We start from the raw sequence: 72,089 nt of genomic DNA, 5'->3' as shown, positions 1-72,089 counted from the left end.
CTTCCCCAGTCCAAATAACCCGAAACCGCATCCAGTCACTGTGTCCAGAAAAAGTCAAGGATCTCTGCCTGATATGCCCTCTTTTCTATCTGCCCATGAGGTCTGATGTACTTCTTTAATATATAATGACTTATTAACTAAAAGGTATGTTAGCGCTCTCTCCAACACCTTATATGGGATGGTGGAACTGGAATAGAAAAATTGCAATAAAAATATGTACTTGGAGAAGAGATGAAGAGGAAAACCAAAATAGTCACTGGTCCCTATCCATTTTCACATTCCTCCTGGGTAGGATTTCAGTTCTTTCTTGGAACTAGTGAATGTTCCTTGATTATACTCTAGATCTGATCTCAGAGGATTTTTCTTGTGCATCATCTTCCATGGACATGTCAGAAGTTAGTGTTAGAAATATGTCTTCCTGAGCACATCCCAGGATTCACAGCTGGTTTCCTATTTAAACAAGTTTGGGGGATTAAGAGTTATGTTGAATTGAAAACAGTCCAAGATGTTTTATCTGGATTTGAATAAATGTGTATATGTGTATGTGTGCTATGGTCTGATTGTTTGTTTCCCTCAAAATTTATATATCAAAATCGAATGCCCAATGTGATGCTATTAGAATTTAGAGCCTTGGAAGCTGCTTAAGTCATGAGGATGGAGCACTAACGATGAGATTGGTGCTCTTATAAAGGAGACTCCACAGACTCCCTCACCTCCTCTGCTGTGTGAAGATACTAGAAGGCTACAACCTGAAAGAGGACCCTCGCCCTGATCTCAGACTTCCAGCTGTGAGATAGAAATTTCTGTTGTTTATGAGCTACCCAGTCTGTGGTTTTTTGTCAAAGCAGCCAGAACAGACGAAGACTGTGTGAGAGTGTGTGTGTGAGAGAGTGTGTGTGTGTCTTTGTACATGCGCATACACTTGTGCACACTTTATAGTTCCCTCAACTATTTAGTTTAGCTTGCAATCTATTGCAATACATTTCCGTGTGCCAGTAACCATATTTAGTTTGTTCCTTGACATAATTGTCCCTGCTTTAATCTCTTTGATTCTTTGCTTAGACATCTTCTCTCCCAACTTAGTGGATTGATTTGAGGTCATCCGGAACAGAATTGTGGAAAATGTTTGCAGTTTCTTTATTCCGTTGAAAAGTCTTCTATGGCATTGTAGTTCAAAGCTTTCTTTGTCTTATATGTTTAATACTTGTAGTCACTTAAGTTCCAATAACATCTGGCTTTTCCAAGCCTGCCAGGCTCATCTTCTCTCAACTCTTACTATTGTCTTTGTTCTCCAGTCCCTTTTTACCTAAGTATACCCCCTTCATAAAGTATCGTGTTGGAAGTAGAATATAAAAGTCACCCTTGACTATTTCCAACCATGCTCCCTAGAGCTACAGGGTCAGCAGGCTCAGCCAACTGAATGTTCCGCATGGCCTACTGTGCTGTCCTTCTTTCACATTTGTATTTATAAATCTGTATTAGTCAAAGTAGTACCATGAAAGACAACTCCAAAATCTCAGTGACTTAACACCACAGAAGTTTATTTCTCGACCGTGTAGTCTAGTCGGTGAAAGGGGATGTGAGCAGGGCTCCACTCAGAGACCTGGGCTCCCTCCTACTGTGACACTGCCCCATCTGTATTTTTGGAGTTTTCTGAATCAGCAAAATATGAGTGGGAGAAGAGAGAAGGGAAGATCATGAAGGAAATGATCATGGGCCAATCTGAAAATGCATTACCTACTTCTACATTCCAATGGTCAAAAGCCATCCAAGCACATATAACTGAAAATAAGCTGAGGAATTTGGTTGAAATGTGTGCACAAAAGAAAATGGAAACTGGATTGTTGAACAACTAGCTATTTTCTGCCACCACTGTGGGTGTATGACATGCTTTTCTTTACTGCTTAAGCTATTTAAAGTCTGACAAGTTGAGGCAATGTGATAAGCTGTGACCATATGGTATTCGGTCTAATAAATTTTTTTCTAAGTCTATAGAATCAAAATATAGCCATTATCAGAGTAAAGAAAAACTGTTAAGTGATAAATTTTACTTCTAAATTCTAACCAGCTAATGGAGAAGAAAAAATAAAATTCTTACCTTGTTTTAAATTTTACTCTGAAATAATGCATTACAGTTATTTTAGTAATTAAATGCATACCAATCAACAATAGCAAAGAAATATGAAAGCGTCCACTTCTGATCTGTTGGCATGATTCACACACTTCTTTAAGAAACATCTGGTGGTGTTGGCTAATTTCATCAAGGAAGAAAACCTTAGCATCAGTGCCACTAACATTTCTTGATGTCATAGAGAAAGTGTACCATCCAATAAATCCATTTATTCTGCAATGTCACAGTGTGCTTATCCAGTTCCAATTCACCCTGAAAGCTCTTTAACATCATTTCTATCGAAAGTCAGACAATTTCAAGGATTTTAGACATTTTCTTTTGTGATGGCCATGCACATTGGTAAAATTAAATCTTAACATGTCTTAAGGATCAATGCATGTGTTCTATAATGTGGACTTCAGAGAACTGATTTTATATACTCTCATTCATGTATTTAAAAATAATCCTGTTTTTGAAATAAAAATTTCCATCATTTTTGCTGGTATTGATGTCCACTTTTAGACACAGTTCAGATGATATTCAGCATGAAGGAAAAAAATAGACAAGATATCATATTTTCACAACAAAAATGTCAAATCTCCAATATAAGTTTGACATAAAAATTTAGATTTTTTATATTCAGTCACAAACATTGTTTTCTGCTTTTACTTATTAAGAAGCAAGTGGTAGTGGACTATTTTTCTCTCTGTATACAACTGTAAATGTAGAAAAGCACATAAGAAACAGTTTTTAGATATTGGACAACAGGCAACATACAACTATGATCTGTGAAAGAAAGGAAACACGTAAGAGGAACCCTACAAATGCCAACTTTCTTCTGAGAAGAAATGTCTTGTTCTGACGGGAAGAGAATGAGAGCCCCTGGAAGACCTGACGCGGTGGGGAGACAGAGAGCAGAGCTCCGGGAGGCTAAGGCAACCGGAATTCCAAGGACACAGTATCAGAGACAAGGACCCACGCTGAGAAACAGCTTCAGACATTAGCATGTTATCCCTTTTGAGTCTTCCACATGATACTAATATGTACATAAACAAGGTCAAACTCCATGAGGCTAAGAAAATAACATTTGCCAGGGAGCGACAAACTAAACAGTTGTCTAAGCTTACATAAATCTAGGAGCTGTTCAGATTTTCACCTGCCAGAGGAGAGACAACTGAATACTTAAGGCAATCAGTAAAAACCTGAGAAGATCATGCTTCAGGAGAAACCACAAATTAGCCCAAAAGTAAAGGCTATTTTGACCTATCCAGACAAGCTAATCTGAAAATAACCACCTGCAACATACATTTCGACACTGAAAGGAACAGATAATGTGACCCCTAGCCAACCAGTACAAATAGATACAGACACAACAGATGTGATCTCTATGATAGCCAAGAAACTTTGTGAAACTGTCCCGCCTAAGTCTAGGGATTATTTTTATTGATTCATTTGCTAGAAGTGCTTCATACATCTATTTTTTGTTTCATTTTTAATCAGTTTTTGGCTCTTATAAAATTTAGTATTTGATGATATAATAAACCAAATTAAATCAGTTTTAATATGTAAGGTATATACTATAATCAAATATAAAATAAAATAAGATTTTATCCAGATACCTGGGTCAGAAAAAATTGTGTGTGAAAATAATGTTTTTACAAAATCTTTTTTCTTATCAATAGAGTGATAGCAGGTTTTAGAGTAAGTATGAGTTTCATCTTGCATAATCACAAATTTAGGTCTGATTGGAAAATAAATATTAACATTAATTTTCTCTGAGAAAAAGTCTAAAGTTGTTTAAGTCATGTGAAAAAAAAAAAACAAAACTTATTTTAACAAAACAATATATTATCCCTATTATTTTTTTAAATTGACTTGTAAGTTCTGAATATTTTGAAATTAATTTCCACTATTAAAAATGAGTACTGTGGGTAGCTGAGCATATTTAATTCAAACATCTATTGAGTCTTGCAGCTAATTTATCATCTGAGTAAATGGGTATAAATCAGCTAACAATCCATGCAAATCTATTATCACAATAAAGTACTAGATATCAGTGATCTTTTTCAAAGGATTAATTTCTTTCTTCTTTTTTTTAAAATACTCACCCAAGGATATTTTCCCATTTATCTTCAGACAGAATGGGAGGGAGAGAGAGAGAGAAACATCAATGTGAGAGAGATACTAATTGGTTGCCTTTCTCATGTCCCTGACCAGGGCCAGAGACCAAACCGCAACCAAGGTACATGCCCTTGACCAAAATCGAACCCACGACTCTTTGCTCTGCCGGCTGAGCCAAACCGGACAGGGCTAAGGATTAATTTCTTAATTTTAGCCTCTCGAACACTGTTAAGAAAGGTCTTTTAGAAATTGAGCTGTAATTTGCATATTGCACTCTTATATCAGTGTATTTATAAATGTCATTTTGACTTTTGAATCATGTCCATGCATTAATGTTACTAAAATACAAATTTAAGAACTATTGCTCCCAAATAATTATTGCTCCTGATAAATGTATAAACAGTATCAATAAATATGCATGAATCCTAGCACTTTAAGTACTTTCCTCAAGTCATGATTAATTAAAAATTTGATACTAAAAAGAACAGAATTATTTGTAAATTTAAAACAACTATTCCATGTAAAGTTTTCATTTATCAGAAAACCACAGAGTACTGGAACATGGATGTAATTTGCACATAGTAGATGCAGTTTATATACATATACACTCCCTTAGATACTAGGAAGGAAGCTGAATCAACTCTTGCTCTAAAATTGAATTTCACATTAATTCAAGTATCACTTATCACTTTCCAGATGAAGTCGGGTAATTTTAAGCAGCATGAAATAGTAACTGTTTGAATCGGTATATAATTTTCTTAAAGGGACTATTTTCAAGAGCTTTATTAGCACAATTTTCTTAATAACATTTGAAAGTATTATAGGTCAAAATCCATTTCAAAGAGTAACACTCTAGCAAAAATTTTTAGGTGAAAAGGTTTTGAAGCCTTAATAATGTTGCAAAGTTTAATTTTCAGTATTTATCACTGATAACAAGACCACATTTTCAGGTGTGCAAACCCTTTCCTGATGTAGAGAAATGTGAAAAAAAAAATCTTGGTAAAGACTAGAGTGTTTTTGTGAGTTGTTTTCTATTTTGTTGTTGTTGGTGGTGGTCTCATTATTAATTGACAAGACTATGATGATAGATAGTAATTTTTTGATGACCTTATTTAGGAAAGTATAAACTTTAATCCTATAACAACTCCTTCATCCATTTGTAAATACCTCATCAATTCATAATTATCACAGAGATCTGGTCTCCAATGAAGGTCAAAAGTAGTAATTGGAATAATATGAATAAATTCAGAAAGATAAACTATACCAAAGCTTTAAAAGGCCAAATCTAAGTAGAGAGAGTGAAATTGTAGAGGACAAGAGATAGGTGAGGCATAGAAAGTTTAATTTATTGAAGATTCTGAAATATGAAGAAAATGGTTGATCATAGAAAAAAATTCATTTTGGAACTAGATGACATCATAGAGTTCACTTTACCAACCTCTTACATTTTCACAGATGACAAAAATGAGGAACAACTCAGCTACAGAAACTTGCACAATATAATGGAGCTACGTAGAATCAGAACTGAAGTACAACGAAGTTGAAAGCCTGGGGGGAGTTCTAGACCTGCCCCTTAGGAATCTCAGTGTCCAATTTAATTTATTTATTTGAAAATGTACTTACTTGAAAACAGATGTTTTACTCTTTTATTTTTTTAATTCATCTTTATTGTTGAAAGTATTACAAGTGTTCTCCCTTTTTTTCCCTCCTTGCCCTCTCTCACCCAGTTTCTGCCCCACCTTAGGCCTTCACCAGACTATTGTCTGTGTCCCTCTACAATATATGCATACATATACATTCTTTGATTAATCTCTTTCTGAACCCCCCCTCCCATCTTTCCTCTGAGATTCATCAGTCTGTTGCATGCTTCCATGTCTCTGGGTCTATTTTTTTTTTTTTTGTCAATTTATTTTGTTCATTAGATGCAACATAGAAGTGAAATCATGTGATATTTGTCTTTCTCTGCCTGGCTTATTTTGCTTAGCATAATAATTTCCAGGTCCTTCCATGCTGTCTCAAAGGATAAGAGGTCCTTCTTTTTCATAGTTGCATAGCATTCCATTGTGTAAATGTACCACAGCTTTTATATACACTCATCTACTGATGGACACCTGAGCTATTTCTAGATCATAGTTATTTTAAGTAATGCTGCTATGAATGTCGTGGTGCATATATTTTTTCTGATTAGAGTTTCAGGATATATTCCTAGAAAACACATTTTTTAGTTTAACCTGTAACTTTTTAGACAATGCAGAGCATCATAGAAGAATGTTAGATTAATAAGGATTTTTGGTTCCTATTTAGCCATAAGTAATTAAGAAACCTTAACAAAGCATGGTAAGAGTCCATCTATTTTCATATAAAAAATAAATTTGATGGATTTAAAAGTCAATGAGTTATATAAAAGACTAAAATTCAATGCACATACATAATAAAATTGTACAAATTAAAGCATCTGCTATATAAATGTCCATTGTGCACTTTCTTCACAAGAATGTAACTTTCCAGAAGGCAGCATATTTTTCTAACCAATGTCTTCCCAAGTGTTAGTACCAGTAAATGATATTTCTAAAAAGTAGATAAACATAATCTACAATATGAAAATCAACATTTGTGTCATAATCCTCACATATAAGTAAATATTATATGAGTATTATATTTAAAGAAAATAGACTGGCCCTGGCCGGTTTGGTTTAGCGGTTAGAACTTCAGCCTGAGGACCAGAGAGTAGCAGGTTTGCTTCCGATCAAGGGCAGGTACCTCGGTTGCTGGTTGGTCCTCAGCCTGGTCGGGGTAGTGCAGGAGGCAACCAATTGATATTATATAGATGTTTTTCTCTCTCTCTTTCCCTCCCACTCTACCTGAAGATAAATTGAAAAATATCCTCTGGTGAGAATTTAAAATTAAATACATAAACAACTTTCAGTTAATAATAATAATAATATAAAGGAAATAGACTGGTTTGCAAAAATAAGCAAATAAATAATAACAAAGTAATCCTTCATCTGATAAATGGTAAAATGGCATGGGCAATGGGGGAATAAACCAAATTTCTATTTTTTTGTAATTTCTCAAGGTAGATTCAAGGAGATAATCTCAATGTCTTCATTTTCTTGATTATGCTTTAATTGATTTTAGAGAGAAAACCATGGAACAGCTGCCTCCTGCACGCCCCCTACTGGGGATAGAACTTGCTGAACCAAGGACCTTTGGGTGCATGGGGATACTCAACCAACAGAGTCATATCAACTAGGGCATCAGTGTCATTATTTTGAATGCACCAAACTGAAATGCATTTTCCCAACATTTAGAGTTCATGACTTTACTATTTCTTGAAGAATTAATATGCAACTGTTATATGAGTCCTTTCAAAACAAAGACTACAGGTGCTTAAACTGAAAAGGAGGAAAATCTAAAACATATAAATTATTTCCTTTTTCCTCTAGAGTTTGGTTCAGTCACATGATACACATTTCCTGAGCAAGAATATTTCTGCAAACAGGTGACAACCAGCTGTCAGTATAGTTGATGTGTTTTTCTTATCAGTGCTAAAGAGAAAACCTAAGCTATGGTGCCCTTTACAACCAGAAGAAAAACGTCATTTTCAACAGACAATTTTATTCCTAATATTTTTTAAATTTATCTTTATATTTGAAAGTATTACAGATGTCCTTCTTTTTGTCCCCATTGACCCCTTCCTCTCTGCTTCCACCCCCTCCTCCCCTGCCTTCACCACACTATGGTCTGTGTCCATTCGTTATGCATAGATGCATATAAGTTCTATATTTTAATAATTTCCATGAAAACAAACAATAAAAGAAAAGTGAAAAGAATGAGGCAACACATTATCATGTTGATAACAACTGCACATTCCTTATCTGATTTTTGTAATTGGAAAAGATACATGTCTATTCCACATCCCTTCCAAAATAATATGAGGACTCAGAAAGCACCTCACACTTTAAGAAATGGAGGCCACATGGCCTAGTGAGAGGCAGTAATGGGATCAGAGCTCAGTGTTTGGAGCTCAGATTCTGGTATTAGATGGTCCTGAGTTCAAAACACAGTTCTTCCATTGACTACTGTGTGACTTTAGGTAATCAGTTTATCTGCAAATACCCTCATCTACAAAATGAGAAAATCGCTGCAGGGAAGATTAAATGAGATAACATAGAGAGCCTTGCACAGTGTATGCACATAATAAGTGCTTGATATTATTTTATTAAATATATTGATATAGGTATCTATCCAGTAATGAAAAGCATCGTGAGGCTGGGAAGGCAGCTGCTAAAATGTATGCTTTGTCTTAAGAAGTATCATTTTTCCTCTCTACTCAGATATACCTTACACAACAAAAACTAAAAATCAAAATGAAAGAATAAAAATGACTGACAAATTTTGTTGTTTTTACATGCATAACCTACCCAGTATCACTAGAATTCATGTGTAATGAGGAGATGCTGGGATGGGGAAATAAAATCTCCTTCAATCAATACCCTGTTGTTTAAATGTAAACTTGATATTTCCAAATACTTTTTAGAAAGTAGTTTCAGAGGCACTGAACTTGTAGAGAAAAGGTAGAATGTGTTACAGCTGAGTAGTTCACTGCTTGGCCGATACATTGAAAACGGCAGTGCTTCTGGAAGGATCGATGCTAAAGAGGAGCGGGTGGACGTGGGTGATGCCAAAGCTCACAGCTCTGTGACACAGAAAGGAACCAGGAACCTGGACCTCAGAAGCCAGCTCTCTGAGGTGGGAGTAGATGCAAACAGAGAAGAGGATGCTTAAGCACAGAAAATGTCTTAACATTTGCCTGTGCAACAACTGAATCTCAATCTCCTTAGCTTGGCCCACATTCAAGGCTCCTAGTAATCTAGGTCTTTCATATCCTTCCAATGTTCGCTATGTCTATTTTACCTATATTTCAGCCCAATGAGTTCATTTTATCCTCTAAACATGCGTCTTTGCTCATGCGCTCTTTGCCACCAGCAACTATCTTCTCCTAACGCTGCATTTCAAATCCTACTCAAAATCAGAGACTTAGATCAATGGTCGCCTTTTCTATGTTCTTTCTCACTTCCTACTTCCATTTTTTCTCTTGTCCCTCCAGTGGCCCAGAAGTCAGGAGAAATTAATGACTTCCTTCAATTACATAGCATTTCACCTACTTTTCTTAAGGTACTTAACATTTTCTGTTCTCTCTTGGAAGTCCATTCTTTTTTTTATTATTATTATTCTCACTAGAGGACACTTTTGCATTTATCTTCAGATAGAGCAGGAGAGAGAAAAGGAGGAAAAGAGAGAGAGAAACATCGACATGAGAGAGACACATCAACGGGCTGCCACCCACACGACCAACCAGGGCCAGGGACAAACTGCAACTCAGGCACATGCCCTTAGCGGGAACCAAACCCGGGTCTCTCTGGACAGTAGGTCAACGCTCTAACCGCTGAGCCAAACCGGCCAGGGCTGGACATCCATTCTTGATACAGATATATTGATACATGCATACAGATAGGTAAGAGAAAGAAATTACTTTACTTGAGGAAATCGAAGATGATCCATGGAGGAGTTGTGTTTTTGTCTAGTCCTCAATGAGAATAATGTGGATGACTGGGAGTGAGAGAGAAGGCCAGACCAGGTTAACAGAACAGAGTAAGCAAAGCAAACAGAAGAGGCCCTACGGTTACCAAAAAACAGTTACAATAACACAAAGTGTTGACCGGAGAACCATGAGATTAAAACAATAAATAAAAATATAGGACTATATTTTGTTCTTCAATAAAAGAGCCATATATTTTGTTCAACTTTGGATACTCTGTGTTCCGAAGGATTTTATTTGATGTCTCTTATCTACTTTCTCAGTAACCATTTTTCTGTAGTTCACCCTTTTTTTGGTGCATCCATGATCCATTTAAGGATAAGTTATTTCCTAAAACACAAATCTGATTATACAATTCTTAGGTATAAAAGAGTTTATTATTTGTATTAAGTATAATCCAAACTTCTAAGCAGGGCATACATTAAAATAATTAGTTAATACAGAATTTTCCAGCTCACTTAGAGTTTTCCAAGCCATTTGTTTTAGATGCTTTGCTTTAAATAGCCTCCTTCCTAATGTGTCTATCATATAATATATAATTGTTCAAAATGTAATTTATTTATTTATTTATTATTTTTTTATCCTCACCCGAGGATATTTTTCCATTTTTTGTACAGATAGAGTGGGAGGGAGAGAGAGGAAGAGAGAGAGAGAGAGAAACATCGATGTGAAGGGACACATCGAGTGGCTGCCACCCGCACGACCAACCAGGGCCGGGGACAAACTGCAACCGAAGTACATGCCCTTAGAGGGAACTGAACCCAGGTCTCTCTGGACTGCAGGCCAATGCTCTAACCGCTGCGCCAAACCGGCCAGGGCAAAAATGTAATTTATTTTTTAATTAATTTATTTATTTTTGTTGCAGATGTTTCTCCTTCTCTCCACAGACTCCCCCCTTTCCTTTCCTCCCCTCCCTGTCCCCAGCTTTGTTGGTCATGTCCATTGGTCATGAATACATGCATATAAGTTCTGTGGTTTATCTCCCCCACACACACCTTCTTCTGGGGATTGTCAGTCTGTACCCCACTTCCACGTCTCTGGGACTACCCATTCCTCAGACTGTCAATGTTCATTATATTCCAAAAATAAGTGAGATCATATGATACCTGTCTTTATCTATTTATCTTGTTTTGCTTAGGATAATACTTTCCAGGTCCCTCCATGTCGTATCAAAGGATAAGAGATCTTTCTTTCTTACAACTGCATAGTACTCCATTGTGTATATGTTCTACAGCTTTTTTATGCATTTGTCTACTGATGGAAATTTGGGCACTTTCCAGATCTTAGCTATTGTAAATAGTGCTGCTATGAACATGGGGGTACATATATTCTTTCTGATTGGTGTTTCAGCTTCTAAGGGTATATTCCTAGAAGTGGAATCACTGGATCAAATGGCAGTTCAATTTTTAATTTTTTGAATTAACACCATATTGTTTTCCATAGTGGCTGCACCAGTCTGCATTCCCACCAGCATGAGTCCCCTTTTCTCCACACCCTCGCCAACACTTGTTTGATGATTTGTTGATGGCAGCCATTCTGACAGGTGTGAGGTGATACCTTATTGTTGTTTTAATTTTCATCTCTCTGATGATTAGTGATGTTGAGCATTTCTTCATATGTCTCTTAGCCATTTGTATGTCCTGTTTGGAGAGGTGTCTATTTAGTTCCTCTGCCCATTTTTGAATTGGGTTCTTTGTCTTCCTTTTGTTGAGTTGTATGAGCACTCTCTATATATTGAAAATTAACCCCTTATCTGATATACCATTGGTTATTATGCTCTCCCATAGAGTGGGTTGCCTTTCCATTTTGATGGTTGTTTCTTTTGCTGTGCAGAAGCTTTTTAGTTTGATGTAGTCCCATGTGTTCCTTTTCTCCTTTGTTTCTGTTGCCTTACTTGATGTATCAGTGAAAATTCTGCTGCGCATAATGTCAGAAATTTTGCTGCCTACATTTTCTTCTAGGGTTTTTATAGATTCTTGAGTTACATTTAAGGCTTTCATCCATTTTGAGTTTATTCTTGTGTATGGTGTAAGTTGATGGTCTAGTTTCTTTTTTTTATATGTAGCTGTCCAATTTTCCCAACATCATTTATTAAAGAGGCTGTCTTTACTCCACTGTATGCTCTTGCCACCTTTGTCAAATATTAATTGAGCATATTGCCTTGGGTCCATTTCTGGATTCTCTGTTCTGATCCACTGGTCTATATACCTGTTCCTGTGCCAGTACCAGGCTATTTTGATTACGGTGGCTTTGTAGTATAACTGAAATCTAGTAATGTGATCCCTCCAACTTTTTTCTTCTTTTTCAAGATTGCTGTGGCTATTCGGAGTCTTTTGTGGTTCCATATAAACTTTTGAGGTATTTTTTTTCTATTTCTGTGAAGTATATCATTGGTTTTTTTATGGGGATTGCATTGAATCTATAGATTGCTTTGCATAGTATGGACATTTTAATGATGTTAATTCTTCCAATCCATGAACAAGGTATATGCTTCCACTTTTTTATATCTTCTTCTATTTGTTTTTTTTTTTTTCAATGACCTGTGGTTTTCTGCCAATAGGTCCTTTACTTCTTTGATTAAGTTTATTCCTAGGTATCTTAATTTTTTTGCTGTGATGGTAAATGGGATTGTTTTTTGTTTTTCTTTCTGTGAGTTTATCATTGGTGTATAAGAATGCCATTGATTTCTTGACATTAATTTTGTATCCTGCTACTTTGCCAAATTCATTTATTAAGTCTAGTAAATTTTTAACAGAGTCTTTGGTGTTTTCTACATATAGTATCATGTCATCTGCCAATAATGACAGTTTCACTTCCTCCTTTCCAATTTGGATCACTTTTATTTTTTCTTCTTGTCTGATTGCTGTGGCTAAGACTTCCAGTACTATGTTAAATAAGAGTGGTGAAAGTGGGCATCCTTGTCTTGTTCCTGTTCTTAAGGAAAATGTTTTTAATTTTTGCCCATTGAGTATGATGTTGGCTGTAGGTCATTCATATATGGCCTTTATTATGTCAACATATGATCACTCTATTCACAGATTGCTGAGCATTTTTATCAGAAATGGGTGCTGGATGTTGTCGAATGCTTTTTCAGCATCTATTGATATGATCATATGATTTTTATCTTTCACTTTGTTTATGTGGTGTATCATATTTATTGACTTGCAAATATTGTACCATTCTTGCATCCCTGGGATGAGTTCCACTTGGTCATGGTGAATAATTTTTTTTTGATGTATTGCTGGATTTGATTTGCCCGTATTTTGTTCAGGATTTTGGCATCTGTGTTCATTAGGGATATTGGTCTGCAGTTTTCTTTCTTTGTAGTGTCTTTTTCTGGTTTGGGAATTAGAATTATGCTGGCCTCATAAAATGAGTTTGGAGGTCATCCTTCTTCTTGAATTTTTTAAAATGATTTGAGGAGAATGGGTATTAATTCTTCTTTGAATGTTCAGTAAAATTCCCCTGTGAAGCCATCTGGGCCTGGACTTTTGTTTGCTGGGAGATTCTTGATTACATCTTCAAATTATTATTTTATTATTATTATTATTATTATTATTATTATTATTTATCCTCATCCGAGGACATTTTTCCATTTTTTGTACAGACAGAGTGGGAGGGGGAGATAGGAAGAGAGAAAGAGGGAAACATCGATGTGAAAGGGACACATCGAGTTGCTGTCACCTGCACGACCAACCAGGGCCGGGGACAAACTGCAACCGAGGTACACGCCCTTAGCGGGAACCGAACCCGGGTCTCTCCGGACCGCAGGCTCTAACCGCTGAGCCAAACCGGCCAGGGCATATCTTCAAATTATTTTGTTGTTACTGGTTTGTTCAAGTTTTCTATCCCTTCATGGTTCAGTTATGGGGGACTATGTGTTTCTACAAATTTGTACATTTTGCTTAGATTGTCGAATTTGTTGCCATATAATTGTTCATAACATTTGTTCATAATCCTTTGTATTTCTGTGGTATCAGTTATTATTTCTCCTCTTTCGTTTCTGATTTTGTGTATTTGGGTTCTCTCTTTTTGTTTCTTAGTGAGTCTAGCTAAGGGTCTTTCAATCTTGTTTATCTTTTCAAAAAACATCTCTTTGTTTCATTGATCCTTTGAATTGTTTTTTTGGTCTCCATGTCATTTATTTCTGCTCTGATCTTTACTATTTCCTTTCTTCTACTTGCTCTGGGGTTTTCTTTTTGTTTGCTTTCTAGTTCTTTAAGTTTTGAGGTTAATAGTCTATTAGAATTTTTTCTTGCTTCTTGAGGTAGGCCTATAGTACTATGAACTTCCCTCTCAGAACTGCTTTCGCTGCATCGCATAGATTTTGTGTTGTTGTGTGTTCATTTTCATTGGTTTCCAGGAACTTTTCAATTTCTTCCTTAATCTCCATAGTAACCCATTTATTGTTCAATAATATGCTATTTAGCCTCCATGTTTTCAAATCTTTTTGCATGTTCTTGTTGCGATTGATTTCTACTTGCATGCCATTGTGATCTGAGAAGATGCTAGATATGATTTCAATCTTCTTGAACTTCTGGACTTAGTTTGTGTCCTAACATGTGGTCTATCTTTGAGAATGACCCATGTGCACTTGAGAAGAGTGTGAATTCTGATGTTCTGGGGTGTAATTCTCTGTGGATATTTATGAAATCCATTTGATCTAATGCTTACTTTAGAGTCTGTGTTTCCTTGTTAATTTTACGTCTAAAAGATCTATCCAGTGATGTCTGCGGAGTATTGAAGTCCTCTGCTACAGTGTATTGCTGTTGATTTCTCCTTTTAAGTCCTTCAGAAGATTTTTAATATATGTTGGTGCTTCTATATTGCTTGCACATATGTTTACAAACGTTGTATTTTCCTGTTGGATAGATCCTTTCAATATTATGTAGTGACCGTCTTTGTCTCTAGTTATGGTCTTCATTTTGAACTCTACTTTATCAGATATGATATTGTTACCCCAGCTTTTTTTTTGCTTTCCATTTGCTTGAATAATTTTTTCATCCCTTCACTTTCAACCTGTGTGAGTCTTTTGTTGTGAGGTGGGTTTCTTGTAAACAACATATATGTGAGTCATGCTTTCTTATCCAATCAGCTACTTTGTAGCTTTATATCAGAGCATTCACACTATTCACATTTAAGGTGATAATTGATATGTACTTATTTATTGCCATTTTTGTTTAGTGTGGTTCTATTTTTCTTTCTATTTCTTCTACTAATTACAGAAGTCCTTTTAGCATATCTTGCAGTGCTGGTTTGGTGTTATTATATTCCCTTGGCCTTTATTTTTTTGTTTGGGAAGCTCTTTATTTGACCTTCTATTCTGAATGATAGCTTTGCTGGGTAGAGTAGTCTTGGATTCAGATTCCTGTTTTTCATGACCTTGATTACTTCATGCCATTCCCTTCTGGCCTGCAGTGTTTCTGTTGATAAGTCAGCTGAGAGCTTTGTGGGGGTTCCTTTGTAGGTAACCTGTTGCTTATTTCTTGCTGCCTTTAGGATTCTCTCTTTGTCTTTAATTTTTGGCAGTTTGATTACTATGTGTTTTGTTGTGGGCCTGTTCTGGTTCTTCTTAATTGGGGCTCTCTGAGCTTCGTGGACTTGAATGCCTTCTTCCTTCACTAAGTTAGGAAAGTTTTCTGTCACCATTTCTTCAAATATATTCTCTAACCCTTGCCCATTTTCTTCTTCTTCGGGGACTCCTATGATGCGAATATTATTACATTTCCAGTTGTCTTACAGTTCTCTTAAGCTCTCTTCCTGTTTTTTAATTGTTTTTGTTTTTTTTCCCTTTTGGTTTTTGATTGGTTGATTCTTTCTACCCTGTCTTCTAATTCACTGATCTGGTCCTCAGCTTTCTCTACTCTGCTGGTTATTCCTTCCAATGTGTTCTTAATATCTGCTATGTCATTCTTCATTTCCACTTTATTGGTTTTCAATGTTTCTATATCTTTACTCATGGTACTGATGTCCTTACTCATGCTGTTGAGCTTCCTCATGATCATGGCTCTGAAGTTTACCTCTGATAATTTGCTTAGCTGCATTTCATTGATCTCATCTTCGATAGAGTTCTCTTGTTCTTTCATTTGGGATTTGTTTCTTTGTTTCACCATTTTGGCTATTTCAGTGGGTTTTGGAGCCTGCCAAATTTTCCCTGTGGGTGTTGGTGTTCTGCTGTTTGTGGCTCCCTCTACTGGGTTTGGATGAGCCTGGGTGGGCCCATATTAAACACCACTGTCAATTCTTACTTTCCTGGGTAGATTTTCAAGCCCAGGAAAGGTTCAGTTATCCTCTAGCTTTTTCCTGGAGGCTAATAGTCTCAGTCACTCAGTGCCTTAGAATGTAGCCCTGGTGTTCTGCACAAGAGGGTTTACAGATGGTGGGATAGATGGTGGTTATTAATGAGCCTCAATTTGCATTTCTTTGCCTCACCTGGGAAAGGCTGAGTCTCCGAGGGTGCGGGATGCTGATTTTCCCCACAGCTTGGGGAAGGCGCACCCTACCTATAGTCCTTTGTGGCCACAACTCAGCAAAAACTCCGAGTGTCCTCCAAATCCTGAATGTCCCTACAGAGTTCTAGCCTAGTCTGCCCTCCCTCTGCTGTAGCCCCCAGGTAAATGGCTGTGGCTATTTTAGTGCTGTGTCCTGGCTCTCTGTGCTGTGGAGTGGGCTTGGTCTTTATTCCCCAAGGGTGCTGCTCACAGCTAAGACTGCTGCTGCCTGTGGGCTCCCAGCCCGCCACCCTCTCATGCCTCCGAAGATCCTACCAGTGTCCCTGGTTATATGATCCTGTCCTGAAGCTTTTCTGTTGTTGTTTTTCTGAGGATTTCTCTTTATTTTAGTTGTAATTCCTGTTTGGTTCTGGGAGATCATCTGTGTAACTCTATTCACTCAGCCTCCATTTTCACTTCCTCTGGGCCTATCTTGTGCCCAGCTGGGTCACACACGCCTTTCTGGTGCCCCCACACCCTGCAGGTCCCGCGGGTAACTGGATCACTCAGTCCCTTTGGTGACCTGGCTGTTTGTCTCTGTTGTGGGCTGCTGGGTTGCACAGGATCTCTGGTGCTTCAGCACCCTGCAGGTCCCGCTGGTAACTGGATGGCACAGTCTCTTCTCGGTCAAGCAGTCCTCTCTGGTACTTCAGCACCCCACAGTCCCCGTGGGTTTCTAGATCACACTGTCCCTGCTGGGTTGCACAGGCCTCTCTGGTGTTGAAGCACCCCGCAGGTCCTGTGGGAACTGGATCACACAGTCTCTGCTGGATCACGCAGGCCTCTCTCATGCCCCTGAACCATGCAGTTCCTGGGGGCAGGCAGCTGGATCTCACTAGTCCCTCTCAGGCTCCAGCTTCTCACAGCTCTTGTGGGCTGCTGGACCACACAGGCCTTTGTGGAGCCCCAGGTCCCACAGCTGGCAGCTGGGGAGTGCTGCTGCCCCATGGGGCTCAACTCCTGCTCAACTCCTGCTCAACTCCGCTCAGGCATGTGTATTTTTGGGGGATGAGTCTAAGCTGCTGGTCTGTGCTTCTGTTGCCTGGGGATGGTTGTCTGCTCCCCAGCCTCTGTTGCTGGGGGTATATCTCAACTCTTATATGGCTGCTACTATGGGGGATGGTGCTGGGCCCTGGGCTGTCCACAGCTTCCGCAACCGGCACCTCCACTACTGTGCACTGGTCTGTGTTGATACAGAGTGTTCACTGGTCCAATGGCACCAGGTGCACTGGTGGGCTTGGGTTGCTGGGCCCTAGCTGCTCCCACTGCCTCCTCCCAGGGAAGACCCGGGATCTTCCAAAATGGTGGGACCACCCCATGGCGCAGGGAGAAGCATCGTGAAGGGCCACTTACCCTGGTAGCTGGCTGCTCCTGTCCACAGCAAAAGAACTTTCTGCTCAGTGGGTCTGCATTGCTCGGGTTTGGTTGTCCACCTTCAAGTCCACACATACTCTCTCACACACTCATCCCCTTTCAGGTCCTGCCCACCATCATCTTCTAATATATTTTTAAAAAATAAAGAAAGCAATCCCACTCACAATAACAACAAAACCAATAAAATATTTAGTAGTAAATTTAACCAAGAAGGTGAGATCTGTACACTGAAAACTACAAGACTATGATGAAAGAAATCAAAGAAGACACAAATAAATGAAAAGAATCTTGTGTTCATGATCAGAAGAATTAATGTTATTGCAATGCTGATGCCACCCAAATCTGTCTTTAGATTTGATGAAATCCTCAAAATTCCAATAGCATTTTTTACATAAATTTAAAAAAATTAAATATGCATGAAACCTCAAAAGACTCAAAATAGCCAAAGCCTTTCTGAGGAAGAACAAAGCTGGAGGCATCACACTTTTGATTCTAAACTATACTGCGAAGCTATAGCAATCAAGAATATGGTATTGGCATTGAAGTAGACACATAAACCAAGGGAACAGAATCCAGAGCACAGAAATAAGTCCTTGCTTGAATATAAATCAACTAATATTTGACAAGGAAGCCAAGAATACTCAATGTGGGAATAAATGGCATTGGAAAAACTAGATAACTACATGCAAAAGATAAAAATTGGACCCTTCTCAGACACCATTTACAAAAAATAACTAAAAATGGGTTAAAGACTTAAACAAAAAACCTAACATGATAAAACTCCTAGAAGAAACAAGGCAAAGCTCCTTGACATTGGTCTTGGCAATTATTTTTTGGATATGACACCAAAAACAGAAAAAACAAAAGCAAAAAATTAAGTGGGACTACCTCAAACTAAAAAGCAAAAGGGACAACAAATAAAAAGGCAACACAGAAAAGGAGAGCATATACTTGCAAATCAGATATAAGAAATTAATATCCAAACTATATGAAGAATTCATACAACTCAATACCCCTCCTCCAAAAAAAAACTACAACAAATCTGATTTTAAAATGTGCAGAGGAGATGCGGAACACCTGAGTTTTTCATTCAACTGAGAAACCAAGGCTCTTCAAGTAACCATGACTAATAGCCTCCAGGCTAAAAACTAGAGGATAACTGAACTATTCTTGGGCTTGTAAATCTGCCCAGGAAAGTAAGACTTGCCAGTGGTGTTTAATGTGGGTCCTTCCATGCTCATCCAAACCAAGTAGAGGGAGCCACAAACAACAGAACACCAACACCCACAGAGAAAATTTGGCAGGCTCCAAAACCCACTGAGATAACCAAAATGGTGAAGAAGAAAAAAATCCCAAATGAAAGAACAACAGACCTCTACAGAAGATGAGATAAATGAAATGCAGTTAAGCAAGTTATCAGAGGTAGAATTCAGAACCATGATTTTGAGGAAGCTCAACAGCATGAGTAAGGACATAGAAACATTGAAAATTAACCAACTGGAGATGAAAAACCACCAAGAAAAAATGAAGAATGACATAGCAGAAATAAAAAACACATTCCAGGGACTAAACAGCAGAGTAGATAGAGGAAGCTGAGAATCAAATCAATGAATTAGAAGATGGTAAGAAAAAATCAACCAATCAGAAAACAAAAAGGAAAAACAATTAAAAAACAGGAAGACAGCTTAAGAGAACTGTGGGACAACTGAAAACGGAATACTATTTGCATCATAGAATTCCCTGAAGAAGAAGAAAATGAGCAAGGGTTAAAGCATATATTTGAAGAAATAGTGACAGAAAACTCCCTAATTTGGTGAAGGAAGAAGGCATTCGAGTTCAAAAAGCACAGAGAGCCCCAAGTAAGAACCCAAACAGGCCCACACCAAGACACGTAGTAATTAAATGCCAAAAATTAAAAACAAAGAGGGAATCCTAAAGGCAGCAAGAGATAAGCAACAGGTTACCTACAAAGGAACCCCCACAAGGCTTTGAGCTGACTTCTCAACAGAAACACTGCAGGTCAAAAGGGAATGGTGTGAAGTAATCAAGGTCATGAAAAACACGGATCTGAATCCAAGAGTACGCTATCATTTAAAATAGAAGGTCAAGTAAAGAGCTTCCCAGACAAAAATGAAGGCTAAGGGAATACATTAGCACCAAACCAGCACTGCAAGAAATGTTAAAAGGACTGCTGTAATTAGTAAAAGAAATAGAAAGAAAAATGTGACCACACTAAACAAAAATGGCAATAAATAAATATATATCAATAATCACCTTAAATGTAAAAGCTTTGATAAAAAGGCAAAGAGTAGGCTTCCCAGCAGAAGGGTCTCCATTAATCTTGGAACTGCCATCTATATACCAAGCAGCTCTTTATGGCTTAGTTTAGAGCTGTCCACAGGGCACTGTCCATGTGGCGACTGTTTCTGGCTGCTCCTCGAGTAGCTCAAAAATCAATTCTTGAGAGAAAGAGTCTCCCTACCTGTGATTGTCTCCTCCTTGCATTCTCCAGGCCGCCTGATCCTATATAAACTATTTTCATTTACTATAACGTCCTGGGCTCTACCATGCCCATTAGAGTGATTCTGTGGCATCGCCCAAGCCATCATAGGAATTTCAGGCTTCAAAATCACTTTATGTTCTTCAGTCATCTGGGTAGCTTCCAGAAATACCCAATAGCAAGGCAATAGATACCCCTGAAATGGAAAGTCTCTAGTCTAAAGTGGTAGTAGTTGCTAGGAAGTGCTCACAGGCTTCTGACATAAATGCCAGCTGGTGCTCCACAAAGGGCTATGTCCCATGGAATTTGTTCCTACCAGACTCCAGCTTCTGTTATACACATATCTGGGCTCAGGTAATCTTACAGGTTCCCATTTAGCATTTCCAGTTCATATTCCTTGAAGGGCAGGTTCACATGCCTTCTGTTTTAGAACACCAGTAGGGAAAACGTAACCCAGTTAGACAGAGTGTCCAACCCCAAAATACAAGCAGATACAAGTGACACAACTTCTTTACATAATGCTTACCCATAGATTCCAACTTCCAGAGTCCTCTCAATCATTACATTTGTACATTCTCTCAATCTGATTTTAGCACAAGTCAGGGCTTCACCAGTGGGCTTTGGTAACATAGCTCATGTGAGTCCCATATGAATAAGCTCTGGAAACTTCTCTTTTCCACCCACTGACAATTTTACCTACTCTTGTGCAAAAAGTTTTGGGTCCCCGGTGATGGGTGAAGCCAAGGGACCTTGGCCCTTTTGTCAAACTTAATCTTGATTAATCTTCCTAATTGTAATTTTTACCTTCTGGCTATTTAAATTTCTCCTAACAAGGGTAGAGGAAACTTGTTTGGGACTCTTTAATGTTGGGGGACCAAGAGAGGGTGACTTCGACCCACCCAATATTTGGTAGTGCTGTATTAAAACTTGTTTTAATACCATAAATGTTCATTTTATTCACTCTATTTCTTAATAACCATCTAAAGATTTCTACCTTACTGGGATGAGTCTCCTGAGGCTTCCCTTTCTGTTTCTTCTTTGTTTCACCTTATCGGTATTTGTTTTATACACCTTATTTCTTAATAACCTTTTAAAAATTTCTACCTTTTGAGAAAGTCCCTTTACTTTTCCCTTGTCCTCTTTCTATTCTCTTATTAATTGGCTTAATGTTTTATTAGCATCTCATAAGATCTATGAGGAGAAGCTGAGACACCAAATTTGTTAGACTTCAAGAAGTGTTTTGCAGTTTTGCAGCTATATGGGGCGCCCTTGTGAAAGGAGCCCTCTTAACCACAGCAATGATCATGGCCTGGTCAATGAGCTTTTTCAGTTGGTGATGATTCATTAAGCCAATCCCACATGGCTTATACAGGTGACCTATCAGCTTCTTCACTGAGGGTTTTCTATTAGGCATTTATAGGGGGAGCTGGGCAGTGCCCTTTCTCAGGATAAACACACTTTGCAGGACTTTTACCCAGTCCATCAGGCTGATTGTCTGCCTCATGTATAACCATCTGTGATTGTTCCGAAGTGAGCTGAGGGTTGTATATGAACCAAATATGATCTTCTGCTCTGTAGCATTAAAATCCAGAGACCAAACACCCAGATTATCACAGGTATATTGCAGTCTGATGTTCAAGTGACACAGAATCTTCATGATGGTTCCCAAAACTGGTTTTTGAATTGAGTATAACAAAGGTATTAATTGATAACATTACCACATTTTATCACTGAGTCAGCACAGAATATTTGCAAACACATCATTGCTATTTTCCCAGACATTTAAGAGGATTTCCTAAGCGTTAATTTGAAGGATATTAGACAATATGTTATCTCCTCTCACTAAAATGGGGTTGAATTGGCCAAACATATCCCCATTGGGATTTTGGAATAGCTACCACCAGAAAATGGTGCATTATTAGTTTTTAGACCTCATTTTAATTAACAAACTCTTCAGTATCTACTAAAAATAAATGATGGGTATAAAACAATAAATAAAACTCATTTAATTCTATGGGAGTTTAAATTTGAGAGGACATAATCTTGATATAGCACAATAAATAAAATTGCAGACAATTTTGTTGTTTAATCAACTAAAATATAAAATAGATTTCCATTAAAACTATTAAAAGCTTTTTTTATTATGTTTATATTTTATTTAAAACAACAGACTATTGAAAGAGATAAATAAAAGATGTATCTTTAGATTTATCCAGAAAAAATAAAAATTAAGTAAGCAGTTTAGGTGTGCTTTTTCAAGACTCGTAGAATTATATTTGATTGTTCTGTGACTATGTCTAGAACTATAACAATGATCATCATCTGGATAATAGAAAAAAGAAAGAAAAAAGAAAATTATAAAATCTTAGCTCACTTAGAATTTCACAATAAGCCCCCAAATATGGTAAGCCTTTTTTACTTTCTTTTCTTTTTTTATTGATTTTTTTTTTTTTTGGAGTGGAAGGGAGGGCGGGAGAGAAAGAGAGAAAAAAACATCAACGTGAGAGAGACACAATGATCGGTTGCCTCCCGCACATCCCTGACCAGGGCTGAGGATGGAACCTGCAACCCAGGTGTGTGCCCTTGACAGGGAATCGAACCTGGGACCCTTTGGTCTGCATGGGCCACACTCTAATCACTGAGCCAAATCAGGCAGGGCTTTATGCTTCCTTTTCCTCTTAGTCTCATAGAATTATTATGAGTCTCAAATGAAATGTATAAAGGGAAAAAAATGCATCATATTAGTTTTGTTCTTATGGTCATTCATTCCCAGATTACTGCAACTTCAGGATTCCTTTAAAATTGTAGCAGATACTTTAGCCATGCCCATTCCTTCACTGCTTCCTAACTTTGCCAAGAGCTCAGGGAAGGGAAGGACTAACCAAACATTTGTATTTTTATCTCCGTGTGAATTGCCTTCCTCCCCTTTTAATCCCAAACCGCCCCCCAACCACCACCTCTCTCCTTAGCTCAGAGGCATGTACTCTTGAACTACTCAACAGGTCCTTGGGTCTCATAATGAAATCCCCATCTATCATTTTCTCCTTTTAATCTGTTTCATGTTAACTTGGTTGTTATTGCAGCCCAAAGAATTAGGAAGGTAAAAAGAAACTTAATTTTAGTCTCCCACAATACAAAAGGATTATTTTTCTTATCATGGATAAACTTTACCCAGTGTCTATGTCTCTTTGAAATTGACTCTGTATGAGCCTTTTACATACATTAACTTTTTTGACTTGTCATGCACCCAGTTGAGAAATCTTAACTTGATATAGAACATAACTAAACTGTTATGGATATAGTACAAAAATTATTTTATTGGTATCAGCATTACTGTTCATTTATAGGATCTACTGAGTCATCACAGAATTATGAAAGGGGTGGAGGAGAATAACAGAAAATAGAAAACTAATCATAGTGATGCACTAGATATAGTTATAAGAAATGTTTATCATCCTTTGCAATGTTCATCATGATTGCTTTGTTCTGATTAAAGAAAATCTCATTCTGACCTGGCTGAGAGGTGTGCACCTTGGGAGTTTGCCTTGGGAATGCCGTCCATTCTCCTAACCTGAGGACAAGGGGGACTACCTAACATCATGGAAAGATTAACACTCTGCTTATCCGAGCATTGGAGCCCTGGAGGCGACTCATGGTGACCAGCTTTTGCAACCCCCTAGCCCATATTTTTTCCCTCACCTGTAACCATTGTATCCATTTTTTCCCCATTTGCCTACCTGCCCCTCTTTACACAGTCTTTGTCTTTTTACCCTTTATAAGTGGCTGGCTACCAAAAGGAGGGGGTGGTCAGAGCAGATTTTTCAGGGATGACCCACTGCTGCCCACACTGTTGGCATTATTGGAATAAAAGCTCTTATACGATTCAACTTTGTCACTGCTTAATTGGCTCTAGTAGTGACAGGCGGCCCCGATTCATTTATTGTCCAGTTTCAATTACACTCCCTTGATTCAGAAGAGATCTATATTTAAACAATCCTAATTTTGTCTATATGGCTCTTTGTAGTATCTTTACTTAGATAAATGTCATTGTTGAAATTTTATAATCTACTCCTTAAACAAGAATTTTGTTTATAGTAACAGAAATTCTTTAGGTTTATCATTCACATAGTTTTTTCTTGTTATAATTTTAGAAAAGAGGAATATCTGATCATCATAATACAGATTGACATATTGAAAACCATAATAGAAATACTTTTCTGTTTAAATTATGGAATCATAAATTGACGCAAAAAATATTACTAGAACAAACAAATGCTGGCGAGGGTGTGGAGAAAACAGAACCCTAGTACACTGCTGGTGGGAATGGAGACTGGTGCAGCCACTGTGGAAAACATTATAGAGTTTTCTCAAAAAATTAGAAATGGAACTGCCATTTGATCCAGTGATTCCACTTCTGGGAATATATCCTAAAAATCCCAAAACACCCATCAGAAAGAATATATGTACCCCCATATTCATAGCAGTGTTATTTACAATAGCTAAGATCTGGAAATAGCTCAGTGCCCATCAGTAGATTAGTGGATAAAAAAGCTTTGGGCCCTGGCTGGTTTTGCTCAGTGGTTAGAGCACCAGTCTGTGGACCAATGAGTCTCAGGTTCAATTCTGGTCAAGGGCATGTGCCTCAGTTGCAATTCATACCAGCCCTGGTCAGATCATGAGGGAGGTAACCAGTTGATGTGTCCCTCTCACATCTCTCTCTCTCTCTCTCTCTCTCCTCCCCCCCCCCTCCATTTCTCTCTCTCTCTCTCCCACTCTATCTGAAGATAAATTTAAAAAAAACATTTTTGAGTGAGGATAAAAAAAAGAACTGTAGTACATTTACACAATGGAATACTATGTAGCTGTAAAAAAGAAAGAGCCCTTACCCTTTGAGACAGCATGGATAGATCTGGAGACTATTATGTTAAGCAAAATAAGCCAGTAGGAGAAAGACAAATATCACCTGATCTCATTTATATGTGGAATCTAATGAACAAAATAAACTAATGAACAAAATAGGGCCAGCAGTAGGGATGCATGGAACAGACTGACAGATCTCAGGGGAGGGGAAAGATAGGAAGAGATTAACCAAAGAACATATATGCATATATGTACAACCCATGTACACAGATAATAGTATGGGGAAGGTCTGGGTTGTGGGTGTAGGTTGGATGGAGGGGGTCAAAAAGTAGAAAATGGGAGACATTTGTAATACTCCCAACAATTAAAAAATATAACCAAGATTTTCTAGGTATGATTGATACATTTTCAAATTAATTATGTTCTAAATATGTACAGAATGTATCAGAATTCTAATAGAATCAAAGCTAGGAACTTATTCTCCCTCACAACTATTTACCTTCAATACAAGTTACACAGATGGCATAATCTCTGCTTATTAAAATATCTACACAAGAAAGAGGAAATCCTTTCAAGTTGGGAATTTTGGGTATAAAATATCTGACAAGTAGACATTTATAAACTCACTATAATTTGCATTGCTCTGTATATGATTCCTATATTTAAAATAGATCACAAAAGATAGTCTTCAACAATTGCAAAACATCTCTAAGCAAAAATTATAACATCATTAGGCCATTGATATCCTTTTTTATTACATTTACTGTAAGGAAGTAATTATACTGGTCATTATAAAACACAAAAATCATTGTCTCACAATTAGTTTCATTAAAGTTCCTATGAAACAATTGAAATTTTAATTCAGACTTTCATATCCACATACAAAATACTTTTCATGGTCTTCTCTTAGAAATATTTTCAGTCTAAAATTCCATTTGCTGACCAATTTAGCACATTTATCTACTTTTAATTTATACTTTAAAAACTCTAGAGTTGTCTAAAGTAGAGTTCTCTGGGCTTACTATTCAATTTTAATTTTTTTATTTGGCATTTTAAATTTAAATTTTGGGAAACAACTATGTTTTTAGTATGTAGAGTATATTTGTTAGCAAAATCTATTTTCTTTGTAAAAAAAAATGCATGCTCTTATCTTGTTGAATTTTTTGAAAAGTCATTTTCTGTCTTTAGCTGTGTATTATTCTTGCTGTATTTGGATGTTTTTACATTATCAAAGAGCTAATTATTTTTAAAAAATCTATATAATTAAAATTTTCTCAGTTTTTCTGCAGCCAAGTTACCAGAGAAGAAGCTGTAAGGATCCCCAATCATTTTTCCTCTAGTACCTTCCAAGTAAATATACTGCAAGTTTATTGTGGTGTGGAACTTACTCTTAATTTGGTAGGCAAACTAATATTTAGGGGAAAAATGTTCAGTGGTAAAAGGCTGAGATGCAAAGCTTTGCTTCAAGATAAAAATTATGAGGTTCAGCCCTGGCCGGTTTGGCTCAGTGGTTAGAGCATCGGCCCATGGACCCAGAAGAGTCCAGGGTTCGGTTCCCACTAAGGGCATGTACCTCGGTAGCAGTTTGTCCCTGGCCCCGGTTGGGCTCATGTTGGTGGCAACCATTCCATGTGTCTCTCTCACGTGAATGTTTCTCTCTCTCTTTCTCCCTCCCTCTTCCCCTCCTGATATCTGAAGATAAATGCAAAATAAAAAATAAAAAAATGTCCTCGGGTGAGGATTAAAAAAAAATTATGAGGTTCATGGAAAAATTTTGTAGGGAAAGTTAGATAAAATTCAGACAGATAGAAATCATATTATAGTTACCAGTTTTAATTATTTAGATTTCTTATGAGTGACTAGATTTCACTGAGTGTGTTTTTAGTTTCAAAATGATTGCATAGTGGACTAAAATGTACCTATTACATAATTGAAATATTCGTGATTGGTCTTATCCAAATGTACATCCTATAAGCAAGATCACTACAAAATATCTAGATTATAAATAAATGAGTAAATTGGGTTCTGGTTTATTTGAAGAATAGTGTTGTGTAAAGAAAGAAGTCTTTGTCCGAGAAGTTGTCTTTTCCATTCTGGTCAGATATTGTTCAACTAGTGGCTCCTGTTCTTATTTGTTTCCCTCCCGGGGTGGATGCTTGAGAAATAGCAATTGATTTGAAAGTAAAGGGAATTCCATCAAAATGGGATAACTTCACCATATTAGCAGGGCACCTTGCATAACTGAAAACTATCAAATAGATTCAACTATCTTGATCTCCCAGGAAGTTTTCTGTTGGCATAAAACAGAAAATAGTAAATGCCTGGTAAAAATACATGCCTGGCTTCCTTTAAAAAGAAAAAGCTAACATGTAGGCAGAACACCAAAACCCCTGAAGTTCTTGAGTAGCATGATGACATAGTTATAACAGGGCCAAAAAGAATTTGGTCATTAGTATTGACAACTCAAGTTATCATTTTCCTTTTATTCAAGGAAGATTATTGGGACTAATTCAAATAGCACATATATTTCATTTATTTTTATTGATTTTTTTTTTTTGGAGAGAGAGAGAGAGAGAGGAAGGGAGAAAGAGATAGAAACATCGATGTGAGAGAGAACCATCAATCAGCCACCTCCTGCACCGCTCCACTGTGGATTGAGCCCAAAACCCAGGCATGTGCCCTGACTGGGAATTGAACTGAGCCCTCCCAGTCCATGGGATGATGCTCAATCTACTGAGGCACACTGACTGGACAGCACATATATTTTTAAAGACAGAGTAAATTTATTTCCATGCCAAAATCATGGCAACTGATTTGGCTTTAATTATGGTTATTACATCTATTTGCTTTACCTAGAAAACATCTACTTTCTTTATCTGGACACAATTGAATTTTGAAAATTGTTTCTGTATTTAAAAATTCTTAATTAATAGTTTTGTTTATGCAAAATAGAATTTGGAAATAATTATTCAAATACATGAAATCCTCATGACTCTTCCTTTGAATTATGTGCAATTATCAAAGGCACAGTCTTGGAGGCTTAGTCTGGGTACTTCAGATCCATACTTCTCTGTGGGTAACTCTTCATTCATTCATTAAGCAATTATTGATCTCTTCCTCTGTACAAGAGTTGGAATAGGAACTATTATAGTGGAGGAAAAAAATGCCCTCTGTCCAGAATTACCTCCCAGTCTAAAGGCATACATGTTAGCAGAGAAGTTACAAGAAAATGAAGTTCTTCTCAACAATAAACCATAAAGTGTTCCATGCTCTGCCTGCAGGAATCATAGATGACCCTACTCAAGAGGTAACATTTGATGTGATAGATGTGAAAGCGCTTGTCAGGTACAGAGAGAATTCAGAGCATTTGAGACTGCAGAAATAACATCTTGTAATTACTGTGTATAGATCCTCTTTGGCTGGCACCAGGCCTCTGTGTTTTTGCACAAAATGTACCTTTCTTCAGCTAACCTGCCCGACATGCCTCTCCTAATATCTCAAAGTCTAGCTCTACACAGTCCTTCTCAGGTCGCCACTCTATCCTCACCTCCTCCGCTGCACCACAAAGTCTTGTTGAAGTTTGCCCTGGCCGGTTTGGCTCAGCGGTTGGAGCGTCGGCCTGCGGTCCTGAGAGACCCGGGTTTGGTTCCCGCTAAGGGCGCGTACATCGGTTGCAGTTTGTCCCCGGCCCTGGTTGGTCTGCGGGTGACAGCCACTCGATGTGTCCCTTTCACATCGATGTTTCTCTCTCTTTCTCCCTCCCACTCTACCTGAACAAAAAAAGTGGAAAAAATGTCCTCGGGGAGGATAAAAAAAAAAAAGTCTTGTTGAAGTTTCATTAACGCTCTTACCATATTATGCTGTGGCTGGTATTTGGGTATTTACCCCCACACCATATTGTCTCTATTACCCAAGCACCTAATGTAGAGTCTGAGTGATAGTTTTACTTAGTCTATAGGTGTAAATGGATAAATGAATAAATGAGTAAATTGGCCAGACCCCAGAGAGAGAAGGAAAGATTGGGGTAACTGCACAGATATAGGGTAGACCCACAAGAGAGAGATAAATGCTTTTCTAAAGCAAGATGAAGGACAGAGTAGACATTCAGTTTAAAAAAATAAAATAAAATAATAATACCCGAAGTGTCCTATACAATGCTGTTTTGTTTTTTGTGTGTGGGTTTTTTTTTTCCCTTAATTAAGAGGCATGTCCACTGCCTTAGTGTAGAAGGGGCAGGAGCTGAGGCAGCTGGTATTAATCTTCCTGGTTGGATATTTTACTCCATTAATGCTTGGAAACAAATTCATTCAAATGTGTTAGTGAGAGTTTAGCATGTTAACACAATATTGTCTACAGTACATTAGTTATGTATTATATAAGTTTATAATAAAAACTTGGTGCTTTAAAACAACCAACAGTCAGGTTCTTCCAGTTTCTGTTTCTGTGGGGGTCAGGAAACAGGACTGGCCTAGAAGTGACTGCCTCGGGCTGCCCTGTGGTTGCTGCCAGAGTGAGACAGGGTCTGAGGTCGTCACCAAAGGGCCTCACATACAGAGCTGTGGGCCTCTTTCCACAGGCCACTTGCAGGCTCTTACAACATGGCAGCTAATTTCCCCAAAGCAGGCTGTGAGAGAGAGACAGAGACAGAGACACTGAGAGACACAAAGGGAGAAGGAAACTGCAATTCTTTTTGTCATTGCACACAAAAAGTCGTACACCATCATTTCCACTTTCAAAAAAATGTTGTTAGAACCAACTTGTTAAATTCAGTCTATGCTCACAAGTCAGGAAACGCAGCTCTATTTTCTGAAGGAATGTCCAAAAAGGGTGGACATATTTTTGATTACCACGAGGAGGCAGGATAGCAAACAATACGAAGCCTTGCTCTTAGGAAGATCATAGTCTACTTCAGTAAGAGGAAAACCAACAAATAAAATGTATAAGATAATTTCAGATTTTTAAAAAAATGTTGTGAAAACCATATGCAGGTATCTGCATTATTGAGGACCTAGGAGCTAAGAGTACGAGCAGACTGCTCAGGCTAGACCGCCCCGTGGAGGTTAGTGTGACTAAGAGATGAAAAGGCAGACAAGCCCTGTGAAGAGCCGATGAAAGAACCTTCCAGGGAGAGGAACTACCCAAGGAAAGAGCAAAGTCCTTCTTTCTTTCCTTTCTTCTTCCTTCCTTTCCTCCTTTTCTCCCTTTATCATCTTTCATTTTTTAATTCTCTCACCCTTTCAGTTTTTCTTTTGTTTTTTTCTGCTACATATTATTTCAAAATGCATTGGAGGTGGATTTCAAAATTCACTTACAATATAAAAAGATGTCAAACGAAATAATTTAACATTGACTTACATACTCAAATTTATCTGAGGCCTATCTTGTTCCAGGTATTCGAGCAGTTCACTGGTGCTGACATAGTGATCAAAAACCAACAGAATACCTTATAAGCAGTGCAAGCTAGAGGGGGGAACAAACATCGGCTGATCATTCTAATGAAAGTCTTATATCACGTTGATATAATGGTTTCTAAGGCAAGAAACCCAGTGTGAATCTGATCAAATTCATGGGTTACTGGCTTTGTTGTGGAAGAAATACTTAAACAAACAAGTGGAGAAGAGTAGGATTTAATTAGGTAAAGGGAAACGGAGAAGGTTTCCCAATAAAAGACACAGTATGCCCCATTCCCTGTGCTGCTGAGGGAGCTGAGCAGAGAGTCTAAGGATGGGTTTTAAAGGAGAAACAAGATGTATTTGAAAATTAACACTGCAGGCTGATTAGAGAAAAATATATACAGCTTTATGAGATAATTTTAAAGTGGTTAACACCAAACACACCTTTGGGCCTCCTTTTGGGGTTCTTGTTGATGTGCTTATCTTACTCCTTTATTAAAAAATGCTAAAATAATTATGAAACATGCACACAAGTACGATAAGAGTAAAAGATTAACTTTATTACTAAATCACCAACTGGGGAACAGAGCTTGAGAACCAGCTTTCTACATGTTATAAGTTGAATTGTACTATCCAAAAATATATGCCAAAGTCCCAACCACTCGTACTTCAGAATATAAATTTTTTGGACATAGAATCATCGCAGATGTAGTTAGTTAAAATGCGATTATGCTGGAATAGGATGTGCGCTTAACCTAATAGGACTAATGTCTGTTGGAAAGCGAGAGAGTCCCCCCACTCTACCCTTCCTGAGTTCTCCTGGCTGGACCAGTTATAAAATAATCCATTTGACACAAGACTAGATTAACAGGAGGAAAAACTCAATTTTATAAATGTACATGGGAGAATCACAATATGATGCTCAGATAATAAATAAAGCTAAAAGAAATTATTGTACTAGGCAAATTTTTATACTTTTTAGACAAAGGAAAAAAACAATACATTTATAAGAAATTAACAGGACAAACACAGGTAGTGCTCATTAGAAAGGAAGCTAAGCAAGGTTTGGGTTTAGGTACTAAATTAGTAAAGGTGTTACAAAGTTTTTTAATAAAGGCTTTTCCAACTCTAGGTTTTGTAAGCTTTGTTATAAGGTAGTCCCTCCACCCTTCAGGAGCAGAGAACTTTTTTTTTTTAATTTTATTTTTTTCTTTATTGATTTTAGAGAGAGAGAGGAAGGGAGAGAGAGAGAGAGAGAGAGAGAAACATCAATGAGAGAGGACATCAATTGACCGCCTCCTGCATGCCTCCTGGGGGTTTGGCCCAAAACCTGGGCGTGTGTCCTGTCCAGAAATGGAACTGGCGACCTATTGATCGACGCTCAACCACTGAGCCACACTGGGACTATCATGAAGATTTATTAACTGCTTTTGTGGGGCAGAGGAGAATCAGACTGCTCTTCCTGCTCCTGCTGCTTCTGAGATGATTTTCGTTTGAAATACTCTGTATGCCATTGTGGGACATCCTGGAGCAGCATGCCCTGGGTCCCAACATATCCTTATAAATAAAAGAGTAACAGAGAGGAAAATGTCATACGAAGACATAGGGACATAGAGGGACAACATCAGGCGATGACAGAGGCAGAGACTAGAGTGATGGAACTACAAGTCAAGGACTTGAAGAATCAATGGCCTTCATCCGAAGTTAGGAAGAAGCAAGGAAGAATTCTCCCACACGGGTTTCGGAAGGAGCTTGGCCCTGTCAACTCTGTGATTATAGACTTCTAGATTCCAGAACTGAGAGGCAATAAATTTCTGTTGTTTTAAGACTCTTGCTTTGTTACAGCAGTCCTAGGAAACAGATGCATTACTTTTACCTGCAAGGATCCACCTTCGGGTCCCCTTTGAAGGGAGACCGCATTTATTTGTTTGTGGGAGAACCAAAGAAAGTGTGCAGAAGATATGAAATAGACATACTCAGTCTCTTTTCCAATCTCCCCACTAGATAAATAATGGAAGGAGTATGAAGAAAGGGTAGAAATCACCTTCTCAGTGAAGATATTAGAAGTTTCTCTTTTATGATCTTGGCTAGTAATAAAGACAGAATGAGCAATAAATCAAGAAAGTGCTGACAAAGATGTGAAGAAAAGGGAACCCTCATGCACTGCTGGTGGGAATGCTGACTGGTGCAACCACTGTGGAAAAGAATATGGAGTTTTCTCAAAAAATTAAAAATGGAACTGCCTTTTGACCCAGAGCTCCCAACTCTGGAAATATAACCAGAGAATCCCGAAATACCAATCAGAAAGCATATATACATAGTTGTGTTTATAGCAGTATTGTTTACAATAAACAATATCTGGAAACAGCACAAGTGCCCATCAGTAGATGAGTGAAAACAATAAAATAAAACATGAGGTACATTTACACAATGGAATACTATACAGCTATAAAAAAGAAGGAACTCTTACCCTTTGAAACAACATGGAGGGACCTGGAGACTATTGTTAAGCTAAATAAGTCAGACTGAGAAAGACAAATACCATATGACCTCACTTATATGTGGAATCTAATGAACAAAATAAGCTGATGAACAAAATAGAAACAGAGGCATGGAGACATGGAACAGACTGACAGACCTCAGAGGGGAGGAGGATGGAGGTGACTGAATGACAGAAGGTGAAGAGATTAGCCAAAGAACATATCTGCATAGCCCATTGACACAGACAGCAGTGTGGTGATGGCCAGAGGGAAGGTGGCAGGGGCTGGGTGGAGGTGGGTAAAGGGAGAGGAAATCAGGGGGCATCTGTACATGTCAAAAATAAAAAATAATATAATATAAATCAAACATTAAAAAAAAAAAAAAAAGACTAGATGGAAACAGTTTCCCTTGGCCTTGTAATCCTCAAGGATTTGCTGACTTTACCTAAGGCAATTAGAAGAATTGGAAGATTGCTTTGTGTTTGTTTTATTTTGTTTGGCTAGAAGTTATGGTGTAGAAGCACACAATTAAATTTTCATTTTGTAAAGACTGTTTGCCTGCAGTGAGTAGAATAGAGTAGAGAAGTTCCAGCTTTGAAAGAGAGATGCTGGGCCTAGCCAGAGTGGCTCAGGGATTGAGTGTTGACTCATGCACCAAGAGGTTGCTGGTTCGATTCCCAGTCAGGACACATGCCCAGGTTGTGGGCCAAATGCCCAGTGGGGGGTCATGTAGGAGGCGGCCAATCGATGTTCTCTCTCATTGATGTTTCTATCTCTCTCTCCCTATCCCTTCCTCTCTAAAAGTAAGGGTGGTAAAAACAACAAGAAAAGCAAAAAAAAAAAAAAAGGAACATGAAGACAAAGAATGAAATTAATTACATAGATTGCATGGTCAATCACACTTGCTAGATGTGGGCATATAGAAGGAACCACATAATTTCTTACAGGACTTACAGATTAAAAGTGAATCATTTGTTTAAAGGAAGTATAAGAATTCCTGATACCAGGGCCACCTCTCTGCCATGCTGCTTCATACTGAGCTGGAACTACTGAGCTGTTACACGGCGGATTACTCCCGAGCAATGCTGTGTCACAGTTGAGCTGTTCCCTAAAGTCTCCTCCATCACCACACCCCACCTTCAGAATGAATTCCTGATACCAAGACTCAAATGACATTTTCTCCATGGTTTTCTATAAAAAAGAATAAATTATAATTCATCAAATAACATTCTTACCAAACCTGCAGCAATAACTACATCAGCAAGAAGAGTATGCTTAGTTCGGTCCAAGGGTAAAAGTTAAAACTGTCTCTAAGAACAAATGTTTCATAATGTTTGGCATTTCTCATAAGCATTTTCTCTCTCAATGAAGTGTTAAGCCGCAGTGGGTGGAAGTGATAGCCCTGACAAAAGAAGGGAATTCTTCTCGCCTGTGTGATTAAGTGACTCACTAGACAGCTGAGCTGAATATAATGCTGCCATTTGCTTATGAAAGTTGAGATGTATAACAAGAACAGGGTCTAGGTTGAAGGAGGTCTTACCACTGCTCAGAAAGTATTTAAGATAATAGCTTTGTCTGGAGGAGAGAGTTCTTTAAAAAAAGATGATTCTTCAGACGTAGATAAAGAGAGAACGCAGGCCCTGAGGTTTCGTGTATGATAAAAACATGTAGCCCCAAAATAAGTAAATAAGGCAGCTTTTGTATAAAAGAAAAAGAAAGGACTTGTCATGGGAAGCAGCTAAAAAGGTAGTCACAAATTTTTTGAATAAGTAAACACTTAGATAAACAGGACCACTGTTTTTGATAGTTTGATTTATTAACTAAAGGTGGGTCTGTAAGTATTTTCAGAGTGACAGACTTAGATTTCCTGGTAAGGGGAGTGAAAAACCGCACACTTTGTTTTGTATACCAGATGACTCTCTTTCATGCAGTAACATCTGCCTCAGTTGGATGGATTTGGTTTGTTTTACTTCTAATATTTATTGTAAGATTATGACATTTTGATATTTATTATAAGCAAACAAGTGTATTTTTGAAACTACATGTACACGAAAGTTGGATGTGTCCCTTAGGTTTCTTTCTGTTGTAACTGAAGACCCAAGTAAAAGTAGAGTAAATAATAGTCCTTTGTTTTCTCGTATGAAGACATTCACAGGAAAGGTCATTGCAGGACGAGCTAGTTCAGGGCTCAGCGGGATCCCAGCATTTCCACCTCTCTTTCCTGCCGTCTCAGCACGCCAGTCATGGCGCACTCTGTTCATGCTTTGCGATTCCCACAATTTCAGGCATCACACAGAAGCAACACCATCCAATGGACTACTGGGTGCATTTTTCTCATCTGTCTCTTTTATCTAGCAAGGAAAACTCTCTAAGAACCAAGATTTTTATCTCATCTCATTTGGATGATGTAAGGCTTGAGACACACATCTATGCATAAACCAATCAATGGCTACAGTAATAAGACCTTAATGATTGGTTTAACCATTAGTCATTCCTCTAGAACCTCTGGGTAAGGAATGGCTATACCATCTTTTCTGAGACCCTGATTGAATGTCAGAAGACTACCCTAATTAAATTAATGGGTTTCCAGTGAGGAAGAATAATGGTAGAGGGTGTTGCAATCAGAGTGGCTGCCACAGCGAATGAAAGCTCTCATTATAAAACGTGAGATGAAATGACATATTGACAATTTCATATATGTTTATTTTGTTTCTGTTGCAGGGAAAAATAATTAATCCCCTCTTGTTGTCTTAAAGAGATAGAAGAAGGGAATGAATAAAAAGGAGGGAATAAATGGCTTCACTACTGTTCCAGGAGTATAGCCAGGCCTTTGAAAAATCATAAAAGCTCTTTGGTGATTGCTATTGTCATTGCCCTTGCTGTTGCAGTATGTGCAGGGGCAGAATGTACTCTTTGTGTTTTCAGGAGTTGTTAGAAATTTATGAGACTCCAAAATGAACCCTGGAAGACTAGGGAAAAGAACAAGGATGGCAGTTCTCGTTAAAGGTTGACTTCTGAGCACTTTGAGTTAAGTATCTCCAAAATATAAAAAAATCTTAAAGAGAAATGATCCCAGTCTAATCTGTTTTACATTGGATTAATTATTTTCATAAAAATGCAACCATAATTAGAGTAACTGAATGACACAATGTGTCTAGATATGTCTTAACCCAGTATAATTATTAATAGGTCATTTTTTCTCTTAAAGTTATCCTAATTTGGATGATGAATTATATGTTCACCTAATCAAAATAAGGAAAATGTTCAGATGCCTGTTAACTAAAATTATGACAAATACCCACTATGCTGTCAGTCAACATTTTAGCTTAGGTCAAATCAAAATCCATATACGAGCAAGTGATTAAACTAAAGTCAGGAGTGCTATGCAGTGTGGCCCACTAGGCAGGAGGGAAATTGTATGCAAACTATCATTATTTTTTTTCCATGATGATGTCATCTCTTTATGGATTAGACTAAGATACTGACCATCAGCACCTTTCATCCACTACATCCTTCCTTTGGTCTCTTAGAATATGATGTCCTCAAGCATGTTTTGAATTCCACTCTCTTGACAATTTCAAGCTTCTGATCTATAGCTGTAATCTATGCCAACTGATTTATATATTGAATACAATTTCTCTGTTGAGCTTCAGCCTGGATAACTAAAGGCTGTGGAATCTAGATATCCAACTTACTGTTGAATTCAACCTGGATATCTTTTATTAAATCATTCATTTCGGTTATTAAAATAAATCAATTTCTTATCTTTATAGCACCAGGGTTCCTATTTTCTTGCTGCCACCAACTCCTAGGATATGAGCATGGTTGTATTTTTTTTCATTAAAATATCATTCTGGCGGCAATTTGGAATTTAGACCATTAGGTATTTTGAATCAGATAGAACCCATCTTCTCTGAAGTACAAGAGTTGTCCGCCAGTGGGTGAATAAGGTAAGGGGAGTTAGAAGGCTTAAAGAAAATGGCATGTATTTTGAAAAACTGGTGATAAGAATAGGGGAGGGAATTGACCTAAGATAAATAAAAGAATTTCAGAGAATAATTGGTACTATCCCAAATTTGTGGTGACAATAAACGACCTGTTTTGTGAGTGTTTTTCCTAGCAGCACTACCCAGCTCGGAGTAGAAGTGACTCAGATAGAACCTGAAATAGATTTAAAATGAGTTGTTTTCAGAGTATATATAAAGAAACCAGGAAAGAAGAACATTGAGAAAGTGAACAGGGAGAGTAATTTAAGTGGTTAATAGTACTGGGCTCTACAGAAGGGAATTTGATGAAAAGAAGGTTCAGTGCAGCAATGTTCTTAATCCTGTAGGGCAAGTCTATGGGGATGAGAGAATTGCACCAAGAGAAGACTGTTGTTGATTACTGACAAGAAAAGATAGAATAGAAGTAGTCTAAGAAAATTTGCCTAAAGAATGGTTATAGGCATGTACTGCTAATGTTAGTGGGAGTAAAGTATACTGTTACTTGATCTCTTGACGGAACCATGATTGTTCTTAACCTTCAGTTCTTGGACAGACTTCAGGATGTGTACATTTCTGGGGAGAGTCCATAGCTATTATCACGATTTCAAAGGCCTTGTAAGCCACAAAATGTTAAAGGCAAATTAGATTATTAGATAAATCTAACATTTAATAAAAAGGTAAATCTACATTTAATAAAATTGTTCTTAACAAATTCTTTGTGGTTTTCTTACACTTATGGGCTATAATTATCTTATTTCTTGCCTGTTAATCCTCAACAGGTTACAGAAAGTAGTTCTGAGCGGGGTCCAGACATATTTTCTTTGTTTTTTTTTTTTCTCCTCAACAGTTCATTTTACTTATCTAAGAACATGGCATTAGACTTGATAGAGAAAAATCATATCCTTTGAAACATTAAATTTTAATGGGACATGCAATAAATAATACATTTATTTATGTGTGTTGGTATGAGAGAGAATTCCCCCACTCAACCCTTCTTTAGTTTTTCTGGCTGGAATAGCTACAAAATAATGAAATTGACACAGGACTAGATTAACAGGAGGAAAAAACAATTTAATAGGTGTGCACAGGAGAATCTCATCATGATGTTCAGAGCATAAAACGAGAATCAAAGAAATAATCAAACTAGGCATCTTTTTGTATTTTTGAGGCAACGAAACAATACACACTTGTGAGAAATCGACAAACAAAGAAAGTCTGTGTAACCAAACTCAGTTCAGCTGCCTGTCCAAGGAAAGACAAACCAGTGACACAGGTTCTGGTGAAAAGGAAAGAGGTTTATTCAAGTGATGACATCTCAAAAACGGTAGGGGATTTTTTGTCCTCAAAAAACCCATCTTACTCTCAATGCAGACAGAGGCTTTTATTTATTTATTTATTTATTTTATTTTAAAAAAATTTTCTTTATTGATTTTAGAGAGAGGAAGTGAGAGGGAGAGAGAGATAGAAACATCGATGAGCGAGAACATCAATTGGCCGCCTCCTGCATGCTCCACACTGGGGATCAGGCCCACAACCTGGGCGTGTGTCTCGACCAGAAATCGAACCAGCGACCTCTTGGTACGTGAGTCAATGCTCAACCACTGAGCCACACCAGCTGGACTAGACAGAGGCTTTAAAAAGGATGGAGAGGGAAAGCAAAACAAAGACCAGGGGAAAGAAAAGTGAAACGCAACTTCTCTTGAGAAAGGGGAGAACGAGAAAACTCTCTAAGTACCAAGATTTCTATCTCATCCCATTTGTAAGGATTGATACACATATCCATGCATAAACCAATCATTTTGGCTTTCTCTCTTCAGATAGGAATTTGTAGATTTACTGTGGACACCTATGAACCCTGACAACTAGCACCAAGCAGCCCTTTCTCCCCCCAAAATAGACTTCTCTAAGATATATATATATATATATGGCTAGATAAGAATAAAAACACGGGGCTTTATGTACACACTCTAAGAAAACAGAGGGTTGGCTACAGCCTTGGGAAAAAGCAGAATACGCACCCTCTTTATTGCTTAATTTAAATGTTCAGTCATGGTTACATTAGTGCTCACTAGTGAGGAATCTAAACAAAGTTTGGACTTGGGTAGTAAATTAGTAAAGGCGTTACACTGCTTGTTTATACAGGTTTGTACAACGCTCACTTTTATAACTCTTGTAACTAGGTTGTCTCTCAGTCCTTCAGGAGTGGGGAGGCCACTCAACATGGAGATTTATTTCTTGCTTTTAGGGGGACAGAGGCGAGTCAGAGAGCTCTTCCTGCTGCTCAGGTAATTTTAGTTCAAAATAATCAATATGCCATTATAAGGCAGCCTAATACTGGTCCCCATATGTGAGCATATTTGGTCAGAAACTACCCAAATATATCTGAAAATGGATCTGAATCAAATAATTTATACTTTTCTTTAATTATTTACATTCATTGTCCCCAAAATAATTTCAAATAAGTTAGATGTTTATAATAACACAATATAGGAAGAAATATAATAGGAATTACTGAGAGATGTATTCTCTTAGTCTGATTCTAAGAACTTTTAAAAACAATTTTTTTTAAGTTTCAAACTTTATTCTATATTTTACCAATTCACTGGAATACTACATGAATATAGAACCTAGATGAGCATATAGTTACTTAAAAATACCCAAGAGACCTTTTTATTGTCTACCTTTGTGGAAGAATTTAGTATGAATTTGAATTTCATAAGCTGTTTTATAATGAGAAGGAAATGTTTCTCATAAAAGGGGAAGAAGTGATCATTTGTAAGTTGGGAATGAAACATTTAAAAGCTTACTTTTTGTAACAAAAATGTAATCCTAAATTTGACAGTTGATAGATTTTACGAATACCTCAGTGTATGCAGGAAAATGACAAAATGATAAAAGAGAATGTTGCACAGGATTATTAGTGAAGATTGAAACTTGTGCTAAAAAAGCCATTTTACCGCTGAGAACATCATTAGAGCTATTAACCAACCAGTATGCAATGCCAACCGACATACTTGTAGTGATTAATTAGTAACTGAATTTATACTTTGTGCAGTGGGCCAAACAAACAGAAATAAAATAAACTTGCTACAAAATATCAAGTTTTTTTTATTTTATTATTTAATCAAGGAAGCTGGTATATTTAATGCAATGAAAAAGTAAAATATCTTTCCAAAAGAAAAAAAAGTAACCAATTTTTGTAAGAAGAAATAAGGTAAGAAATAAACAGGATTAGGAACCAGTGACAGCGTGGAAAGACACAAGCACCTTATATATTTTATCACCTACCATTAGTTTCATTATAATATCTAAAATTACTAGTCACCATTCCATACATTGTATACAACTCCACGAAGCATTATTTATTGGTTTGCTCATTCTACAAATCAGTAATCAGAGGTAAAGAGCAGATAATAAACTTGCCCAGTGACATATGGTCAGTAAATAGCAGAACAAGGATATAATGCAGTCCAATTGCCGCACAGGTATATATTTTTTTTTTACAAAAAAAAAGTGGGTCTGATCACTGCTCATACATAATAGAAATTTATTCTAAAAAAATATAATTTCTCCTAATCTAAGAAATTTAAGAAGGGAGTATGAGTACAAGATGTACATTATAGGTAGTTTTTAGATAGTGTTTTTGTATCACATCTTTCCAACGGATATAGAAAAAACTGTATATTAGTAGTTAAAATTCATTTTAAAACATTAAATACTTATAAAGAGTTAGAAACATGATAAGGCAAATAGCATGATTTTAACAAAGAAGCAATAGGAGAACTTAGTTACATTAAATAGTCTGACTCCAGGTTCTGAATTAATCTTACTAAAATTCCAAATTTGCCATGTAAAAGATATATGAACTTAGATGAGCAGAGAGCCTCATTGATCTTATCTGTTAAATGGGGACAAATAAATTAGTCTATTTAACAGGATTATATTGACAACTGCATGAGGAAATGTATGTTGAATGCCTAGCAAAACACCTGACAAATAGTAAGCAGTGAAAACAACCATCGCAATAAAAAACAAACAATAAAATGAGTGGTTATTTTTTTCCATTGTAGTCAAGAATGGATGTGTACATAATTAGAGGTTTATTTATAAAACAAAGAATGTGTTTTAAAATTTTTATATTTCAACATTAAAATTAAGAGTCATATTGGTATAATGAAACACTCAAATGGGAAAGAGATGTAGACTATTAATATATTATTGATAGGTTCCAAAGAATCAATTTATTCTTAGATTTGAGAATTATTTATACCAAAAAAATTTTTGTACCAAATAAGAAATTTCAATTTATTATTTAACTTTTAATTTGATGCATATCTCAATTCACAATTTAGGTAAGTAGACCTTGCCAAATTATTCTACAAATTGTTTTACAATACATAATTTAATAAAGAGACTTGATTGGCAGTTAGTATTTCCCAAAGCTAAGCTTTATCTTTCTGCTTTATAGGCTTATGCTAAGAATATTTCCATCTGTACATGTTGGGAAAAAGCTGACATTGAGTAGATCAGTTCAATAGCTTATTTTTACTTTGCTCTAAACATTTCTATTTTGAGTTCTGCTAAAATGAAATACTTAAAATTTTATCACATACTAGCTTGAATAAACTTTGTATCAAAATGCCCTCCAGCATATATTTTAATATATTTATTTGCTTTAGGCTTTTTGCCTTTCATTTCCATTAGTGAAATATCATATCACATTTCACATATAAAGTAGTGCATATAATCCTGTTTACACTGTAATACTTTATTCTTAGTAATAAACCCTGCTTAATCTCCATTGTACCCAATGCCATTCATGAACTCTATTTTATATTTTAACTTTCTTGAAACACAAAATGCTTCTATTGAGTTTATGGCTAATATCAGTTTATGTTTGGTGCTCATGTTTAGACTGTCTTTGTGATTATGGTTTGAAGTTTCAGCAAATAATGTAGATCTATCCATAACAATGAATTCTAAAACATTATGTTATGACCATGTTTCTTAAACACAATTGTGTTAGTCAGTAGTGATATAAATACAATTTTAAATTTCCCTTGACTACAAAGAATAGTGCAAGTATCACAATAGCAAAGGTGACAATTTTATTCAGCTGGAAATTTTTAATTTCTGTTCCATAATCAAAATACCAAAATGTTTATTGTTTACAAAAATGTTTAAACACTGTCTACTGTATATGTTTATGCTTGACAGGATTAATGCATTCAAAAGTGTGGCTCACCACTAACCTGTGTTTTCGTAGTTCCTAGTTTTAAAGTAGAACACGATAAATATTTGGATTATGCACAATTTTAATTAATAAAAAATTCTGCTAGATTTTTGCTCAATTTAGAATAAAATGTAATGAATGCTTTATAAAGTAAAATTAGCAATCCATGAATTTATTAACAATTGAAATGTATGATTTTTATTTCTTTTAGTTAATTAACTTAATAAATAAAATTTGAGCAAGATGTCTAATTGGGACAAAGCACCAACCAACTGAGCTACTTGGCCAGGGCAGATGTCTAATTTGTTTTTAAACAAAAACTACCTCTAATTATTAGGGAGTAAAATAATTATACAAATAATAAATCGCCCTGGCCGGTTTGGCTCAGCATTTGGAGCGTGGGCCTGCGCAGCAGAGTCCCGGGTTCAGTTCCCGCTAGGAGCACGTAACAAAACAAAACAAAACAAACAAACAAAAACAAATAATAAATCACTGTCAAACATTATTTAAAAAAATGGAGGTTGTCTGCCCTGGCCGGTTTGGCTCAGCTGTTAGAGTTTGGCCCGCAGACCAATGAGTCGAGGGTTCAATTCTGGTCAAGGGCATGTACGTCGGTTGTAATTCATCCCCAGCCCTGGTTGGGGTCATGCAGGAGGCAGCCACTTGATGTGTCCCTTTCATGTCGATGTTTCTCTCTCTCTCTCTCTCTCCCTCCCACTCTAGCTGTACAAAAAGATGGAAAAAATGTCTTCGGGTGAGGATAAAAAAAAAATGGAGGTTGTCTAAATAATCTGTAATTCTATTCCTTATCACTGATCTGCAATTTATTTTACATTATTTTAAAGTTTTTAAACGGGTTCATTTCTTTTAAAAGCAATCACGAAAAACAACAGTTCAGATGACAGAGTCTTCTAGAAAGAAAGAAAAAAAGCAAATCATTCTTACTGTGAGCTAAATTGATGTACTATAGGAAAGCCAGGAGGCCGGTTCCTTTCTTTACGACAGCTCCACCTCTCTTCTTTCTGCTCCGGTTCCCCTGCAGGCCCATGGAAGGCCTGGCCTTCAGAGGTATCCTGCTGAGTTCCAGACAGAACTGGCCAGCGACGTGAGGCAGGCGGATAGGAACGGCGACCCTCTTTTCTTCAACATCTGATGTGGATTTTTCCTCAGCCTTGAACTCAGTGTACCCATGTGGCCCAGTGCACAGCCTTTCTGGTCCACAAATCTTCCTTCCACAAGAAACACAATGTCCTGAAAAATAAATCACATAATACAGAAAACTATAAATATCACTGCTTTGTTAATATTTTGTCTATTCCTATTGCCTTATACTACACACACACACACACACACACACACACACACAATCAAGCCATATAGTGCACACAAAAATATTTCTTTAGGTTGGATTCTCCTATAAGACCCTGAATAAAAATGAAGAGGAAACTGCTTTATTTGGGAGATGACACCAGGAGCACCCAAGGAGGAGTAGGGACACGCAGATAGGAAGAAAGCCCACTGTGGGGAATTAATGAGAAAGTTATCCCGCTGGATAACTATCCTCTGGGAGACCAAGGCTCCGTCCTGCTGGGAACATCAGGAAAACTGTAGTGAACGTGACTTGGAGCTGTCCCTCTCCGTGAGTGGGGAATCGGGAGTATTTATTCACAATCTCTCACCGTTATTGCTGCATGCCCCCCTCAGGGTGTGGACAAGCATCCTGGCACTTCAGGCCCCCTGTGGTATTCCTGAGGCCAGGGACAGCCCTCAGGCTCTCTGGAAATCGGTTGGACAGTGTCCAGGCATCTCCTATATCTACAGAGTAACCCAAATTTGTCTTACATTGTTAATTTACTTTATAATCTAATTCAACAGTTTTCATGTCAGTGTAGCCTTATCTTTTAAAATATAATTTTAACATCCTTATCTACATAGCAGCTTTATTAGAGGATATTACTATACTATGTATTTTCTATTTCCTATGTTAGACATTCAAGTTGTCCATAAATGTATTATTTTAGTGAACAATACACCAATCTGTTTATTATTTTCTTGGAATTAAACCTTTGAAGTAGAATAGTGGAGTCAGAGTTTGCACATTATAAATTTTGACTAATATTTCTTCACTATCCATCTTAAATGTTGGTCCATTTTATACTCCCATCAATAGAACAATTAAATGTCTGCTTCTCCGTATCATTTCCATTGCTGTGTTTAATCAGCCTTTCTAAGCTTTGCCTGCGTTCTTCTTTTAAATCTGTACTATTCATATGATGAAGGGCCAATCACTCATTTATTCCTTTGCCACATTATATATCAAGATGTTAGGTTTGCCTTCTGTACAAACCCTGAAGAAACATTGGTGTCTTCATTGATGGAGTCTGTTCAGACACTCAATATCTTCATCTATAATTTGAAAAAGTACCGCCATGCTTGCTCAAACTGAACTTTTCCAAGGCAAACATTAGTGATCTTAACAGCTGGCCTCCTTTGCAGAACCCGAAAGTGCCTACAAAACTTTTAATTCAAGGTGTCTGGGCTGGCTCTATCAATAAAACTTAGACATCATCCTCAGGTAGATGATCCCCAAAACACACTGTTTTTTTGGTCATATGCTTTTTAAACAAGAACACCTTGTTTAATTGTATAAATTTAAGACTCAATGAAAAATGTACTTTTTGAGCCACTGTCCAAAATTTTGCTTTAAGGTTTTACTCATGAGCACGATGCAGAATGCCTAAATATGTCTAATTTACTAGTGTAACGATATCACTGTGATGTCTGTAAATAGCATCCAAACAATAGTTATCTACTTAAAAAGTTTAACTCTACCACACTCCTACGCTTTAAGACCATTCAGATATTTTAAAGAAAATCTGCTTTCTTCGCATTTCTAGGTAGAAAGCCATTGACTTAAAAAAGAAAAAGCATGGCCCTGGCCGGTTTGGCTCAGCGGTTAGAGCGTCGGCCTGCGGTCCTGAGAGACCCGGGTTCGGTTCCCGCTAAGGGCATGTACCTCGGTTGCAGTTTGTCCCCGGCCCTGGTCGGTTTGTGCGGGTGGCAGCCACTCGATGTGTCCCTTTCACATCGATGTTTCTCTCTCTCTCTCTGTTCCTCTCTCTCCCTCCCGCTCTACCTGAACAAAAAATGGAAAAATGTCCTCGGGTGAGGATAAAAAAAAAAGAAAAAAGAAAAAGCATTGAAATTCTGCGTTTAGTTTGGAATATGGTTTAATAATTATGCATCCCAGATACTATTCATTTGAGTTGCAGAATCAAGAATATTCTGACAATGAAGACATTTTATGTCAAAATATTTGATTCCTAGCCATTTAAAAAGTCATAGATTATATTAAACTGGGGTGATATGTAATAACTCTAAAGTTGGTTAGGTGCCCTGAGACAGAGTATACTGTGGCTCTTTTCCTTTCTAGCTGGATTAAATACTGTATTGAGGAAGTTAGTTTAAAGCCCTGATCTGAGTTAATTCATGGTTTAAAACTTTTACAATCCAGCAAGGTAATGTACCACTACACATACAGATACCTGCAAACATAGAGATATATAGATATATCTACATATAGATATAGATACACCTATAGATAAAGATATAGCTAGATGTAGCTTTTAAAAAGAATCTATTTTTTTTTATTTCTAGGTAGAAAGATTTATTAAGGAGAAACATTATAACATTGTTTATCTGGGGATATATATTAATATCTATCTACAGATACGTATTTATATCTATATCCATTTTAGTCAGCTAACACATTTTCTTTACAAAATAAGCTCTACATTCAAAAGTCAAGGTACACTCCCCATTATGTAATTCAGCTCAGCTAGTGACTTTTCTCTCTTATCAAATTTTTTCTTTTTGGTTCTTTAGGCTCAGTCTCTGAAACCTTTCCAGTACAAGGCAAAATTTTAAATTGACTTCTTTTTCTCCTGAATAAGAACTCTTTGAGGCCGTTCTCACTCCAAAACAGCCCAATAACAATAAAAGCTGTCCACTCCAGGGCCGAAAGCACTCGACATTTCGGAGGTAGATAACCATCTCACCCGCGCGCTCCCGGTAGTGAGGTCTCCATGACCTGCAGAGGCCTTTCCTGAACCTGCTCTTGATTTTGACCAAAAAGAAAACTTTCTCAAATATGTCACTTTGCCTGTTGTCCCACTTCCCTTTAATTGAGATGACCTAACATCCACCTGTGGCGTTCCAGTGGTACCCGCTTCTTCCTCCTGTCCAACATGTCCATTATTTTTTTTTTCCTGAAATTTTGTTTGTGATTATCTGAGCTTAGTTAAAATAAAAGACATAAGTTTCACACAAGTGTCAGCCTGTGTATGGAAGATTTTTGTTATGCTAAATATTTTGTTTTCATTCCCTTTGTAAAACAGGTCAGATATTGTGTTTTAAATAGAAAGGTATCATGGATAAGAGATAATCAGTATTAGTTAATATAATCTAGAATGAATATTTTGATTTTGTCTTGTTTTAGCTATCACAGACTTTTCCTTCTATAACACACACACACACACACACACACACACACACACTGTAAGTAATTACTTCATGTGATCATGGAGGCTGAGAGGTCCCTACATCTGCGGTGAGCCGTCTAGAGACTCAGGATGGTCAATGTAGTTCCTGTCTGAGTCCTGAGAACCAGGAGAACTGATGACGTATGTTTCAGTCCAAAAGCTGTCAGACTCGAAACCCTGGGAGAGATGAAGTTCCAGGTCAAGCAAGCAGGAAGAAGACTTTTCTTTTTTATTCTTAGGAGAGCTGGCCTTTTTCTTCAGGGCATTTGCTGATTGGATAAGGGTCACCCACATTAAGGAAAGCATCTACTTTACTCAGCCTATCAATTCAAATGTTTGACCAATTATCTCAGCACCTTGTGTCCCAGTCAAGCTGACACATAAGATGAATCATGACACAACATGTCATCTGACCTGAATGAATAATTCAAAGGCAAATGAGGGTCACTCTCCATGTAATAACACCTGGAAGACAGGGTCAATGAGGACTTCACTGTAATGTAAAGTACAAGAGCGGGGGTGGGGGAGAACAAGGAGAGGAGGGAGCACCACCAAACTCAGATCCTGGTCACAGCTTGACCTCTCAGGGTGTCCATGATTGAAAACAACAACCCCAACCCCAACAATCTAGAATCCAAATACAGTCATGTTCTGGTGCCTCTGGAGTTACAGATATATACTGCTAGCCACATCTACTTTGAGAAAATGACACAGTATTTGAGGATATCCTGCCTGGGTACCATGAGTGAAGAAGCATCAAAGTTATTATTGTATTTTGTTTATCCACCTCCCCCCCAACTCCTAATAGTGAAATCTTTGCCACATTGGTGTTTAGTGCTGACACAGGTAACACAGCACGAAGCACAGAGGTGGCTGGGGGAACAGAGGGAGGCTGTGTGGAAGCCAGCCAGCTGGTGCGGAAGCCGTTCTGCTGCACTGGCTCAACTCCCAGGGCTTGAGAGCTGCTACAAGACCATTCGCTAAGGCAGACACACTGCAGGGATGACTTTCCTTTAAAACGTATGATTTCCTATTGATAAAAACCTTTTTATTGAAGTATCATATTTCCATAAAATGTGCACACCTAGTAAACTGAAAAATGAATTTGTCACCAACTGAGCACACCCCCATAAGCACATCAAGATCAATAAACAGAACATTACCGGCCCCAGAAGTACCCCTCATGCCTCCCAATCAGTAATCACACCCTGTGAAAGATAACTTAAGTTAATTTGCCTATATTGTACTCAATTTAAATGGAAAATATACTAATTAATTAAAAATAAGTTTTAAGAACTGTATTAAAAAAATCATATAATCATATTTTGAACCCACACAATATCAGTTCTTAAACAAGTTCCTCAGTCTGGATTCTTTCTGTTGCACTAACCTAGAGTTCTCATTTGTCTGGAATAAGCTCTTTCACTCTGTCCTGTGTCTTACTTTGACTACTTCCATATACGTTACTTTAGAATCTGCTGCAGGTTTGACCCATTATTATATCTTGTTTATCCAAAGAAAAGGAACGTCTCCTTCCTGATTGCTTGACCTGGAACTTCATCTCTCCCAGGGTCTCAGGTCTGCCAGCTTTGATGGTGTTTGTTTTGTTTCCTCTTGTCGCTGGCCTAACTCCCATGCTCCTCTCCTAGTTCCCAAATGCCCAACTGAACCTCCCCGGTTGGTAAAACTCATCCTACCAGCAAAGTTACACATGCATCTTCTCCTGATTTGATATTAATCCTACTGATATATTTCTTAGTTGCTCAGTACTCACTCAAGGGGAAGCAGAGTTTGCCACCCCAAAATATGCTTTTGGGGATATCAATTATTTTAAGTTGTTGTTTTTTTCTTTATTGATTTTAGAGAGAGAGAGAGAGAGAGAGAGAGAAAGAGAAATATCCACGAGAAAAAACATCGATTGGCTGTCTTCTGCATGGCCCCCACTGGGGATCAGGCCCACAACCTGGGCATGTTCCCTGACTGGGTATCAAACCAGTGACCTCCTGGTTCATGGGTCGACGCTCAACCACTGAGCCACACTGGCAGGCTGAAGTTCATTATTTTTAAGAAACAAAAGACTCAGGAATAACCTCTGGTCTTCCCCTTCCTTAACTGCCTAAAATCATGTAGATAGAGGTCCTGCCTCAGGAAGGGAGATAGCATTGTAAATAACTATAATATAAACTCCTGTGATAGGGAGAAACTCCCTTTGATCCAAGTCCTCTCTGTGTCCCACTGTTAAAGATGGCCCAGAAACTATTTATTTAGTAAACATTCACTTTTCCATTTCTGTGTGAGTTGCTGTCCTGCCTTTTGAAATGCAAAAATCACACCCCAATCTCTTTCTGCTTAGCTTAAGATGGCATATAAACATTACTTCCCAGATCTGACCTTGGGTCCTATTCTTAGGAAACCCCCGTATGTACATTTGTAATAATTTTGGTCATTTTCTCCTAGTAACATGTCTTATGTAGAATTGATTATTAGACCAGCATAAGAACCTAGAAGGTAGAAAGAATAATTAGTTTTGTTCCACCATGTCCCTTTCAGCTAATCTGAGCGACACAAGCCTAAATAACATGTACAGAATCTTGTTATTCTCAAACTAAACACAACTCACTCCTTCCACATCTAATTAGGGTACACAGAATATAATTTGTAGTTATTAATAATGATATTTAAAATCACCATGAGTTGTTAATAACACACCAGTGTGACACAATAATACTAATAATTTAGTGTGATATGTATGCAATCGATTTCTCCTCAGAAAGAATTGGGTTGAGCATGAGGTCAGATTTCTCGTAGGCATGAGTATGTTAGGCAGGACCAAGGGAAACAAGTAAAAGTAGTTTATAATCCTCGGTCCAGAGGTGATTTGCTGAAAAAAAAAAAAAAAAAAAAACATAATTAACATGGGCTGCACATCTTCATATCTGTCCAAAAAGAAATATTTACCTAGCTGAAGTAGTTCCAGAAACTATAGAAATGACTCATAAAATGCGCCGGTGCACACGCTCTCTGAGAGCAAATAAACTGCAAGAAAAGCTGACTTTCACTTTTCTTCCTGTTAGAACTAGGCCTCGTTAAAGTCTCTGACCTGAGGTTTCAGAATCTAAATAGATAAAAGTGAATATATGTGTGGGCCTGCACAATTGTTCATCATTAAATATGCTGAACATCTCATTTTTGTGCCTTGCTGGTGACTGAAATCAAGACTTTGGCCTCAGCACTTCTATTGTAAAAGAGTCTCGTCCGCTGCAGCAGAGAGCAGAGTACTGGGAAGGGTAGGAAAGAAAACACAAAGAGGCTCTGGAAATACAGAAGATTAATAAGCAAGTTTCCTGTCCGAGACCACTCAGAAGTGCCGTCTTTGAATAAGCAAAGGAGGACTACATTTGGATTCAGGGTGGGAAACTTTCATGAGACTTTTTCACCGTCCAAACTTAAAGAACGATTACTTTCATTCAATTTTACATCTCTAATTGTGCATGCTATATTGTAATTATTGTAATGTGTTGAGTTTTGAGCTATCTTTCCATGTGCACACATCTCGTACCCCAAATTAGATTTCCCCACATCAATCTTCATTGTCTTCGCCTGCACCTGGCATAGAGACAGAGCGGAATAGAATCGACCATTTGGCATCTATAGATCTTTGTTGATTCATTGACTGGATCCTTTTGATTCTATACAAGAAATGTACTGGTTTTAATTTGACATAGGTAGAGTCAACTAAAGAAAAAATGTATTTGCAAATAGCAGTGGTATGAGAATAATTCTGTTGTGGTGATATTATCTACAGTATATTAATTTAGTAACACTGCCCTCTGCTCTTTCAAAAACTCTGAAAGCTATTTTGCCTGTTAGATAACTAAATTAGATAAAAAGCATGTGGTTCACAACCTAAGTTGTACTTTGGTTTAAACTGCAATTAAAACTGGAGACTTTGTTTAAGAAATAGAGAAAGAAATACCATTCACACACTGAGACTTAGCAAGTTTGAGGCGGACAGATCCGCACAGCACTACTCATGAGCTAGTGGCTGATGCTGTGCCCCTGGCAGAATGAGGTACTGACTCTGCTATGATTAGGAGAGACCCTGTGAATACTGATGTGCCAGACAGTGAAATCCTTGCTATGAGCCACTTTCCAGGAGGATGAAACTACAGCCATCACAGAGTAAAGAAGAGTTGGGATCAATGATGACAACCAAAAATTTATATGCAATAATATTTATGCTCTTATAGATAGATTTTAACCCTAAGTTATTTATGCTGTTCATCTGAAGAACCCAATTAACTGTTTTATAAAAATTTAATTATGTCAACTGAGTATATCAGGGATGGAAATATTTTGTGCAATATCTAAATGCTGTAACATCTAGTAAAACAAGAATTATATCTTCTAATAATATTATTTTGTAAAAAAAAAAAAATATATATATATATATATATATATATATATATATATATGCCCTTAAATACTTGGTTTTCTTTTCTCAAAATTAATGAGAGATGCATTAGTAAATTAGTAAGAGTTTCTTAAGAAGATTATTGTACACAACCTAAACTGGTCATTATTAATTTATTTCCTTAATACTTCATACTCGTCTAAAATAGCATGCTTAGATTCTATTATATTAAATATAATTATATTAATTACATTAAATTATATTAAATGTAATAGATTTCTATTAAGATTTTATCCAAATTTTATTATTTAAAAAATTCTAGGACCAATTGAACCTGAATAAAATACATATCATACAAAGTACTTCAAAATACTATTTTAACTAACATAAATATATGTATATTATTTGTATTAAATATATCAAAGCAGAAAGGAAAGACATAGTATTATCTAGTCCAGCTCCTATTGTGATATGCTATTAATGAAAACTCTCTGTACATCTTTTAAAGTGTTTCAACCTGCATAAAAGCAAGTATTAGAATTATTCCAATGCATATATATATTTTTTTTATCCTCACCCGAGGATATTTTTCCATTTTTTGTACAGATAGAGTGGGAGGGAGAGAGAGGAAGAGAGAGAGAGAGAAACATCGACGTGAAGAGACACATCGAGCGGCTGCCACCCGCACGACCAACCAGGGCCGGGGACAAACTGCAACCGAAGTCCATGCCCTTAGCGGGAACCGAACCCGGGTCTCTCCGGACCGCAGGCCGACGCTCTAACCGCTGAGCCAAACTGGCCAGGGCTCCGATGCATATTTTGACACATTTCAATATACGCTGTTTGGTTGAGATCACTGGAAAAAAATTTGAGGGCATATATTTATATATAACATTAGTCAGAACGTGCTGATCAGTGTGGATAGATACATAGGTAAGAAATATTTTCTCCCATTCTAAAATTGTCTTTTCGCTATTGTGAAGATTTCTTTTAGGCACAAAAAATGTGAAAATGGATTAATTTCAATTTATCTAGTTTTCCTTTTATCATTTTTGCTTTTGCTACTGTATAAAAGAAATCCTGAAGTTTACTCCTATGTTTTCTTCTAGGTGTCCTATATTTTTAGTTATTACATTTAGGTCTATAAACTGTTATGAATTTTTTATTTTCGGTGGTTTGAAGTTGAGGTCCAACTTTATTAGTTTGCATGTGTATAGCTGTTGTTCCAGAACCATTTGTTGAAAAGATTGTTCTTTCTCCCACTGGATGTTCTTGGCTTTTTTGTCAAAAATCAGTTGCCGATAAATATAAGGGCCTATTTTGGAATTCTCGATAAAATTCTATTTAAAAAAATATGTTTATCCTTATGCCAGTACCACATTGTTTTGATTATTATAGCTTTATAAAAAGTTAGGAAATTAGGACAGGTGAGTCCTACAAGTTTTATAATGGCTATTCTGAACCCCTTGCATTTTTAAATGAATTTTAGGATCAGCTTAAAGTTTCCTGGAAAAAAAAAAAATATGTCCGTCATGATTTTCATAGCAACAGCACTGGATTTTTAGATCAACTTGGGGACTATTGCCATCTTAACAATGTTAAGTCTTCCAATCCATGAACTGGAATGTCTTTCTGTTTACTTAGCTCTTTAATTTCTTTCAATGATGTTCTATAAGTTTTAGTGTACAAGACTTTAATGTTTTGTTAAATTTATTCTTATTTTATTCTTTCTCAAACGATGGAATGTTTAATACTAATGTAATACTTTTCTTAATTGCTGGAGTGTGCATTACTAGTGTAAAAATACACAACTGAGTTTTACATATTGATCTATCTTGCAACCTTACCAAATTCATGTATTAATTATACTGTGTTTTAAAGATTCCTATGATTGCCCTGGCCAGTTTGGCTCAGCGGTTAGAGCGTCGGCCTGCGGTCTTGAGAGACCCGGGTTTGGTTCCCGCTAAGGGCGCGTGCCTCGGCTGCAGTTTGTCCCTGGTGCGGGTGGCAGCCACTCGATGTGTTCCTTTCACATCGATGTTTTTCTCTCTCTCTCTGTTGCTCTCTCTCCCTCCCACTCTACCTGAACAAAAATAAATAAATAAATAAAGATTCCTATGATTTTCTATATAACAGATGACATGAGCACATAAAGATAGTTTTACTTTGCCCCTTCCAATATGTATGCCTTTATCTGTTTTGTTTTATTTTTGCCTATTACTCTGGTTAGAATCTCCACCACAATGTTGAATAGAAGTGTGACAGAAAACATCTTTAAATTGTTCTTAATGTTAGGGGAGGTCACTTATTCTTTGACTCTCAAGCATGATGTTAGCTACACGCTTTCACAGACACCCTTAATCAGGTTGAGTTAGCCCCTCTTGATTCCTAGCATGTTTAATGTTTTTGTTATAGATTTTTGTCAAATGTTTCCTCTGTGTTTATTGAGACAATTAAGTGTTTTTTATACTTTGTTCTATTAATATGTATGCGTTTTTATTAAATTAAACCAACATTGCATTCTTGGGACAAATACTAAATCTTTATTTCTTATTGCGTGTGCCCACTAAAAACTCTGCTCAGTTAGCTTCATGGTCTGTTAATGATTAGATAAAAATTTAAAAAAGAAAAAATGTGCTTAATTGCTTTGAACCAACGTTATCCACTTTTGGCTGAGGGACACCATGAGTGTATGTGGGCTTTCTTTCAATGTCTCGGTAGTTTACAACCGCCTTTGGTTTTACTTCCTCTTTGCACAAGACCTCAAGGCCAGCCAAAGGCAAAAGGGTTTTCTTAGGAATTTTCAGGCATGTGCATAGCCTATGAACGTATTCTTCTAGACCCCCAAGATTATGTTAGAGCTTTTCAAAACTCCCTATGGATAGCTCACTCCCAAGTCCACTCTTTTAAGTTTTTGGCCAACCTCTGATTTTTCACAATGGGTATTTCTACTTAGGGCAGCTGCAATGTTAAACAATTGTTATTTGTTGCTTCCAACAAACAACGAAATGATAGAGCTTTACCATGGAGTCAGTTCTGTGTCAGTTCTGTGTCAGTTCAAATAAGGACAGCCTTGAATGAGGATTAACCAGCGAGGTACCAGACAAGTCGAGCAGTGACAATTGTCTAGAGATGGAGCTTCTGGAAGAGCTCCTACTCTACTGTGCTCCCTCCAGTTGTTGTGTGGCCTCTGGTTTTCACAGCTATTGTGGTTGCAAGACTGTTGGTTTTCAAAGCGACCATGAATCCAGGGAAAAGGGAATGAAATTAAGACAAGTTATAACACAAAGTTGCCTGCTCTTAATGAGAGGTAGAGGTTTTTCTAGAATAAATGCTCCCTGCACTGTTGCAAGTCTCAGTACTATGGAACTCAAGGGATTTGACACTTGGGGTGCTCTATTCGAGAATAGGACATGGTTGTTTCACGGTAGTTATATTTACGTGCAGCAAGTAAAAGAGGAGACAGGGAATTAATATTCAAAGCTTTGTCTCCCCAAGGGAAGTAAAGCCATTGCTTATATACTTTAATTAATAAGATGTTAATCTCTTTCTTTCTTCATTTTTTATTTTCTTTGCAGTTGGTTACACTTATCTGGTTAAGTTCTTGTCAAATCACCCATCCTGTTTAGAACTGGTCTGCAAAATTGTGTGTTACATTTTAACATTTATCAAGAATGGCCCAGACCTTAGACCTTTGTTCTATCTAACATCAGCTTAATTTCCAGAATTCTAAAAAGATTTATTTCAAAAAATTTTGCTAGGGTTTACTTAGCATTTACGGAGAAGTAAAGACTGATAGGTCTTTATTCCACTTTTCCAGAAGTCTCCTTGGTGACTTTTAATTAGTTAACTGTGGTGGCAGTGCTGCTACATCCTTCTGAGACTAGCTCACAAAATATCTGCCTGGTCCCTTTCTTGGATGCTATCTCTTGGAATCAGACGCAATGCTGTGTAGTGGTCCAGCGCACATGGACAGACAAGTGTAGAAAATCTAACCAATGCCTCCAAGTGAAACCTCAGCCAATGGCCAGCAGCAGCTACAACTATGTGTGTTCAAAGTTTTCAAGTTGTTTTTTGCCAAATGAATGAAAAACCCAAGTGAAGACCTCCTAGCTGAACCTAGTTGACTTTCAGAAACATCAGTAATATTAACAATAGTAAAGAATTGTTTCATGCCACTGAGCTTTGGGATTGCATAGTTAAATTTTATCAGAACAGATTTAGATACTAGGACTAGGATGCTATAAAATCAAATTTTAAATGTCATTGGCTTTGAGACCTGGTGGAGGAAAAATGCTGGAAGGGCCTTGAGACTCTTAGTGAAATCCCATAGTTTTTGGTAGATACCAAAAGTGAGAAAAATGTGTTATTGGGTATTAGAGGAAAGGAGTACATTGTTAAGTCCTGGCAGAAAGTTTAGCAATATTGTTGCTTGTGGTACCATAAAAAATAGAAAATATACTTAATGAACTGAATGTCTAGATAAAGGTATTTCCAGGCAAAGTGATAAGAGGGCCACCTGACTTCTTCTACTTTCCTATAATAAAAGGAGAAGGAGAGAGATCGTTTAATGAACAAATGGTTAGATATAAAAGAGCCAAAATTTATGGGTTTTGAAATAAAACTGTTTCTAATTCCAGATTCTCCAGATGGCAAACAATTTTCAAATTCTGAAAAAGCTTGCTGGCAAAGAGCAAATCCAGGATGCTCTCAGGAAAACATAGTCTACAAATAAAAAGCCAAGAGAGTGGGACTGCTAAACCCTTTGTCAAGACCTCAGAGAGATTTAAATTGTGCCTCAGACTCCCATATTAGGCAAAAATGCCCTCTACGGATTTTGAGGGTATGCCTTCCAGATCTTCACAATTAAACACTAGGGCTTCTAAGAATCTTAAGTGTTTCCCTACACAGCCTTTCAGGGAGTACAAGGCACAAAGTGAAAACAGGCCTTTGGAGACCTTAACTGCAATGGGCATGAAGCAGGTTTAGAATACTACTCAGCCATAAGCACAAAGCCTCTTTTGGTGGAAAATGAAGGAATATTCACATGGCAGATATTAATATCCCAGAGAGTGTAGCCAAGACATATGGAAAGTTATTCCCAGGAAGAAGTGAGCCATAATCAAGGAACTGACAACATGTCTGAATCATTTTCAGATTCTCTGTGGACACTTGGTGTCTTGTTCTCATACTTTATGAATGGTAGTTTTATTATGCATGCTCCACAATTGTATTATGGATGTTTGAGGAACAGGATACTAATCTCTGCAGATTGAGAGAAAAGAAATTCATCTACACTTGGACCTCATTTAGATTACGAAAATCTGGACCTTGATCCTGAACAGAATGCCGTATTTAGGGGGTCAGAGTAGAGGCATGTGTATTTTGCATGTAGAAGGAATATAAATTATTTGTAGCCAGAAGAAAGACTACAGTGGTTTCATTTGTATTTCTTTATTTTTCTTTATTTTATTTTTTTCCATCATCATTTATCCCCTGCATACCCCTTTCAACCTCCACCCCACCCCCACCCCAGGACTGTTGTCTGTGTCCAAAATTACAGTGGTTTTAAATAGGTATACTAATTTTAGTCCTTCCTCCCTTGAACATGAGCTGAGATTGGTGACTCACTTCTAATGAAAAGTATGCAAAAGAACTAATGTTACATGATTTCTGAGACTAGGTGGTAGATTTTCCACATGGATTTCTCTGTTAGGATGTGTGCTCTGGGAACCTAGTTACATGTTGTGATGAAGTCCAGGTCACATGAACAGATCTGGCTGGTTGCATCAGTTGCAGTCCCAACTAACAGCATTAACCACCAAACGTGGAAGTGAGGAAGCCTTCAGAATGCTGTTAGTCCCAGCAACCATCTTACTGCAATGTTATGAACAGATCTCAAACAAAAACTAATTTGGTGAGACCAGTTAACATACAGAACTATGACACATAATACAAATAAGTGAATTTTATTATTTAACAGCACTAAATTTGGGGTGGTTTATGATGCATTAATGAATAACCAGAACTTTTTTTAATATTCTTTTTTCTGTGCAATCTATGCACAACACATATCCTCTCTCACTTTCATTTGCTCTACAAGTAATATATATGTGTCTGTGTGTCTAGATACATATACATACCCCGATTTACTTATTTACTTTATTTATTATTAATATTTTTTGATTCGAGGTACACAGGAGATTTAGCTCAGCAGAGTTTAAAGTGGTTTGTGGGCTGGTGATGACTGATGCTGACATCCAGGGTGGATGGTGGTGTGGGACCAAGCCTGTGACTGTAGGGCTTGGTGCATGAGCTTAGTACAGAGTGCTGACCCCAAGCTTAGTAGATTTTATTGATGTGAACTGAACCTTTTCTATTGTTACAGGCAACACTGTAAAGGTAATTGTTGATGCATTTTTTTAATTTAATTTATTTTTGTTACAGATATTTCTCCTTTTTCCCCCATTGACACCCTCCTCCCGCCCCACCTACCCCTGGCATTCTTGACTATGTCCATTGGTTATGCTTATTTACATAAGTTCTTTGGTTTATTTCTTTCCTCTCCCTGCCCCTTTCTCTAAAGTTTGTCAGTCTGAACCCTACTTCTGTGTCTCTGGGTCTATTTTGTTCTAAACCTATTTTATTCATTATATTCACAAATAAGTCATTTAGTATAATACTCTCCAGGTCCCACTATGTCATCTCAAAGGATAAGAGGTCTTTCTTTCTTACAGCTGCATAGTACTCCATTGTGTAAATGTACCACAGTTTTTTTTTTTTTTTCCCATTCATCTATTGATGGACACTTGGGTTGTTTCCAGATCTTAGCAATTGTAAATAGAGCTTCTATGAACATAGGAGTGCAAATATTCTTTCTGATTGGTATTTCAGGCTTCTTAGAATATATTCCTAGATCTAGGATCACTGGGTCAAATGGAAATTCAATTTTTAATTTTTTTGAGGTAACACCATATTGTTTTCCATAGTGGCTGCACCAGTCTGCATTCCCACCATCAGTGTACTAGAGTCGCCTTTTCTCCACACCCTCGCCAACACTTGTTGTTTGATGATTTGTTTATGGTAGCCATTGTGGCAGTGTGAGGTGATACCTCATAGTCATTTTAATTTGCATCTCTCTGATGATTAGTGATGTCAAGCATTTTTTCATATGTCTCTTAGCCATTTGTATGTTCTATTTGGAAAGGTGTCTATTTAGGTCCTCTGCCCATTTTTTGATTGGGTTCTTGGTCTATCTTTTGTTAAGTTGTATGAGTACTCTATATGTTTTGGAGATTAACCCCTTATCTGATGTATCGTTAGCAATTATGCTCTCCCATATAATGGGTTCCCTTTCCATTCTGATGCTTGTTTCTTTTGCCGTGCAGAAACTTTTTAGTTTGATGTAGTCCCATGTATTAATTTTTTCCTTTGTTTCTCTTGCTTTAGGCATTGTGTCAGTGAAAATTCTGCTGTGTGTGATATCTGAAATTTTGTTGCCTATATTTTCTTCTAGGATTATTATGGATTCGCGAATCACATTTAAGTCTTTTATCCATTTTGAGTTTCTTCTAATGTATGGTGTAAGTTGGTGGTCTAGTTTATTTATGTATTTATTTTTGCATATAGCTGTCCAATTTTCCCAACACACTTATTAAAGAGGCCATCTTTACTTCACTGTATACTCTTGCCACCTTTGTCAAATATTAATTGAACATAATGACTTGGGTTAATTTCTGGGTTCCCTGTTCTCTTCCATTGATCTCTATGCCTATTCTTGTGCCAGTACCAGGCTGTTTTGATTACAGTGGCTTTGTAGTATAACCTGAAATCTGGTAATGTGATCCCTCCAACTTTGTTCTTCTTTTTCAAGATTGCTCTGGCTCTTCAAGGTCTTTTTTGGTTCCTTATGAACTTTTGAAGTATTTGTTCTAGTTCTGTGAAATACGTCGTTGGTATTTTGATGGGGATTGCACTGAATCTATAGATTACGTTGGGTAGTATGGACATTCTAATGATGTTAATTCTTCCAATCCATGAAGACGGTATGTGCTTCCATTTTTTAATATCTTCCTCTATTTCTTTTTTCAATGTGCTATAGTTTTCTGTGAACATAAACAGACCAATAACAATTAATAAAATAGAAGAAATAATTAATAAATTTTCAGCAAACAAAATCCCTGGTCCTACTAACTACACAGGGGAGTTTTACCAAACGTTCAAAGCAGAACTATTATCTATTCTTGTCGAACTTTTCCAAAAACTTCAAGAGGATGGAAGACTTCCAAGTTCTTTTTATGAGGCAAACATAATCCTAATCCCCAAACCATATTAAAACATTGCAAAGAAAGAAAATTAAGACCATTATCCCTGATGGACATAGATGCCAAAATCCTCAACAAAATCTTAGCAAATTGAACCCAGCAATATATTTTTAAAAATTATACACCACAATCAAGTGGGATTTATCCATGGGATGCAGGACTGGCATAGTATTTGTAAATCAATATATGTGATACAACACATCAACAGAATGAAAGGTAAAAATTATTTGATCTGGAAGAAATATGGTGGTGGGCAGGACCGGAGGGAGGGTGAGTGTGTGAGAGAGTGAATTAGTGTGTGAGAGAGTGTGAGTGGACGTGAAGGTGGACAACCAAACTCATGCAGTGCAGAGACGTGGAGTAGAAGGTTCCCGTGCTGTGGATGGGAGCAGCCGGCTACCGCAGTAAGCGGCCCTTCAGGGTGCTTCCCCCTGTGCTGCTGGGAGGTCCCACCATTTTGGAAGATCCCGAGTCTTCCCTAGGAGGAGGCAGTAGGAGCAGCTAGGGCCCAGAACCTGAGCCCACCAGTGCACCTGGAACCATCAAACCAGTGGAAACTCTGTGTCAACACAGACCACTGTACAGTAGCGGAGCTGTTAAGGTGCCTGCTACAGAAGCCGCAAACAACCAGGAGCCCAGCACCATTCCCCACAGTAGCAGCCTGATCAGAATCGAGATATACCCCCAGCAACAGAGGCTGGGGAACAGACATCCATCCCCAGGCAACAGAAGCACAGACCAGCAGCTGAGACCCACCCCCAAAAACTACAGGAAAGGCTGAGCAGGAGTTGAGCCCCATGGGGCAACAGCACTCTCCAGCCACCAACCACAGAACCTAGGGCTTCACAGAGGCCTCTGTGACCCAGCAGTACACAAGACAGTGGGAAGCCGGGACTCAAGAGGGCCGGGTGCCATCCAGCTGCCCATGGGAACTGCGGGGTGCTGGAGCACCAGAGAGGCCTGTGCGACACAGCAACCCACAAGAGTGGTGGGAAGCCGGAGCCCAAGAGTGCCTGGGGTGATCCAGCTGCCTGCCTGCAGGACCTGCAGGGTGCAGGGGCACCATACAGGCTTGTGCCACCCAGCTTCCTACAAGATAGGCATAGAGCCAGGTCTCCAAAGGGACTGTGTGATCCAGTTACCCACGGGACCTATAGGGTGCTGAGGCACTAGAGAGGCCTGTGGGACCCAGCAGCCCACAAGATAGGCATAGATCCAGGTCTCCAAAGGGACTGTGCAATCCAGTTACCCATGGGACCTTCGGGGTGATGAGGCAACAAAGAAGCCGGTGCGATCCAGATACCCACAAGATAGGTAAAAAGCCAGGTCTCCAAAGGGACTGTGTGATCCAGCTGCCTACGATATGGGCAGGGAGTGTGGCTCCCAAAGGGCCTGAGCTATATAGCTACAGGTAACACCAGCTACCAGCTGGGAACACAGCTTCAGAGGGGCCCACGTAATCCAGCAGCAGCACCTACCAGGACACACCAAAACCAGCTCCCAGTAGTCAATCCTCCAGGATCCACAGCAGACAAAAGGTGACATGCAACAAAACAGTCTGGGAGGCATAGTAGCCTTATTCGATATACAGTGAGCTGCATACACATCCAAACATTCCTCAGTGGGTCTAGAGCTACCAGATGGCTAAAATGGGGAGACAAAGAAACAATACCCAAAGGAAAGAAAAAGAGCAATCACCAGAAAAGAAACTACAGGAAATTAAAGACAGCAACTGTCAGATAAAGAATTCAAAGCAATGAGTTTGAGGGTGCTCAAACAATTTGGTAAGAACTACAAGTAACTTAATAAGAATTATGATGAGCTCAATGGGAACTACTTCAGCTTAAAAAAGAGGTAGAAGCTATGCATAAAAATCAAGAGGAAATAAAGAATGACATAGCTGTTATGAAAAATACCTTAGAAGGGTTTAATAGTAGATTAGAAGAAGCTGAAGACTGAATCAGTGACTTAGAAGACAAGGTAGAGAAAAACACTCAAATAGAGCAGCAAATGAAAAAAAAAAAATTAAAAAGCAGGAGGAAATTTTAAGGGAGCTGTGGAACAATACAAAACATAACAACATTAGCATTATAGGAATACCAGAAGGAGAAGAATCAGAGAAAGGAATAGAGAACCTCTTTGAAGAAATAATGACAGAAAACTTCTTTAAACTGGTAAAGGAAAAAGTGACACAAGTCCAGGAAACACAGAGAATCCCAAGCAAGATGAACCCAAAAGACCCACAGCTAGACACATCATAATAAAAATGGCAAACATTAAAGACAAAAAAAGAATCTTAAAGGAAGCAAGAGAAAGACAGAAAGTGACTTACAAGGGAGCTCCCACTAGACTGTCAGCTTATTTCTCAATAGAAACAATGCAGGCCAGAAGGGAGTGGCATGAAGTATACAAAGTAAAGCAAGGCAGGGGCCTGAATCCAAGCCTACTCTATCCAGCAAGGCTATCATTCAAAATTGAAGGATAAATAAAGAGCTTCATGGATAAAAGAAAAGCTAAAGAAATTTACCTCCACCAAACCAACATGGCAAGAAATGCTGAAGGGACTGTTGAAGAAGAAGAAGAAACAAAGAGAAAGGAGAGAGAGAGAGAGAGAGAGAGAGAGAGAGAGAGAGAGAGGCGCACAGGCATAAAATTAAAATGGCAACTAATAACTATTTATAAATAATTACCTTAAATGTAAATGGCTTAAATGCTACAATCAAAAGACATAAGGTAGCTGATTAGATAAGAAAACATGACCCATATATATGCTGTCTACAAGAGACCCACCTCACAATAAAAGTCTCACACAGGATAAAAGTGAAGGGATGGAAAAAATTTTTTCAAGCAAATGACAATGAAAAAAAGCTGGTGTAGCAATACTCATATCTGACAAAATAGACTTCAAAACAAGAGCCATAATAAGAGACAAAGAAGGTCACTAAATAATATTAAAAAGAGCAATTCAACAAGAGGATATAACCCCAGTAAACATATATGCACCAAATATGGGAGCACCAAAATATATTTAAAAATGTCTGGAGGACTTCAAGAGAGAGATCAATAGCAACACAATCATAGTGGGTGACTTTAACACACCACTGACAAAACTGGATAGATCTTCTAGACAAAAAATTAACATAGACATAGAGTCCTTACAAGGCAAACTAGATCAGTGGCACTTAATTAATATTTGCAGAACATTTCACCCCAAAACTGCAGATATACATTATTCTCAAGTGCACAAGAGTCATTCTCAAGCATAGACCACATGTTAGGACCCAAAGCAAGTCTCTACAAATTCAAAAAAAAATGAAATCATATCAAGAATCTTCTCAGATCACAATGGCATGAAACTAGAACTCAATTACAATAAAAACACACAAAAACACACCCTGGCCAGTTTGGCTCAGTGGTTAGAGTGTCAGCCTGCAGTCCAGAGAGACCTGGGTTCAGTTCCTGCTAAGGGCACGTATCTTGATTGCAGCTTGTCCCCGGCCCTGGTTGGGTTGTGTGGGTGGCAGCCACTCAATGTGTCCCTTTCACTTTGATATTTTTCTCTCTCTCTCTCTCATCCTCCCTTCCTCCCTCCCTCCCACTCATGAACGAAAATTGGAAAACTGTCCTCAAGTGAGGATAAAAAAATACACACACACACACAAAAAATTCAAACACTTGGAGGCTAAATAGCATGTCATTAAACAATGAATGGGTTATAAAACAATGAATGGGTTACTAACGAGATCAAGGAAGAAATTAAAAAATTCCTGGAAACTAATGAAAACAAACACACAACAACACAAAATCTATGGGACACAGCAAAAGCAGTCCTGAGAGGGAAGTTCATAGCATTACAGGCCTACCTCAGGAAACAAGAAAAATTCCTAATTGACTTTCTAACCCTACAACTTAAAAAACTAGATAGTAAACCAAAAGAAAATCTCAGAGCTAGTAGGAGGAAGTAAATAGTAAAGGTCAGACTATAAATAAACAACATGGAGATTAAAAAAAAAAAAAAACAATAAAAAAGATCCATGAAACAAAAAACTGGTTCTTTGAAAACTAAACAAGATCGATGGACCTTTATCCAGACTCACCAAGAAACAAAAAGAGGGAAACCAAATTTTAAAAAATCATAAGTGAAAGAGACGTAACAACTGACACCACAGGAATACAAAGGATCATCAAAACATATTATGAACACTTATATGCCAACAAATTTGACAATCTACGAGAAATGGACAAATTTCTACAAACACACTGCCTCCCAAAACTGAACAAGGAAGAGATAGAAAACTTGAACAGACCAATAACAATAAAGGAAACTGAAGATGTAATCAAGAAACTTCCAGCAAACAAAAGCCCAGGCCCAGATGGCTTCACAAGGGAGTTTTACTGAACATTCAAAAAGATCTAATACCCATTCTCCTCAAACTATTCCAAAAAATCCAAAAAGACGGAACACTTCCAAACTCATTTTATGATGCCAACATAATCCTAATTCCAAAACTGGATAAAAACACTACAAAAAAAAAAAAGAAAAGAAAACTATACGCCAATATTCCTGGTGAACACAGATGCAAAAATCCTTAACAAAATACTAGCAAATCGAGTCCAGCAATACATCAAAAAAATAATTCATCATGATCAAGTGGGTTTCATATCAGGTTTGCAAGGATGGTAAAATATTCATAAATCAATATGTGTGATACACCACATAAACAAAAGGAGTGATAAAAACCATATAATCATATCATTAGATGATGAAAAAGCATTTGATGAAATACAGCACCCATTTTTTATAAAAACGCTCAGCAATGTTGGAATAGAGGGATCATATCTCAACATAATAAAGGTCATATATGAAAGACCTACAACCAACATCATACTCAATGGGCAAAAACTAAAAGCATTCCCCTTAAGAACAAGACAAGGATGACCACTTTCATCACTCTTATTTAACATAGTACTGGAAGTCTTAGCCACAGTAATTAGACATGAAGAAAAAATAAAGGGGATCAAAATTGGAAAGGAGGAAGTGAAACTGTCATTATTTGCAGAAGACATGATATTGTACATAGAAAACGCTAAAGGTTCCTTCAAAAATATACTAGACTTAATAAATGAATTTGCAAAGTAGCAGGATACTAAATGTCAAGAAATCTATGGCATTCTTATACACCAATGATGAACTCAGAGAAAGAGAAACTAAAAAGACAATCCTATTTACCATGGCAGCAAAAAAATTAAGATACTTAGGAATAAACTTAACCAAAGAAGTAAAGAAGCTCTTCACAGAAAACTACAGGTCATTGAAAAAATAAATACAGGAAGATATAAAAAAGTGGAAGCACATGGATTGGAAGAATTAAGATCATTAAAATGTCCATACTACCCAAAGCAATCTATAGATTCAATGCAATCCCCATCAAAATACCAATGACATACTTCACAGAACTGGAACAAAAACTCCAAAAGTTTATATGGAACCAAAAAAGACCCCAAATAGCCACAGCAATCTTGAAAAAGAAGAAAAACGTAGGAGGGATTACATTACCAGATTTCAAGTTATACTACAAAGCCACTGTAATCAAAACAACCTGGTACTGGCACAAGAACAAGCAGATAGCTCAATGGAACAGAATAGAGAACCCAGAAATTGACCCAAGACAATATGCTCAATTAATATTTGACAAAGGTAGCAAGAGCATACAGTGGAGTCAAGACAGTATCTTCAATAAATGGTGTTGGGAAAATTGGACAGCTACTTGCAAAAAAAAATGAAGCTAGAACACCAACTTACACAATACACAAGAATAAACTGAACACACTGGCCAGTTTGGCTCAGTGGTTGGAGCATCGGCCTGTGGACAAGAGAGTCCTGGGTACGGTTCCCGCTAGGGGCACGTACCAAAAAAATAAAAAAAGAATAAACTGAAAATAAATAAAAACTTAAATGTAACTCACGAATTTATAAAAATTCTATAAGAAAATGTAGGCAACAAAATTCCAGACATTATACGCAACAGAATTTTCACCGATACAACACCAAGGCAGGAAAAATAAAGGAAAAAATGAACACATAGGACTATATCAAACTCAAAAGCTTCTGCACAGCAAAAGAAACAACCATCAAAATGGAAAAGGATCCCACTATATGGGAAATCATAACTGCCAATGATGCATCAGATAAGGGGTTAATTTCCAAAAATATATAGAGTGCCCATACAACTCAACAAAAAGAAGACAAAGAACCCAATTAAAAAATGGGCAGAGGAACTAAATGGACACCTCTCTAAACAGGACATACAAATGGCCAATAGACATATGAAGTAATGCTCAACATCACTAATCATCAGAGAGATGCAAATTAAAACAACAATGTGGTATCACCTCACACCTGTCAGAATGGCCGCCATCAACAAATCATCAAACAAGTGTTGGCGAGGATGTGAAGAAAAGGAGACTCTAGTAGACTGCTGGTGGAAATGCAGACTGGTGTAGCCACTTTGGAAAACAATATGGTGTTACCTCAAAAAATTAAAAATTGAATTTCCATTTGACCCAGTGATCCCACTTCTAAGAATATACCCTAAGAAGCCTGAAACACCAATCAGAAAGAATATATGTACCCCTATGTTCATAGCAGCACTATTTATAATAGCTAAGATCTGGAAACAACCCAATTGTCCATCAGTAGATGAGTGGATTAAAAAGCTGTGGTACATGTACACAATGGAATACTATGCAGCTGTAAGAAAGAAAGATTTCTTATTCTTTGAGATGACATGGAGGGACCTGGAGAGCATTATGCTGAGTGAAACAAGCCCAGCAGAGAAAGACAAATATCACATGATCTCACTTATTTGTAGAATATAATGAACTAAACACACTGCTGAACAAAATTAACACAGAGACATGGAGTTGAGGTACAGGCTGACAAGCCTCAGAGGAGGGGGAGTTTGTGGGGGAAGAGATAAACCACAGAACTTACATGCATGTATGCATGACCAACGAACATAGACAACAAAGCTTGGGATGGGGCTGTGGGGGAAGGGAAGGAGGGTGTCAATATGGGGAAAATGAGAAATATCTGTAACAAAAAGAAATTAATTAATAAAAAAATTTAAAAAAAAACATTAAAAAATAAAAATCATACGATCATATTAATAGACACTGGAAAAGCATTTGACAAAATCCACCATCCATTTTTTGATCAAAAAAACTCTTGCCCTGGCTGGGTTGTTTCAGCAGTTAGAGTGTCAGCCCATTAACCAATGACTTGTGGGTTTGATTCTGGTCAAGGGCATATACCAGTGATTTGTCCCTGGCCCTGGTCACATTGCGCAGGAGGCAACCAGTTGATGTGGATCTATCAGATTTTTCTCTCTGTCTCTCTCTCTCTCTCCCTCCTTCCCACTCTAATGATAAATAGAAAAATATCCTTGGGTGAGGAATGAAAAAAAAAATCTCAGCAAAGTGGGAATAGAAACATCATATCTCAACATAATAAAGGCTATTTATGACAAACCTACAGCCAACATCGTACTCAATGGGCAAAAACTAAAAGTATTTCCCTTAAGAACAGGAAAAAGACAAGGATGTCCACTTTCACCACTCTTTTTTAGCATAGTACCTGAAGTCTTAGCCACAGCAATCAGACAAGAAGAAGAAAAAATAAAAGGGATTCAAATTGGAAAGGAAGACGTGAAACTGTCATTATTCGCAAATGATATGATATTGTACATCAAAAACCCTAAAGACTCCATCAAAAAACTACTAGATTAAATAAATTGATTTGGCCAAGTATCAGGATACAAAATCAACATACAGAAATCATTGACATTTTCATACACCAATAATAAACACACAGAAAGAGGAACTAAAAAAATCCCATTCACCATTGCAACAAAAAAATTAAGATACCTAGGAATAAACTTAACCAAAGAAGTAAAGGACCTGTTTACTTATTAATTTTAATCTTATGAAAGTTTAATTTTTTTATAAAGTCACAAATTTTTCTTTATAATCTCTGCTCTTTGTGTCTTGTTTCAATAAGTCTTTACCACCTCAAGATTGCTAACAAGTCACGCTATCTTTTTTGCCAGTATTTTGTTCTAATGATTAAATCACTGATCCCTCTGAAACCTATTTTGTTATAAGACATTTGGTAAATATCCAAATGTTTTTTTTTTTAATGACAAGTCAACATTTAGTCAATAGTTTTATCCTTCAACTAATTAAAATATAAGTCACAGAATGGAGTTTCCTTAAAAAATTAAAAATGAAAGTGCTTTTGACTCAGCAATCCGTTCTGAGCATATATATCTTAAGTATCCCAAAACACCAATCAGAATGAATATATGTACCCCTATGTTCATAACAGTGTTGTTTACAATAGCCAAGATCTGGAAATACCCCAATTGCCCATTGGTAGATGAGTGGATAAAAAAGTTGTGATATATTTACACAATGGAATACTACGTGGCCATAAAATAAAGGATCTATTACCCTTTGCAACAGCAGGGATGAACTTGGAGATTATTATGCCAATGAAAATCGCATATGATTTCACTTATATGTAAAATCCAATAAACTGACAAAACAGAACTAGAGACATGGATACATGGTACAGACTGACAGATGTCAGAGGGAAGGTGGGTAGGGTGCACAGGATGAAAATGGTGAAGGGATTAGCCAAAGAACATGTATGCATAGCACATGAACACAGACAACAATGCAGTGAGGGCCAGAGGGAGGGGAGGGGAGGGTCTGGGTGAAGAGGAGTAAATGGGGAAAACTGGAGGACATCTATAATAATGTCAAAAATAAAAATTAAATTAAATACACACACACACACACACCATGGATTTAGAGGCACCTATATACATCCATGCAATAAAATATTCTTTCCAAATCTTTGTTTCTTAAAATTGTATTATTATTACTCACTTCTTTTATTGTAAAACTTTGCTCTTGCAAATCTTGACAAAAAGTTTAAGTTGAAAACTATAATCTACATTTTAGTGTAAGCCAAGGATTTGAGGGTAGTTATGATATAAATATTGTTAGGAGATTTTGAAGACATTGGAACTGCAGAAAGTAAATGTGAGAGAAAAACCACTTAGGGAATTAAAATTAAAATGGGTATTAAGAAGTAAAAAGCAGTATATCACTGGCTCTGAAATGAAATAACTTCCAATAAAATAAATGAAGCTTCAGATTCAGATAACTTCAATTACACAGGCTCCTTCCAAGGCCCTATGATGGGCCCCAGGAATGACTTCATACATTCTTTGTATAAAATTTTTAGTGTCTTTTGCAATCCTAGTTTCCTCCATTTGTCATTTCCCTGAAATTAGATGCATTAGAGTGACCCTGACAATTTGGGAATCTGGCTGAAAGGAAATTATTGGAGAATGCATTTAGTATGAATTTAGTAGAGTATGTTTATATGGTTTTGCAGTCAGAGCAATGAATGAATAAGTTACTGCTTCTTGTTCTGGTGCGGAAATTGCTTCCAGAGTATTTGAACTACTCCCTGTGCCAACTCATCCAGTGATACAAAGTTATGTAGTCAAAGATGTGTTTATTTAAATGACCGAGAAAGCTGAACTATACCATTTTCATGGCAATTTGGAAGAACATTTTGGGAAATTTCAATTGAAATAAATGAAAAATATAGACTCTTCATTTGGCAGTACTTTAAAAGTTATTAAATAACAGAGAAATTGGTAAAAACTGAATGACAAAGAAAAGCAATAAAGGTAAATAACATAAAGAGAAAGTATTCTGTAATCAAGAACTAAATTGCTGCCAAAAATTCAGATCCCATCAATAGCTTTAATTAAGCAAAAATTGTCATTGAAATTATAAGTGGGTTCTTGAATTGTTTTATAATGTAATTAAAGGGGAGGAATGAATTGTTGGATTCTATTAGAAAAATATTTAAACATCAGGCTGACCTGAGGAAGTGCTGGCACCAATGTTGTAGGCATAGACCTTGAGAGAAGGTACTGAGGGTGGTGGTACACAGTTCAGGAAATGGCTCTCCAGAGAAAAACTAAAAAGGCCTGACTTTTAGTTTTTGTCAATGGTATAAATTACTCCCACTATGGCCAATTCCATCTACCATTATGATGTCACTAAACTCAAAGTTGAGAAGAAACGTACACAACCAACTCTTATGCGTACACGTGGATAAGTGATTGCCAGACCTCTCATTGCTAGATTACAAGGAGGATGTCGACTGCAAACCGGTCCACTAGTGTTTTCCATTAATATTTAGAAGTTGTCCATCATCAAAGATAATTGAAGTTTTTTAGAAATACTACAGTTCATATATGAAAGAGAAAAGGTTTTTCTCAATTTGACAACAATCCTAGAGACACACATGGCATTTGCGATATTCAGCTGAGGCTGAAAGAAACATGTATCTGTTATCAATATAAATTTTAACAATTTTACTGGAGGAAAGATTGAATTGAATTTCTATTCCTCCTAAAACTATTAGAAAATAATGGTCAAATATAGAGGAGATCAAAGAATATGTAGCCAGAAAATTTAAAAAAAGATTTTAAAGATAGATCAGGCAATTAATAAAAGTATATATTTTTTTCAAATGAGTTGTAAGTTTTATTTAATAGCTATGTATAACTTGTATTTATTTTATTTTCTTATTCTAAATAAATACTTGCTTTGTCTATAATTTTATATTTATAATTGCTATTCTTTTTTCTTTTCTTTTCTTTTTCTTTATTGATTTTAAAGAGAGAGGAAAGGAGAGGGAGAGAGAAATAGAAACATCAATAAGAGAGAACATCGATTGGCGGCCTCCTGCATGCCCCCCACTGGGGATGAGGCCCACAACCTGGGCATGTGTCCTGACCTAGAATCAAATCAGCAACCTCTTGGTGCATGGGTCAGCTTCGCTTAACCACTGAGCCACATTGGCTAGGCTATTATTTTTTTTTAAAAGGGACCCTCAGAACTGTATTGGTTTCAGACCCCACAGACCCTGGATGTGTGCCTCAATTGATTCATAATTCATCTTAGAGCCAGCTTGACTTTCAGATGCTAAGTGAGTCTGACCCCTACATTTTGAAGGAGAAACGTTTTTGAGAAAAGTGTTCACAAGTGAGCTAAGCTTTATGATCTATCACTTACCATATGTTCTTTTTGGGTGAGTCATTTGATATTCTGAGTATTATTTCTTCATTTTTGAAATCAGTTTAACTTGTTTTTGTATGCCTTCTAAGGAAATTATTTGGGGGAATTGAGTTAAGTGATGTATGAGAAAATATTCTTATAAAATGACACATGCCATCCTGGAGCCCAGGTGAACCCTTATTTCACACACATGAGACCTGTGAGGACATTATGGGGAACTTCAGCACAGTGATCCTCCAAACTTACTAAATTTCCAGAAAGAAGTGTGTAATGCTATTAGGTTAAAGTGACATATTCAAATAAATTTGTTCAGACACAAGATTTTTTAAAATTAAAATATATGCAAAAATGGTTCATCTACCTCATTCCATAAAGGATAAGAGGTGGCGTTTGAAGAAGATGGTGAGATAAGTGAAGCTTTAATACATGCTCTGCTCCTCAATGCCTTTAAATTGTCTTTAGAACCATTAAAAAACAATATTTTGTGCCATCTCAAAAAGAAATAAGTATCTTCCAGATTTAGTCCCAATTTTATAAATCCTCTTACTGTCCAGTAGAAAATTAAGAATTGTCACTTATTTGAAATCAAGCTTTTTCTCCAAAAATGGCATGTCGAGGGCTTATTTTGCCCCTTTTTATTCATGTTGTGGCCTCTTTAATTGTTTATGCTGGTCACTGACACTATTTGTGGCTACTTTACATTTTTAAAATAAACTTAGTGGGTGACATTGGTTAATAGGATCACACAGATTCCAGGTGTAGATTTCTAGTTTACAACGTTGCAATTTAAATGACTGAAGAGAGGACTCCCTCTAAAATAGAACTTCGGTCCAGCTGGTGTGGCTCAGTGGTTGAGCATTGACCCATGCACCAAGAGGTCGCTGGTTCGATTCCTGGTCATGACACATGCCCTGGTTGTGGGCCTGATCCCCAGTGAGAGGCATGCAGGAGGCAGCCAATCCATGTTCTCTCTCATTGATGTTTCTCTCTCGCTCTCCCTCTCACTTCCTCTCTGTCTAAAATCAATAAAAAAAAATATTTAAAAAATAAAATATAACTTTGTCAGAAGCCTTTACAATGAGCTCCTGGATGTTGACCTCAAGTTAAATCAAGTTAAATCAGTAAATAAGTTGAAGCTGCTTTTGCTATAGCTCCATGGCACTAGCCCTTGAATATATGAATAGAACAGCGAAATAGATAAGCAGGAAGTAAATCTGTCCATATATAGATCTATTGCTTAACATATGATAAATATATTTTTCTATTATTAAAATGATATCAAGAACATTTATTCTTATAGAAAAAGCTTAGGTAAAAAAAAAAATCAGCTTGTAAAATGGCACATATAATACTATTGCAAAAAACAAAAAAAAACGCATCCAAATCTTAAAAACCTGTATCTTCATATTTTTGTTATACATATTTGCTAATTCTTCAACAAATACACATTATATTTTTAAGCAGAAAAAACAATGATGTTTTGGGACAGCA

This window comes from Molossus molossus, unplaced genomic scaffold (assembly GCF_014108415.1).
Source record: "Molossus molossus isolate mMolMol1 unplaced genomic scaffold, mMolMol1.p scaffold_m16_p_1, whole genome shotgun sequence".
NCBI lineage: Eukaryota > Metazoa > Chordata > Mammalia > Chiroptera > Molossidae > Molossus > Molossus molossus.
The sequence above is the reverse complement of the archived record's forward strand: the minus strand, read 5'-3'. Positions refer to the sequence as shown.